The following is a 67,102-nucleotide window of genomic DNA, read 5'->3' as shown; positions in this document are numbered from 1 at the left end:
GTCCTCAACCCTGTATCCTTCCGTCTGGAGCTGCCCCCATCCTTTCGCATACATGACGTCTTCCATGCCTCCCTCCTTAAACGCTGCTCCCCGTCCTGGTCCCCCTCGAGGAAACCTCCTGTTCCCGTTCTCACCCCTGAGGGGGTGGAATTCAAGGTGGCCAAGATTATGGACAGTAGGATGGTCCAGGGCTCCCTCCAGTACCTGGTCCATTGGAGAGGATACGGGCCGGAGGAGAGGACTTGGGTACCTGCCCGTGATGTTCACGCTGGGGTATTGATCAGGAGGTTCCACCTTCTCTTCCCCACTAAACCGGGTCCTCTTAGTAAGGGTCCGGTGGCCCCTCATAAAAGGGGGAGTACTGTTAGGGATCTGCCAGGTACTACGTCTAGGTATACTCCTGGGATTAATCAATCCACACCTGAGGCCAGACCTGTTCGACTGACACCATCTCCCACCAACCAGAGTGGCAGGCTCAGGAGTGGGAGAGCCTATCGCGGCCTGGTCAGTCGGAGTTAGCTCCGCCCCCTGTCCTTTATTACCTGCCGTGTTCTCTTCCTCAGTGCTTGTAATTCTTCTGGATTCCTGGCCTCACTGCTGCTTGCTCCAGCCTGCTCCTGCCGTGCTTCTGCCTTGCTGCAGTTCCGCTTTACCTGCTTCGCTTTGCCCCTGGCTTGCTTCCTTCTCCGTGCTCACTTTGGTATACTCCACTTCATCCTGGTCCTGACTACTCATTCACTGCTCCGTTTCCTCGCAGCGTTCCGTGGCTACTGCCCCTTCCCTTGCGTGTTCCCTGTTTGTTCTCCCGTGCACTTAGACAGCGTAGGGACCGCCGCCCAGTTGTACCCCGTCGCTTAGGCGGGTCACTGCAAGTAGGCAGGGACAGGGCGGTGGGTAGATTAGGGCTCACTTTCCCTTCACCTCCTTCCTGCCATTACAGGTGGCCTGGGTTGCCTAAAGACGTTAAGGTATACGTCGCCGCTTGTGAAATTTGTGCTAGGTCCAAGACTCCCAGGTCCTGACCAGCGGGCTTACTATGTTCTTTGCCCATTCCCCAGAGACCTTGGAACCATATCTCCATGGATTTTATCACCGATCTGCCTCCATCTCAAGGCAAGTCGCTGGTGTGGGTTGTAGTAGACGGCTTCAGTCAGATGTGCCCCTCAAGAAGCTACCCAATGCTAAGACGTTAGCTACCTTGTTTGTCAAACACATCCTGCATCTCCATGGGGTTCCTGTCAATATTGTTTCTGACAGAGGGGTACAATTTGTTTCATTGTTTTAAAGAGCTTTCTGTAAAAAGTTGGAGATTGATCTGTCCTTCTCCTCGGCCTTCCATCCTGAAACTAATGGCCAAACTGAGAGGACTAATCAGTCTCTAGAACAATATTTAAGGTGTTTTATCTCTGACTGTCAGTATGACTGGGTCTCCTTCATTCCCCTCGCCAAATTTTTCCTTAATAACCCGGTCAGTAACTCGTCAGGGGTCTCCCCCTTTTTCTGTAATTTCGGGTTTTATCCACGCTTCTCCTCCGTTTCACCTGATGGTTCCAGCAATCCCGAGGTAGATGTCGTTCATCGGGAACTGTGCACAGTCTGGGCCCAGGTTCAGAAGAACCTAGAGGTGTCCCAGAGCATTCAAAAGACTCAGGCAGATAGAAGACGTTCTGCTAACCCCTTGTTTGTTGTCGGGGATCTGGTTTGGCTATCTTCAAAAAATTTGCGCCTTAAAGTTCCGTCCAAAAAATTTGCTCCCTGGTATATAGGGCTGTACAAGGTCATTGAGGTCCTTAACCGTTTCCTTCCGGCTGGAGTTACCCCCTTCTTTTCAAATACACAACGTGTTTCATGCTTCCCTCCTGAAACGCTGCTCCCTGTCCTTGGTTACCTCAAGGAAACCTCCGGTCCCTGTTCTCACCCCTGAAGGGGTAGAATTCGAGGTGGCCAAGATTGTGGACAGCAGGATGTTCCAAGGCTCCCTCCAGTACCTAGTTCATTGGAGAGGATACGGGCCTGAGGAGAGGACTTGGGTACCCGCCCGGGATGTTCACGCTGGGGTATTGCTCAGGAGGTTCCATCTTCGGTTCCCCAATAAGCCAGGTCCACCTAGGAAGGGTCCAGTGGCCCCTCATAAAAGGAGGGGTACTGTAAAGGATCTGCCAGACACATCTTCTGTGTCGACGCCCGTGGTTAATCAGTCTGCATCTGCTCCTAGGTCTGATAGAATGACTCGATCTGCTATCACTCAGGCTGGTAGACTGCAGAGTGGGAGAACCAATCACAGCCTGGCCAGACGGTTCTAGCTCCCGCCCTCAGTCTATTTATACCTTCATTTCCTGCTTGTCTTTGCCTGTGATTCTTTCTTGTTTCCTGGCTCTGTTGTTCCTGCTATCACTATTGACCTCTGATTCATATCGACCCTGGCTTTACTGACTATGCTCCTGCTCTGCGTTTGGCACCTCGTACACTCCTGGTTTGACTCGGCTCGTTCACTACTCTTGTTGCTCACGGTGTTGCAACTGCCCCATTTCCTTTACCTTCTGCGTACCCTTGTCTATTTGTCTGTTGTGCACTTATTGAGCGTAGGGACCATCGCCCAGTTGTACGCCGTCACCTAGGACGGGCCGTGCAAGTAGGCAGGGACTGAGTGGCGGGTAGATTAGGGCTCACCTGTTTGTCTCCCTACCCCGACATTACATGATTGGAGAGAAATCATCAAGAAGGCAGGAGTGCACCTGAGTAAAGGGTGGAGCTGTGGATGTATGTGAGTATGATTAGAATTTCATTTAATACTTATACAAGGCCAATTTGCATTAGAGATGGCTAGATACAGTTAGGTCCAGAATTATTTGGACAGTGACACAAGATTTGGAATTTTACCTGTTTACAAAAATAATAATTAATATGCGCTTAAAGTGCAGACTCTCAGCTTTTATTTGAGAGTATTCACATCCAAATTTGAGGAAGGGTTTAGGAATTACAACTCTTTAATATGTACCTGCCTCTTTTCAAGGGACCAAAGGTAATTGGACAATTATCTCAAAAGCTATTTAACGGGCTGCATGGACTATCCCCTCGTTAATCCATCATCAATTAACCAGGTTAAAGGACTGGAGTTGATTCTAGATGTGGCATTTGCATTTGGAAGCTGTTGCTGTGAACCCACAACATGAGGTCAAAGGAGCTCTCAAAGTGAAACAGAACATCGTTAGGCTGAAAATAATGAAGAAATCCATTGGAGAGATAGCACAATTGTTAGAAGTGGCCAAATCAACTGTGTGGTACATTTTTGAAAAAAAGAATGCACTAGTGTTCTAATGAATTCCAAAAGGCCTGGACATCCCCGGAGGACAACAGTGGTGTATGATCGCAGAATCATTTCTATGGTGAAGAAAAACCCCTTCACATCATCTACCCAAGTGATGAACACTCTCCTGGAAGTAGGTGTATCAGTATCTAAGTCTACCATAAAGAGAGGACTTCATGAGAGCAAACACAGAGGGTTAACCACAATGTGCAAACCATCAATCAGCCTCAAAAATAGAAAGACCAGATTAGACTTTGCCAAACAACATGTAAAGAAGCCGCCCAGTTCTGGAACAGCATGAAACTAAGATCAACCTGTACCAGAATGATGGAAGGAAGAAAGTATGGAGAAGGCTTGGAATGGCTCATGAGCCAAAGTGCACCACATCCTCTGTAAAACATGGTGGAGGCAGTGTGATGGCATGGGCATGTATGGCTGCCAAACGCACTGGGTCACTACTGTTTGTTTATGATGTGACTGAAGACAGAAGCAGCCGGATGAATTCTGAAGTGTTCAGGGATTTACTTTCTGCTCAGATTCAACCAAATGCAGCAAGCTTGATTGGACGTCGCTTCAGAGTACAGATGGACAATGACCCAAAACATACTGCGAAAGCAACCCAGGAGTTTTTTAAGGCAAAGAAGTGGAATATTCTGCAATGGCCAAGTCAATCACCAGATCTCAACCTGATCGAGCATTTCACTTGCCTAAGATATAACTTAAGACAGAAAGACCCAGAAACAAGCAACAACTGAAGACAGCCGCACCAAAGGCCGGGCAAAGCATCACAAAGGAGGAAACCCAGCGTTTGGTGATGTCCATGGGTTCCAAACTTCAGGCAGTCATTGCCTGCAAAGGATTCTCTACAAAGTATTAAAAAAAACAATTTATTTATGTAAATGTTAATTTGTCCAATTACTTTTGAGCCCCTGAAATGAGGAGGTTGTGTAGAAAAATTGTTGCAATTCCTAAACGTTTCACAGGATATTTTTATTCAACCCCTTGAATTAAGCCTGAAAGTCAAAACTTCAATTGCATCTCAGTTATTCTATTTCAAATCCAATGTAGCGGCATGCAGAGCCCAAATCATGAAGATTGTGTCACTGTCCAAATAATTCTGGACATAACTGTAAACGCTACAGGACATAATATTATGTCATGATAACTGCATCGTTCGTGCTCTATGACATAATAGTATGTCATGGATGAAATACGGTGCCGTTTGCGCGGGGCGCGTTCATGAGCTGTGATAGCTGCTGTTTCCGACAGCAGGCTATCACAACTCAGTGTGCAGGGACTGATCGCAGTGTCCCCGCAGAATTAACCCCTCAGAAGCCGCTTTCAATAGCGATCGCGGCTTCTCAGGGGTTAAACCGCCATCGACGGCCCGCTACATGATAGCGGGTGGCGATGCCTACTATGGCAACCAGAGTCCTAACAATGGACTCCGGCTACGCCATCTACAGAGTCAGGACCCACTATGCTTGCTGTCAGCGAGTAGCTGACAGCTCTAATACGCCTCCTGCCCTCAAGTTCCCTAGTGGGACAAAGTAAAACAGTGAAAAAAAAGTGAAAAAAAAGTTGTGTAAAAATAAGAAAATAAAAGTTTTAAAAGTAATAAAAGTAAAAATCCCCCTTTTTCCCTTTTCAGTCTTTATTATTAATAAAAATAAATAAAAATAAACTATACATAATTGGTATCACTGCGTCCGTAATGACCTGAACTACAAAACTGTTCTGTTATTTATCCCGCATGGTTGAACACCATAAATAAAAATAATAATAAACCGTAGCAGAATCACAATTTTTTGGTCACTTTACCTCATAAAAAAAGGAATAAAAAGAGATCAAATAGTTGTATGTCTCTAAAGAGGGTCCTGATCAAAACTACAAATCGTTACGCAAAAAACAAGACCACGCACGGCTTTCTTGATAGAAAAATAAAACAGTTCTGGCTCTGAGAATATGGCGACTCCAAAATTAAATGATTTTTTTATAAAAAGTATTTTATTGTGCAAACGCCATAAGACATAAAAAAAAACTATAAATATATGGTATCACCGTAATGGTATCACCCCGCAGAATAAAGTGAATATGTCATTTATAGCGCACGGTGAACGCTGTAAAAAAAATGGAGTAAAAAACAATAGTAGAATTGCTGTTTTTTAGTCACCACGCCACTTAAAAAATAGAATAAAAACGAATCAAAAAGTCGCATGCACCCCATGAAAAGTACAATTAATTCCTCAAGGTGTCTAGTTTTCAAAATGGGGTCACTTTTAAGGGGTTTCCCATGTACTGGTACCTCAGAAGCTCTGCACATGGTACCCAGAAACCAATCCATCAAAATCTACATGCCAAATTTCACTCCCTTGCTGTTTATTACCACATGTGGGGTATTGCCGTAAATGGGAGAAATTGCTTTACAAATGTTGGGGTGCTTTTTCTCCTTTATTTCTTGTAAAAATTAAAAATTTGTACCTTTTATCTGAAAAATTAGATTTTCAATTGCACACTAATTCCACAAATTGCAGCAAAAAAACTGTGGGATCGAAATGCTCACTATACCCCTCGATAAGTTCCTTGAGGGGTGCAGTTTGCCAAATAGGGTCACTTTTTGGGGGTTTCCACTGTTTTGGCACCACAAGACCTCTTCAAAACGGACATGGTGCCTAATGAAAAGGAGGCCTCAAAATCCCCTAGGTGCTCCTTTGCTACGGAGGCCGGTGCTAGGGCCACTTGTGAAATATTCCTAAAATCTGCAGAATCTGGGCAATACATATTGAGTTGCGTTTTTCTGGTAAAACCTTCTAGAATAAAATGGATTTTCTGACAAAAAATGAAATTTGTAAATTTCACCTCTACTTTGCTTTAAATTCCTGTGAAACACCAAAAGGGTTAATAAACTTTATAAATGCTGTTTTGAATACTTTGAGGGGTCTAGTCTCTAAACTCGGGTATTTTATGGGGGTTTCATATATATAAGCCCCTCAAAGCCACTTCAGAACTGAACTGGTACCTAAAAAAAGAGGCTTTTGAAATTCTATTCAAAATATGAGAAATTGCTGCTTATGTTCTAAGCCTTGTAACGTCCTAGAAAAATAAAAGAATGTTCAAATAATTATGCCAACATATAGTAGACGTATGGGAAATGTTAACTAGTAACTATTTTGGGTGGTATAACCATCTGTTTTACAAGCAGATGCATTTGAATTCTGAAAAATGCAATTTTTTCACATTTTCTCCAAATTTTGCCATTTTTTACAAATAAACACTAAAAATATATCGACCAAATGTTACCACTATCATAAAGCACAATGTCTCACAGGAAAACAATCTCAGAATCGCTTGGATAGGTATAAGCATTCTGAAGTTTTTGCCACATAAAATGAAATATGTCAGATTTGAAAAATGGACTCTGAGCCTTAAGGCCCAAACTAGGCTGCGTCCTTAAGGGGTTAATGCTTTATATACTTCCCAGGTATAAGACATTGAGGGAATATTTTACCAACTACTTGTTATTTTGTTACTTTGTTAACCTTTATTTTATTCTTTTAATTAAACAAGTCATTTTCTTTTAAAAAATGTTTAATATTTGCAAAGTTATGAGCATTTTTCCTAAATATGCTAATGTAGCTCTAATAGCCAAATAGGAGGTGACTCCTTCTTTTCACTCTGGGTGGTGTAATGTTTTCTGGATGATGCTGTCCAATCAGCATACAGCTTCTCCCCCTTCCCTATCCAGCAAAACAGTGGGATCATATAGTACACTGCGTCCATTCCCGCACTGCGTCCATTGTGTATTCAACTGGTGACATTGGTTGTGTCACAGCTAGAACTGCGAACCTGGTGTCATATGAAAGATTAGAATCTCATCTTTCATATGCCACCAGACAGGGGCGTAACTAGGAAAGACTGGGCACCATAACAAACTTTTGACTGGGCCCTCCCTCCACTGGGTGCCACACACAGCGCCCCTTGTATATAGTGCCCCCTCTTGATTCTGCGACACAGCGCCCCTTTGTAGATAGTGCCTGCTTGTAGATGGTGCTATACAGCCCCCCTGTAGATAGTGTCACACTCACTTGTAGATAGCGCCCCCCAAATCCCCCTTGTAGATAGTGCCATACAACCCTCCCTTGTAGATAGCGCCATACAGTCCCCCTTGTAGATAGTGCCATACAGCCCCCTGTAGATAGTGCCATACAGCCCCCTTGTAGATAATGCCATGCAGCCCCCTGTAGATAGCGCCATACAGCCTCCCCTGTATATAGAGCCATAAAGCCCCCCTCCTGTAGATAGTGCCATACAGCCCCCTCCTGTTGATAGCGCCATACAGCCCCAACCACAGGATAGGGGATACATGTGTGATCCCCGGGGGTCAGACCACTGGGACCCCCAGCAATAAGGAGAACGGTAAAAGGAAAGGCCGCCGAAGTGCTCAATGAGAAGCATGAGACTTCCGGGTTCTGTGTCTGGCCTGTGTGTCCGGAAGTTCCATAGAAATGAATAGAGAAACTGGCCACGCATGCTCACAAGCCCCCTGTGGATGATGCCACACATACCCCCTGTAGATGATGCAACACAGACTCCCTGTAGATGATGCCACCCCCCATAGATGATGCCACACATACCCCCTGTAGATGATGCCACAAATACCCCCTGTAGATGATGCCACACACATCCCTGTAGATAGTGCCACATACTTCCCCTGTATATAGTGCCACATGCTTCCCCTGTATATAGTGCTACATGTTCCCCCTTTATATAGTGCCACATACTTCCCCTGTAGATAGTGTCACATACTCCCCCTGTAGGAAATGCATGAAAGCAAAAAAAAGAGGGATTCGTGGGCGCTACTTAGTTCGAAATGAACAGTTGGTTTACTACGTAAAAAGCAAGGTATAAAGCAGATGCTACGCGTTTCAACGCCGGACTGGCGTCTTTTTTGCTTTCATGCATTTCCTACGTAAGGCAACTCCTTAGGGTGTTTGCGTTTGGGATCGGCAGCAGCTTCTACTACATTACAAATAAATGGCAGTATTTTCAACTACCAAGGGGAGCAATTTTCATCAAAACTTTGCCTTTCCACATTACAACTTCATCTGCATTATGTGGCGCCGTGTCCTATTCACTTTGATGTAATACTCCGCCGGTAGATAGTGCCACATACTCCCCCTGTAGATAGACCCACACCGCCTCCCTGTCCCCGTAGATAGAGCCATTGTGGCTCCCTATAAAAGCGGAATCCCCGGCCAGGCATCAGAAATACTCTGGGCGAGGATTCCGGTGCTCCAGGAGGAGCCCTTGACTTCATTGTTTGTATTTGGACACTGACGTCGTCAGTGGCTCTTTCTATGAGCGGAATGCCAGAGCAGGCGTCGGCAATGCTCTGGTTGGTGATTCCCCTGCAGGTGGTGCCCCTGGAGTCACTTCCCTTATATGGACATTAAAGTCATGGGCTACTCCTGGAGCTCCGGAATCCCTGGCCAAAGCGTTGCTGACGCCCTGTCCGGGAATTCCGCTCATAGAGAGAGCCCTGGCTTCACTGTCCATATAAGGGCAGTGACGTCAGTGGCACCTCCTGCAGCGGGATCCCATGGCCAGTGCATCGGCAACGCTTTGGTCTGGGATTTCGCTCCAGGAGGAGTGAATGGCAGAGCAGGAAGTGGATAGTTTCCTGCTCTGCTATAGAATTCAATTGTATCTGCATGCATCTGAGAACTCAATTGAATGTAGCAGTTGTTGACAGTAATTTGCCGGGACTGTCTCTGTAAATTCGGGACAGAACCCGGCAGTTGCCGATTGGGAGAGTTGGCATGTATGCACATGTATCCCCTATCCTGTAGATAGGGGATACCTGTATTTTGTGGGAAAACCCCTTTAATGGTTTAATGGTAGAGTGGGGAGATATCTACTTGCTTTGCCGTAGTGTTCAATAGTATCTGTGTTCTAAGGATGCAGATACTATGGAATGTGGCATTGCTATCGTTGTACCAGCTATAGTGGTTGCTAGTTGTGCCACTGGTCAGAGGGAGCTCGTGACGGGGGCGGCACAGGCCACTTCGTGCCGCGGGCCCCTTAGCAGCCGCTATGTCTGCTACAGAGGTAGTTATGCCACTGACCAAGTGGGCGTTGTACAGAGGAGGGTATGACGCTAACCAATCAGCGTCATGCACTTCTCTCCATTCATTTAGTCAGCGCTTAGTGACACTGAGTTGTTCACTATGTGCTGTCTTATACTGACATATTAACGTTACTGAAGTGTTTAGACAGTGAATAGACATTCCTTCCAGACAGTACGGTACTTACAGCAGAGCAAAGCGTAATCTCACTGTAACCTGTCATTTACAGCAAGATCTTGCGAGATTACGCTTGCTCTGCTGTAAGTACCACAGAAAAGTTACTGAAGTGCAAGGATTGTGAATAGACATCCCGTCCTGGCTGGAAAGAATGTCTATTCACTTTCTAAACTCTTCACTAACGTTAATATGTCAGTATAAGACAGGACATAGTGAATAACGCAGTGTCACTATGCGCTGACTAAATGAATGGAAAGAAGTGTATGACGCTGATTGGTCAGCATCATACACTCCTCTGTACAACGCCCACTTGGTCTAAAGTAAAAACACGCCTAGTTGGGCATTAACCCCTTGAGTACCCAGCTCATTTTGGCCTTGAGGACCAGACCCATTTTTTCAAATCTGACATGTATCATTTTATGTGGTAATAACTCCGGAATGCTTTTACCTATCCAATTGATTCTGAGATTGTTTTCTCGTGACATAATGTACTTTAGTTTAGTGCAAAAATTTGGTCGATAAATTCATTGGTTATTTGTGAAAAACACCAACATTTAGCGAAAATATGAAGAAATTATGATTTTTCCAATTTTAAATGCATCTGCTTGTAAAACAGATGGTAATACCACACAAAATAGTGACCAATTAACATCTCCAATATGTCTACTTTATGTTTGCATCGTTTTTTGAACATCCTTTTATTTTTCTATGACCTCACAAGGCTTAGAACTTTAGCAGCAATTTCTCATATTTTTAAGAAAATTTCAAAAAGCGATTTTTTCAGGGACGAGTTCAGTTCTGAAGTGGTTTTGAGTGCCCTATATATTAGAAACCCCCATAAAACACCCCATTTTGAAAACTGCACCCCTCAAAGTATCCAAAACAGCATTCAGAAAGTGTTTCAACCCTTTAGGTGTTTTACAGGAATTGAAGGAAAGTAGAGCTGAAATTTTAAAATTTCATTTTTTTTTACAAAATTCATATGTAATACATTTTCTTCTGTACCACAGAAGGTTTTACCAGAGAAACACAACTCAATATTTATTGCCCAGATTCTGCAGTTTTTAGAAATATCCCACATGTGGCCCTAGTGCGCTAATGGACTGAAACACAGGCCTCAGAAGCAAAGGAGCACCTCTTGGATTTTGGGGCCTCCTTTTTTCAGAATATATTTTAGGCACCATGTCAGGTTTGAAGAGGTCTTGTGGTGCCAAAACAGTGGAAACCCCCAAAAGTGACCCCCATTTTTTAAACTACACCCCTCAGGGAATTTATCTAGGGGTATAGTTAGCATTTTGACCCCACAGGTATTTTGCTATATTTTCTGTAGTTAGTCTGTGAAAATGAAAATCGACTTTTTTTCTGGAAAAACGTAAAAATTTCTAATTTTTGCAAGAAATAAAGGAGAGAAAGCACCCCAACATTTGTAAAGCAATTTCTCGCGATTACGGAAATACCCAATATGTGGTAATAAACTGCTGTTTGGACCCAAAGCAGGGCTCAGAAGGGAAGGAGCGCCATTTGGATTTTGGAGCTCTGATTTTACTGGAATGGTTTTCAGTGCCGTATCACGTTTGCAACACCCTGGAGGGACCTAAACAGTGGAATCCCCCCAAAAGTGACCCCATTTTGGAAACTATACCCCTCAAGGAATTTTTCTAGTGGTATAGTTATCATTTTGACCCCACAGGTTTTTTGCTGAATTTATTGGAATTAGTCTGTGAAGATGAAAAGAGACTTTTTTTTGGAAATAACACAGAATTTTCTAATTTTTATAAGGAATAAAGGAGAAAAAGCACCTCAACATTTGTAAAGCAATTTCTCCTGATTACGGAAATACCCCATTATGTGGTAATAAACTGCTGTTTGGACCCATGGCAGGGCTCAGAAGGGACGGAGCACCATTTGGATTTTGCAGCTCAGATTTTGCTGAATTGGTTTCTGGGGCCAATGTCGCATTTGCAGAGTCCCTGAAGTACCAGTACAGTAGAAATTTCCCAGATGTGATCCCAATTTGGAAACTATACCCCTGAAAGAATTAAATTAGAGTTGTAGTGAGCATTTTGAGCCCTCAGGTGTTTTATAGATTTTATTAGAATTGGTCCGTGAAAATGAAAACATTTTTTTTTCCAATAACCTATAGCTTTAGCTCAGAATTTTTCATTTCCACAAGGAATACAGGAGAAAAGACACCCCAAAATGTGTTACACAATTTCTCCTGATTACGGAAATACCCCATATGTGGTTGTAAACGGCTATTTGGACATACGGCAAGGGTCTAAACGGAAATAGTGCAATTTCGTTTTTGGAGTGGAGATTATACAAAATTTGTTTTTGACGCCATGTTGCATTGCGCTGAGGTACGAGTACAGTGAAAACTCCCGAGAAGTGACCCCATTTAGGAAACTACACCCCTCAAGGAATTCATCTAGAAGTGTAGTGAGCTTTTTGACCCCCACAGGTTTTGCAGAAATTAGTGCACAGTGGACGTTGCAGATTGAAAATTGACATTTTCCACATATATGCTATTTCAGTGGCCAATACATTGGGCCCAGCTTGTACCACTGGAGACATACGCCCCATAAATTGTTAAGCGGTTCTCCAGAGTACAGTAATACCCCATATGTGGTCATAAACCGCTGTTTGGGCACACTGCCAGGCCCAGAAGGAGCGCCATTTGGCTTTTGGAGCGCAGATTTTGCTTGGTAGTAGTTTTGTTTAGTGTTTTACTGGTGTTTCAGTTTATAATGTGGGGGCATATGTAATCTGTGCGGAGTACATACATTTTTTGCGTGACACGCTGTCGTTTTTATTGGTACCATGTTTGGCTACGCACGACTTTTTGATCACTTTTTATTCCATTTTTTTGGAAACAACGTGACCAAAAAAGGAAATTCTGCCATTGTTTATTATGGTATTTTTTTTACGGTGTTCACCGTGCGGGATAAATAATATGATATTTTTTTAGGTCAGGCCAATACGAACGCGGCAATACCTATTATGTCTAGTTTTTGTCTTTTTTTTCATTTTTTTTCTAATTATAAAGGGCTTGATCAGGGAAACAAGGCGATTATTGTTTTTATTATGTAAAACTTGTATTTATTTATTTATCTAAAACTTTTTTTTTTACTTTTTTTTCACTTTTTATTTTACACATACTAGGGGACTGGAAGATCTGATCTTCTGATCCCCTGCACAATACACTGCACTACTTCTGTATGTACTGATGCAGTGTATTGTAACTGTCACTTTACAACTGACATTTGAGCCTATTACGTCCTGCCTTGGGCAGGACCTAATAGGCTCCCGTATCTGGCAACCAGGAAGCCGTTGCTAGGCTTCCTGGTTGCCATTGCAACCATCAGAACCCCGCGATTTTTCGCGGGGGGGGGGGGGCAATGGGGTGCAGAGGGAGCCCCCTCCCTCTGTATCAATCACTTAAATGCCGCTGTCGCTATTGACAGCGGCATTTAAGGGGTTAAACTACAGCGATCGGAGAGGACAGTGATCGCTGTAGTTGCAGTGGGATGTCGGCTGTATATTACAGCCGACATCCGATGAAGATGGAGCGAGCACAGCTCCTGTGCCCGCTTCATCCTCAGGGCGTTACTATACGCCCATTTTCGGGAAGGGGTTAATAAAACGTTTTTTTTTTTTTTTACACCGCTTTCTCTGATCTCCTCACGTATCTCACAGAAGTGAGGAGATCAGAGAAAGTGACAGGAGCTTTCTCCTGCAGACGACGTCACAGACGGCTGTGATTGGTCAGTCTTCAGAGACAGAACCAATCACAGCAATCGCCGGCATTGGGGACTTCTAATTGGTCCCCAGGCCGGTAGCAGAGACGGTTAGCTGTCAATGACAGGTGCCGCCGCTGTTCTGTCACTATGTGATTTCACATAGTGACAGTTTATTCCTGCGCCGTAATAGTACGTCGAAGGTACGCAAGGGGTTAAGAAACGAATTAGCATAAAGCTAAAATCGCTCCTAAAGTGGTAAAAATAGATTGTTTTTCTAAATAAAAAGCACTGCTGTCACCTACATTACATTGCCGATCCCCTTATGTAGGAGATAAGGCACTTGTAATGCGGTGACAGAGCATATTTAGGTCTGGGCTTTGCATCATTCAAAAGCCATTCCAGGATAGGATAGTAGTAGAAATTAGATACTACAAACCCATAAAAAAAAAAAAAATACTTCTCACTATACCAAGATGTCTATCTTACCCAGGAATAAAACTGGATGAGAGGAATAAATCCAGATGAGATTGGCTGTCTCAGCAAATCTTTTTTTGCTGAGGCCTTTGTATTTTTTGGGCTGGATTTTATGGAATGGTTGGTTGATTGGTAGCAGGACCTGCCATTCCCTTTCCTCCATTGTGGGTTTTCCAGGTTGTCCGCAGTCACTGCACAAATTAAAATTTCTCACTATACCCCTAAATGAATACCTTGAAGGATGTTACTTCACAATCTAAAATTTCTCACTCTAACTCTAGATGAATTCTTTGAGGGGTTTAGTTTCCATAAGGGGGTTACTTTTGTTTGGGTTTCTAATATTTTGATACCCCAGAGTCTCTATTTTCATGACACAGGGCAGTAAATTCCACCATAGTAGGCCTCAAGTGTTGCATGGTGCTCTTTACATTCTGAGCCCTGCCATTGCCGTACCATAGCCTAATAACCATGTCTTTATCATTCAAATGGATGGCTCGGGTCTGGCGTAGCAAGAGTCGCTTCTTGTCAGCTTCTTTAGCTTATAGAGTCGTGTCCCAGGCACTAGTAGGACATATAGACAATTTAAAGAGGTATTCTACACTAGGAGCAATTTTTCTAGGGGAGAAATCCTCCATATTATGTCATCAGATTAAACATTTCCCAAAAACCTCTGTACATATGAAATCAAAGGCACAAGAAAATATAGGCTGGGCCATATATTTCTATGGGTGACATATTACGGCTCTTTAAAACTCCGAACTTTTATGTAACCATAATATGGTTGTGTGAATGAGGTCTTATAGCGATTATATCTTATTAGGAAATGTTTGCTGGATGTAGCTGGGAGTTTGTATAAAAGTCGTCATTGGATTGTTGTCTATGTGTCCTTGTAAGTAAACTGATTCAGTGTCAGTCAGTTCTGTAGAGTGAAATGTAGAATGGTCAATTATATTTATATTGTTCTAACATGTAAAAACTTCACATGAGATCATCCCAATATAAAGTGGACAAAAATAAACAAAAAGCTTTTGGCAGCGGTGGGATTTGAACCCACGCCTCCGAAGAGACTGGAGCCTTAATCCAGCGCCTTAGACCGCTCGGCCACGCTACCACCTGTACAAGTGCTGTTTACTCTTTAAAGAAATTTGTGTTGCACAAGTGTTTTGTTAAAAAAAACAAAACAGATCAGAGTGGAGGTGCTTAAAGAAAAACTCCAGACAATGTTATTTATAGTCGTCAATTTAGAAGATTTGAAATTAACGAAACATGGAGAAGTTCTCTGTAGTAACCAATCAGATTTATTTTGACGTAAAATGTTGCGTGTATACCGACTTACGAAAGTCTTGTCTGAACAGTGACTACCGAGACCAGCTGCATTGATGGTTCAGTGGTCGATTCCTCGCCTGCCTATGTGAATTCCTGTTATTTCCCTATATTAAATGCTACCACATGTTTAAGTATTATTTACTCTTTACACAAAATGTAGTCATAAAGTTGTTATTTTAATTTAGTGCTACATGGCGAAATTTTCTGTAGTTACTAATCAGATTTATTTGTTTGTATCCGGACTTATAAAAGTCTTACCTGAACCGTGACCATCAAAATCTTGAGCACTGCTGGTTCAGTGGTTGATTCCTCTCCTGCCATATGTGAGGACTACGTTATATTCTTGGTTAATGAGTTTTTTTTTTAATGTAAGATATTTACAAAATGTTATCTATTAATTGTTTCCTAGCAAGCGCATCTTCCATACAAAGAGGAGCGGGATCTGGATGGCACAAACTCTCCCATTTATTACAACTACTGTCTTCTTAGATCCTGATGGTCACTTTATACTTGTATCAGGTACTCTTAATCACTCCCCTATCATGTTTATCTGTTTTTATGTCCCTAATTCACATTATTTTTAAAAGATTTTATCATTTGAGAGATTTTTTGGTAGGCCGAGATTTCAAAGCTTCGGAATATCTTCAAAACTCTTATTCCATGCCACTCCCTGAACAATTTCGAATTTATCAAGTCAGACATTTTCTGATTTCTTGGAAAGCTAAATTTGATGATCTATCAACCCAAACTACTTTTGAATAATTGTATTAGTTACCTACCTCTACAAATAAGATTTCTTCTTTATGTAAGGGCTTAGTTACTTCCTTGGGTAAACTGCTCTATATGACAAAATGAGAATTTGAGATTTAGTCTCAACAACCAAGTATTAGAGACTATTGGTCCCCTGATATTTTATATAACACCCCCTTTACCGCACAATAATGGTCAGGATATGATTTGAAGCGATATTGAAGTTCCTGCACTACAATGACAACAGTCACTGCCCACCCCCACAGGACACAAGTTTTGATAGGCTCTATAAAATTAGACCATTAATTGACACCTACTGCCAAAGTTGTAACACCATTTACTCATTTTTAAAAAAAAAAAATTTTTTAGGTTTGTATTTACGGCAAAATGGAAAAAAAAATAAAAAAATCCAGAGACCATAAAAAGACAATTGGGAAGATTTAGAAGAACTTGTATAGAGGACACATGGAGGAATTGTTTGTAGTACCTACAGAAAACCAGCAACATGCCCCATTATACAATGTGCCAGTCACTGTCTCCATTATACAAGGTGCCAGTCACTGTCCCCATTATGCAATACTTTCCACATACGTGTCAGTCACATGCCCCCCATACATGTAAATCACAGCCCCCCTCTCCAATGTAAAATTCTCACTTCTTACCGACGTCAGACTTTTTCTGCTGGTCTTTCTATGATCAGTAAGCATCATCACTGACTGATACTGACACCTGCTGGCCACACTGATTATGTCTCCTATTAAGCAGAAATGTTATTTTATTTTCTAGGGTCCTGATGGATCACCGGCTTACAGGAACTTTAAGGATGTGAGCAAAGTTCTCTACCTCTGTGGCCAATTTGGTCATGGCATGGTGGGAGGAATCCACAATCTTTTGTCCAGACAATCCATTTTGTGGGCATGTGCATTGGCATGGCAGATATATTGATGATGTCTTACTCATCTGGGATATTATATTTATATTGTTCTAACATGTATTAACTTCACATAAGATCATCCCAATAAAAAGTGGACAAAAAAAAACATCTGATGGCAGCGGTGGGATTTGAACCCACGCCTCCGAAGAGACTGGAGCCTTAATCCAGCGCCTTAGACCGCTCGGCCACGCTACCCCACGTTCAAGTAGTGTTTAACATTGTTTTTTACAAGTGTTTGTTTTTAAAAAAACAGATCAGAAGGGAGGTGCTTAGAGGAAAACTCCAGAAAACATTATTTATAGTCGTCAATTTAGGAGATTTGAAATTAACGTTACATGGAGAAGTTATCTGTAGTAACCAAATATTATTTTTTTATGTAAAAAGTTGTGTGTATGCCGACTTACGAAAGTCTCCCCTGAACAGTGACAATAGAGACCTGGTGCATCGATGTGCACGATTCCTCGTCTGCCGATGTTAATTCCTGTTATTTCCTTATATTAAAGTAAAGTAATAAACGAAAATCAAAAAACCCACCGATCACAGTTCCTTGCACAGTCGGTGATCAGGAGCGCCACTCTACAAGGAGAAACTAAGTAAGAGACAATACTAAAGCAACATTGCAGCCCTTCTACTCTCTGTATTGAGGGGGGTCCCATCATTGTTAGTCCTATGAGACTAGGTCATCTTTTGACCATTTGTTGTGTATGGTTCATTCTTTTTATAATCTCTACGACTTTTTTCTTCCTCTCCCATTCCCCCTACCACCCTCTTTTTTTATTTTTTATTTTCTCCTTGTGTTCCCTCTTCTCCTCCCAGATTTTCACTTCTGCTGGCACTTTCTGACTGATAGCAAATTGGAGTTGTATGTAGGAGTTGTATGTAGTTCCTAAAAAATACCAGGAACATGCCCCATTTTTTAAAGTGCCAGTCACTATCCCCATTATATAAAGTGCCAGTCACTGTCCCCATTATAAAAAGTGCCAGTCACTGTTCCCATTATACAAGGCTTGTTACATACGTGTCATTCATATGCCCCCCAGTCATGAAAAACACAGCCCCCCTCTCCAAGATAAAATTTTCACTTCTTACCGACTCCAGTATTCTACTGTGGGTTTCGCCATGATCAGGAGTCATCATCACTGACTGATACTGCCACCTGCTGGCCACACTGACTATGTTTCCCCTAAAACAAATATTATTGTATTTTCTAGGGTCCTGATGGATCGCCGGCTCACAGGGTGGGACGAACTATAAGGACAGCAGGACTATACCCGGATTCTGTGCCCATTACCTCTGGATCCACTGGGGAGATATACCAACAATGCAGTTCAGAAGGAAAAGTCAGAAGACAACCGTTTACATTTATCAATTGCACAAACAGCGACAATCATTGTTATGTATGGCTGACACATTTATCATTAATTGGTTTGTGCTGGGAGACTATTGTGTGAATAGTAAGGGTAATCTGTACATGAAACAATCCTTAACCCCCTTCCCAACATACCAATATATATAAAGTGGAGGTCCGGTGGGGGAGTATAGAGTGGGCTCACGGGCAGAGAACGAGGGTGTCGGCTGTATGCAGTTGACAATTTAGTGTAACTAGCGGGAGCTCCCTGCCTCCGGCAGCCTGTCAGAAGCACAATGTACTGTAAAACATTGGTATTGTAATATATTGGGCAAAGGCTCATGGGCCCTGGTGCAAGAATTCAGCTTAGGCCTTCCTCCCCAACATCACCAGACCTCTGTGCACTCCTGTGCCCGGCCACCTTGCCCGACAGCCCCATGGATGCCTCCACAGTATAATGCTCCCCATAGCTGCCCCCACATAGTATAATGCCCCCCAAAGCTACACACTACATCGCGCCTGCCTGCTCTGAGCCGCTCATGGCACAATGAATGCTGGAGCATTGAACTGTATCTGCATCCTGAGGACACAGACACAGTTGGAAACAGGACCAGCATAGTCATTGCTGTGTGGCAACGGGGGCCCTGTGGGCCCCCAAGACTTAGGGGCCCGGTCACAACTACGACCCCTATAGCTAAGCCACTGCATGCAACAATCCGACAATTGCTTTTTCCAGGAAACCTAAGGGGACTTATAAAAATAAAAGCATTCCCCCCCCACATAGATTTTTTTTGTCCAGTTTCCCACTACCTTAGAAGGTACAATAAATGGTGTCGTGAAAAACAAAGCCCTCATACGGCTCTAAAATACAAAAAAAGAATTGTGGCGATACTAAATTTATATAGTTTTTTTTATATTTTACTCCTTTTACAAGGAAAAAACTTATTGTTGAAAAAAATTAATATTTTGAGTTGCCAAATGCTGAGAGCCATAACTGTTTTAGTGTTCCATCGGATGAGCGGTGAGGGCTTATTTTTTGTGGGACGAGCTGTAGTTTTTAATGGTACTATTTTAGGGGTACATTTTTCAGACTTTTATGGATGCGGCGATACCAATTATGTTTCTTCTTATTATTTTTGTACATTTTTTTTATTAGTGGGAGAATGGGAAAAGGCGGGGCGGGTTTTTTTTAACCTTTAATATATTTTTTGTACATAAAAAATAGAATCAGGTTGTATGAAGCTAATAAAGTGCTACCCGAAAAACACTTGGCAGCGGTGGGATTTGAACCCACGCCTCCAGAGAGACTGGAGCCTAAATCCAGCGCCTTAGACCGCTCGGCCACGCTACCACATGTGCCAGCTGAGTTTACTCTTTCAATAAAATTCAATCATACAGGTGTTTAAAAAAAATAAAAAAAAAGATCAGAGGGGAGGTGCTTACATAAAAGTTCCAGACAATGTTATTTATGGATGAAAATTTATAAGATTTGGAATTAACGATAAGTGGTTTTCTGGTGTAACCAATCAGATTTATTTTTATGTAAAAGTTGCTTATATGCCGACTTACGAAAGTCTCACCTGAACATTGACTATTGATTATTGATTACTGGAGCATTGGTGGTTCCTCGTCTGCTATATGTGAGGACTATGTTATATTCATGGTTAATGAGGTTTTTTTAATGTAAGATATAAGTTGTACCTACTTATTGTTTCCTAGCGAGCGCATCTTCCATACAAAGAGGAGTGGGAATCTGTATGGCACAAACTCTCCCCTTTATTACAACTACTGTCTTCTCAGATCCTGAAGGTCTCTTTATACTAGTAGCAGGTACTCTTAATCACTCCACTATTATGTTTATTTATTTTTACGCCCCGAATTCCCATCAGGTGAATTTTTAAAAGGTTCTATCATTTGAGAGTTTTTTTGGTGGATCAAAACTTCGGAATATCTTCAGGACTCTCATTACATGGCACCCTCTGAACAATTTTGATTTTATCAAATCAGACATTTTCTGATTTCTTGGAAAACTAAATTTGATGATATATCGACCCAAACTACTTTTGATTTTATTGGTTAACTACCTCTACAAATAATATTTCATCATAATGTACGGGCTGAGTTACTGCCTTGAGCAAATTGTTCTATATGACAAAATGGGAATTGGAGATTTAGTGTTAAAAAACCCCCCACAAGTTGTAGAAACTATTGGTCCCCTGATATTTTATATAACACCCCCCTTTACCGCACAATAATGGGCAGGACATGATTTGAAGCGATATTGAAGTTCCTGCACTACAATAACAACAGTCACTGCCCACCCCCACTGGACACAAGTTTTGTCAGTCTCTATAAAATTACACCATTAATTGACCACTACTGTCAAAGTTGTAACACCATTTACGCATTAAAAAAAATTACTTTTCTGGGATTTGCATTTTAAAAAAATCAGGGGGGCGGATCTTACAGCAAAAATCTAGAGAAGATAAAAAGGTTAGTACACACACCAGAGCTTGCACATAGGAAATCCCTGCAAGCAGTAGAGACCTCCCCTCTAGAGAAAAGTCATGCCCCCAATAGTGGTAAACCACACCCCAATACTGGAAAGCTCCAGCCAATCATGGCATCTTGCACAGCATGCCAACCTGCTACTAGCCCTATTGTGTCAGAGAGGCCACCCTCTCGGCACCAGCTGTACAGGCAGTAATTAACCCCACACGTGTTTTTATTAGAATTAAACTGTTCACTCCTCCTTTAAGAAGATTACGATGTGCTGCACAACCATGCCAGATCCTCGTTAGTATAGTGGTGAGTATCCCCGCCTGTCACGCGGGAGACCGGGGTTCAATTCCCCGACGAGGAGGCGCATAGTTTGTTTTTTTAAACGTCATTATAAAAACAATTAAAAACAGAAACTTGTAACTGCGTTTTCAAAAAGTTTTCTTGTTTCAAGACAAGAAAAACAAACAAAACATAAATTAATTCCCAAAAGACATGTCATAACACTAGTCCAATGTTTTGCTTTCTCTCAAATCCTGTTCACACCGGTGTTTGGATGTTGTTTTTTTACACCTTTAGGGTATGTGCACACACACTAAATACGTCCGTAATTGACGGACGTATTTCGGCCGCAAGTCCCGGACCGAACACAGTGCAGGGAGCCGGGCTCCTAGCATCATACTTATGTACGATGCTAGGAGTCCCTGCCTCGCTGCAGGACAACTGTCCCGTACTGAAAACATGATTACAGTACGGGACAGTTGTCCTGCAGCGAGGCAGAGACTCCTAGCATCGTACATAAGTATGATGCTAGGAGCCCGGCTCCCTGCACTGTGTTCGGTCCGGGACTTGCGGCCGAAAAACGTCCGTCAATTACGGACGTAATTAGTGTGTGTGCACATACCCTTAGGGTATGTTCACACGCTAGCTGTCATTTACGGCTGAAATGACAGCCTGTTTTCAGAAGAAAACAGCTGCCTCGTTTCAGCCGTAAATGCTCCTCCTCGTAATATACGAGGCGTCTGTGACGCTCGTATATCTTGAGCTGCTCTTCATTGAGTTCAATGAAGAACGGCTCAAATTACGTTGCAAAGAAGTGCCCTGCACTTCTTTGCCGAGGCAGTCAATTTACGCGTCGTCGTTTGACAGCTGTCAAACGACGACGCGTAAATTACAGGTCGTCTGCACAGTACGTCGGCAAACCCATTCAAATGAATGGGCAGATGTTTGCCGACGTATTGTAGCCCTATTTTCAGACGTAAAACGAGGCATAATACGCCTCGTTTATGTCTGAAAATAGGTCGTGTGATCCCAGCCTCATAAATGGACATGTGGTAGAACAGCTGGGCCGTCTAGGGAGGTGTCATTGGCCTGTGAACTTCTGGCACTTAAGTGCAATGATCGGAGAGAGGTTTTTATGCTGAGCACTATACACACTGACACCAAGGTCACTGTCAGAGAGAGAGGCGCTACTGCAAACAGACAGAAACCGCTCTGTATTACAGAGTACAACAGGTTCATGGGTGGCGTTGACCTTTCAGACCAGGCTCTCCACCCTTATTTGATCAAAAGGAAAACTAGAGCCTGGTACAAGAAAGTGGCAATATATCTGATGCAGGTTTCTACTTTCAATTCCTATGTAATATACAGAAAGGCCCAGGGAACCATGACATATCTGGAATTCCAAGAAAAAATTATTGAACATCTTTTATTTGAAGGAAGGGAAGTAGGACGCCATGAGTCAGAAGATGTCAAGAGACTCACGGAGCATCAGTTTTTACATCCTGAACCCTGCCACTGAGACGCAAATGTATCCGCAGAGGAGATGCAGAGTTTGCCAAAAACATGACCGAAGAAGCGATTCACGTTTTTTTTGCTCTTCAAAACCAGAACAGTGTAATTACCCATGCTTTGAGACCTACCATGCAGTAGCAAATTACTGAATTAGCGAAAGCCAATATGGGGAGGAATTCCTTATGCGAAAGTGAACCTGTTGATGATAATTCTGGGTGGGGGGGGTGGTCTTTACATCTGTATGGAAAAACTTTTTTTCTTTTTTCATTCTCACTATACCCCTAGATGAAGATCTTCAGGTCTGTGATAATACATAGTGTCATAAATATTTTATTATATTTTATGTCAGATTTCAACAAAAATCTGAAAAAAATCTGAAAGGCCTAGGTACAAACTATACCAATAGGTAAAAACCCTGTGGGGTCTTCTTTGTAGAGGCATGCAAAAGTAAAAACATTATTTCTTTAAAAACTTTTACACAACAAAAACTGATTTGTTTCCTAATTTTTCTGCATTTTTGTAACATTTTGAAAAAAATAAAAAAAATAAAACCTATAGTATATACCACCAAAATAAAGCCCTGTTTCTGCTAAAAAAAAAATCCCCATACCAAATTTGTAGGGATACATTCGATTCCTACAATGTTATAACCAATTAAATAAAGACATAGTGAAACTGCTAGTTTTGCTTTGGTCATTAAGGCCCAGAATGCATGCAGGGGGAAGGGGTTAACTACATCCAATGTAATAGTACATTATTGTCGTTAAGGACTTAATGTAACACAACGTACTGATTTGATAAAATAGTTTTTCATTTATTGACTGGACTGTACGATTACTGGGATATATAATATATGTGTTTCGTTTAATGATTTTTATTTAATAAAAAAAAATTTTGACAAAAATTATTTCACTTTTTTAAAAAAAATGGTGTAATTGAAATTTTTTTTATTCCACCAGATGACTTTAAGTTTACAATTGTATTATTATTTTTTAATTAAAATGTCTCTTTAATGTGTAAACTGTGATATCCAAGAGTTTAAAGCTCTGGACATGAAATCCAATGGGGTCTCGCATACGTTCGGAGGAATGACCTCATTTAGGAGGTTGAATGCAGCTAGTAGGATATTGGTTGCCATTGTGGAATGTAAAAAAAAAAAACCTTACTAAAAAAATCTAGGTCCCACCGAGATTTGAACTCGGATCGCTGGATTCAGAGTCCAGAGTGCTAACCATTACACCATGGAACCCTTAATGTTTATTGGAATGATGTATTTTAGGACACTCTAAACCAATGATCCCCAACCACCAGGCCACGGACCTATTCCGACAGTGAATCATTTGGTACCAGGCCGCGGTATCTGGCCAGGTGGCCGCAGGGAATTTCTGGTGAAAAACCGCACCAAATTGTGGTGCAGTATTTTTGAATGTCCGCTTCGGAAACTGCTGAACATTCAGCCGGACTGCTAGCAGGCCTGCCACCAGGGATGACGTTTTATCCCAGGAGACTACTGCAGCCTGTGATTGGCTGCAGCAGCGGAATAAAACTTTGCACCGCATGTCAATTTCTTAGCGGTTTTTCAGCTCACTATTTATGTAGCGTGTGGATGAGCTTTGTTGTATCTCATCCACTTTGCTGCTACCATATTATGCTGCGGATTTTCTGCAACAAATTCCATTGCGGAAAATCCACCATGTTTATGCAACGTCTAACCTGACCTTAAACCCCGAACCCCCACTCACACCGCCGGTCTGTGGAAAATTTGTCCTGCATGAAACTGATCCTTTGTTAAAAAAAGGTTGTGGACCACTGCTCCAAACCACCCCATGTAAAAATCAGTGATGTCTAAGGCCTCATGTCCACTTCCGTTTTTTCCTTCAGGGTGCTAACCGTTTTTTTGATGGCTAGCACCCTGACCCATTCATTTCAATGGAGCCATGCACACTTCAGTTTTTTTCACGGTCCCATTGTTCCGTTCCGACAAAAGTAGAGCATGTCCTCATTTTGTCCGAGATTCTGTGACCATGCGACTCATAGAAGTCAATGGGTCTGTCAATAGAACTGAAGGCACACGGAAGGCATCCGTGTGCCATCCATGTGTGACGGAGCCGTTGCCCAACAATGGCCGGGCGGGCAGCGGTACACATAGAGACAAATATTGCACTAATCGGCAGCTGATTAGTGCTGGAATGCAGCGATAGAAAGAAAAATAAGTTCATACGTACCCCGGCCGTTGTCTTGGTGATGCGTCCCTCTTCTGACATCCAGTCCGACCTGCCTGTGATTGGCTGCAGCGGTCACATGGTTGGAAACGTCTTCTCAGGAGGCTGGACTTGAGGAAGAAGCAGGCAAGCAGGGAGTTCTGGGTAAGTAGTAACTTTTATTTTTGTTGCAGGTCTTTTTTAATGAACCATTGATAATCTATATTGTGAGCGCCGCACATGGTATTCCCTGTCCAGCGGTTGGCTCTGTCCAGGGTGCTGAAAGAGTTAAAGGGATGCACTGGTCGGCAGTAACTTTTTCAGCACCCTGGATAGTGAAGACCGCTGGACAATGAAAAGCGTGTGCGGTGCTCACAATATCGTTTACATAGTATGAATGGGAACAGTTTCCTCTCGGAAACTGAAAGATGGAAGTGTACACGGAGTACACACGGGAAGCACACTGATCCAATCACGGACACACGGATCCGTGAAATACGGCCGTGAAAACGGTGATGGAAGTGTGCACGAGGCCTAAAGGTGAGCGAAATTCCTGAAAGTCTTTTCGTTCTGAACAAATTTTTGGTTGGAACACTTGCCATTCCGCCCCTAAAATAATAAAACGGAACATACCCACCCTGTTCACACAGGTGTGAACATAGCCTTAGAGTAACTGAGGGGTCTCATTAGTGTCAGATTAATAGTAAATAATTCTAGTTAGAAGCTGTGCACTGCCCCTTTAGGAACATTACCTTGCGACCTAAAAGCTTAGTGTTTCCTTGACAGTACGCTGGCAAGTATCCCTGCCTGTCTCATGGGAGACATGGAAACATTTCCTTTAAGAATGTACATTTAACCCCTTAAGGATGCGGCTCATTTTGGTATTGAGAAATTTCTCAGATTTTTGCTTCACTGGATTCCAAGAGCCATACATTTTTTTTTTCCTCTGACGTTGTCATGACTTTTTTTTTTGCATTTCAGGATGTGTTTTTTCTTGGTACATGACATTTAGTTATTGATTTATATTTACAATTGTTTTTAAGCAGAATGAGTAAAAAAACAATAATTCCACCATTGTTTTCTTATCTGTATTTTTTTAAACCTTTTACTTTACAATTAAATTTTTTTATTATAATGCATTGAAATACGTGTATTGGAATACATTACTGCCTGTGCGTGTAAAATACTTTAACAGCGGAACAGCTGTGGAAGCTTTTGTTAGGTCCAGTAGTATCTCTTATTACAGTCAGCCCTGACAAGACTCTTTTCATCGCCTTTGCAGATGGTAAATTATTGCCAGAAATCGTCTGCCAGGTTATGAAAACCCTTCTCCATGCAGGTGGGAGCACTCCATTGTGAAATCATTTCCTTCTACATATTACAGAACTTTCACTCCTCTTCTCCTGGGCAATCCCTGGTTACAAAAACACTCTCGAGTTATTGATTGGACTTGTGGTCTGATAACCCGATGGGGTGAAATTTGCCATAAACAACGTCTCTATCCATAACTCCAAAATTGCCTCCCTTGTGCGATGGTTTTTATTACAAGGGAGGGATCTTTTTCAAGCTGTGTTAAGGCCCTAGTGTCTAGTAAACAAATAAATAGGGTGGGCACGACAATATATGTAATGGGTGATTGGAGTGCTGACTCAACAAATGTGTAACAATTACACAAAAAGAAGAGGAAAGACAAATTCTACAAGAGTCGCAAATCCCAAACAATTTAAGTTATTTTATTACAATATACATAAAAAAGTACAAACAATGAGCACAGCAGTACACAAAAGGGAAAAAAGCATCTAAAAACAATAAAATCAAAGAAAAAAAAAGGAGCACACATGTCCCTGACCTGAATAAATGCCAAAGGAACCCCCACTATGGCCCTATTAGAATTTAAACAGGAGAAATATCACTTAAAATAAAGGACACCCGGAAAAATCTGCATTTGAATGACTGAAAATACAATGTCAAATAAAGAATGCAAAGACAAAGCAAATAAATAAAGACAGTGTGCAGGATAGGAAAAGATGTGATTACCACACCATGCTGGTGGAATTAACCCCTTAAGGACGCAGCCTAGTTTGGGCCTTAAGGCTCAGAGCCCATTTTTCAAATCTGACATATTTCACTTTATGTGGTAATAACGTCGAAATGCTTAAACCTATCCAAGCGATTCTGAGATTGTTTTCTCGTGACACATTGGGCTTCATGTTCGTGGTAAAATTTGGTCGATATATTCAGTCTTTATTTGTGAAAAATTGCAAAATTTAGAGAAAATTTAGAAAAAATAGCATTTTTCAGAATTTAAATGCATCTGCTTGAAAAACAGACGGTTATATCACCCAAAATAGTTACTAGTTCACATTTCCCATATGTCTACTTTAGATTGGCATCGTTTTTTGAACATTATTTTATTTTTCTTGGACGTTACAAGGCTTAGAACATAAACAGCAATTTCTCATATTTTTAAGAAAATTTCAAAAGCCTTTTTTTTAAGGTACCTCTTCAGTTCTGAAGTGGATTTGTGGGGCCTATGTATTAGAAACCCCCATAAAACACCCCATTTTAAAAACTAGACCCCTCAAAGTATTCAAAACAGCATATAGAAAGTTTTTTAACCCTTCAGGTATTTCACAGGAATTAAAGCCAAGTGGAGGTGAAATTTGCAAATTTCATTTTTTCTGCTGAATTTCAATTTTATTAATTTTTTTTCTGTAACAGAGAAGGTTTTACCAGAGAAACACTACTAAATATGTATTGTCCAGATTCTGCAGTTTTTAGAAATGTCCCACATGTGTCTCTAGTGCGCTCGTGGACTAAAACACAAGCCCCAGAAGCAAAGAAGCACCTAGTGCATTTTGAGGCCTCTTTTTTGTTAGAATATATTTTAGGCAGCATGCCAGGTTTGAAGAGGTGTTGAGGTATCAAAGCAATGGAAACCCACCAGAAGTGACCCCATTTTGGAAACTACACCCCTCAAGGAATTCATTTATGGTTTTTGTTATCATTTTGACCGCATAGTTTTTTCACAGCATCTATTTGAATTGGGCTGTGAAATGAAAAAAATGATATTTTTTCCAATAAGATGTCATTTTTGATCACAATTTCTTATTTTCACAGGGAACAACATACCCCATTTGGTTGCCCAATTTGTCCTGAGTGCGGCAATACCCCATTTGTGGTGATAAACTGCTGTTTGGGCCCATGGGAGGGCTCAGAAGGAAAGGAGTGCTATGTGTTTGTTGGAGTCCAGATTTTGCTGGATTGGTTTTCGGTTGCCATGTCGCATTTGCAGAGCCCCAGAGGTATCAAAGCAATGGAAACCCACCAGAAGTGACCCCATTTTGGAAACTACACCCCTCAAGGAATTCATTTATGGTTTTTGTTATCATTTTGACCGCACAGTTTTTTCACAGCACCTTTTTGAATTGGGCTGTGAAATGAAAAAAATGATATTTTTTCCAATAAGATGTCATTTTTGATCACAATTTCTTATTTTCACAGGGAACAACATACCCCATTTGGTTGCCCAATTTGTCCTGAGTGCGGCAATACCCCATTTGTGGTGATAAACTGCTGTTTGGGCCCATGGGAGGGCTCAGAAGGAAAGGAGTGCTATGTGTTTGTTGGAGTCCAGATTTTGCTGGATTGGTTTTCGGTTGCCATGTCGCATTTGCAGAGCCCCAGAGGTATCAAAGCAATGGAAACCCACCAGAAGTGACCCCATTTTGGAAACTACACCCCTCAAGGAATTCATTTATGGTTTTTGTTATCATTTTGACCGCACAGTTTTTTCACAGCACCTTTTTGAATTGGGCTGTGAAATGAAAAAAATGATATTTTTTCCAATAAGATGTCATTTTTGATCACAATTTCTTATTTTCACAGGGAACAACATACCCCATTTGGTTGCCCAATTTGTCCTGAGTGCGGCAATACCCCATTTGTGGTGATAAACTGCTGTTTGGGCCCATGGGAGGGCTCAGAAGGAAAGGAGTGCTATGTGTTTGTTGGAGTCCAGATTTTGCTGGATTGGTTTTCGGTTGCCATGTCGCATTTGCAGAGCCCCAGAGGTATCAAAGCAATGGAAACCCACCAGAAGTGACCCCATTTTGGAAACTACACCCCTCAAGGAATTCATTTATGGTTTTTGTTATCATTTTGACCGCACAGTTTTTTCACAGCACCTTTTTGAATTGGGCTGTGAAATGAAAAAAATGATATTTTTTCCAATAAGATGTCATTTTTTATCACAATTTCTTATTTTCACAGGGAACAACATACCCCATTTGGTTGCCCAATTTGTCCTGAGTGCGGCAATACCCCATTTGTGGTGATAAACTGCTGTTTGGGCCCATGGGAGGGCTCAGAAGGAAAGGAGTGCTATGTGTTTGTTGGAGTCCAGATTTTGCTGGATTGGTTTTCGGTTGCCATGTCGCATTTGCAGAGCCCCAGAGGTATCAAAGCAATGGAAACCCACCAGAAGTGACCCCATTTTGGAAACTACACCCCTCAAGGAATTCATTTATGGTTTTTGTTATCATTTTGACCGCACAGTTTTTTCACAGCACCTTTTTGAATTGGGCTGTGAAATGAAAAAAATGATATTTTTTCCAATAAGATGTCATTTTTTATCACAATTTCTTATTTTCACAGGGAACAACATACCCCATTTGGTTGCCCAATTTGTCCTGAGTGCGGCAATACCCCATTTGTGGTGATAAACTATTGTTTGGGCCCATGGGAGGGCTCAGAAGGAAAGGACCACCATTTGGCCTACAGGAGCTTTTCTGGTGCTAAGTCATGTATGCAGAAGCCCCTGAGGTACCAGTACAGTTGAAACCCCCGAGAAGTGACCCCATTTTAAAAACTACACCCCTTAAGACATTCATCTAGAGGTGTAGTGAGCATTTTGACCCCACAGGTACTGTGTAAAAGATAATGCGCAGCAGATGGTGCAGAGTGAGATTTGCAATTTTATATATATATATGCCATTTCAGTGTCCAATATAGAGTGCCCAGCATGCGCCACCGGAGATATACACCCCTTAAATTGTAATGTGGGTTCTCCTGGGTACGGCAATACCCTACATGTGGCTGTTATCAGCTGCCTGGGCACACGGCAGGGCTTAGAAGGGAAGGACCACCATTTGGCCTACTGGAGCTTTTCTGGTGCTAAGTCATGTATGCGGAAGCCCCTGAGGTACCAGTACAGTTGAAACCCCCGAGAAGTGACCCCATTTTAAAAACTACACCCCTTAAGACATTCATCTAGAGGTGTAGTGAGCATTTTGACCCCACAGGTACTGTGTAAAAGATAATGCGCAGCAGATGGTGCAGAGTGAGATTTGCAATTTTATATATATATATGCCATTTCAGTGTCCAATATAGAGTGCCCAGCATGCGCCACCGGAGATATACACCCCTTAAATTGTAATGTGGGTTCTCCTGGGTACGGCAATACCCTACATGTGGCTGTTATCAGCTGCCTGGGCACACGGCAGGGCTCAGAAGGGAAAGATGAGGGGGATAAGCTGTGCGGAGTGCATCAGGGTAATAAAACTGGTGTAAATTAAAAATCAAGGGATGTATGATAAATTCTAAAACAATCTTTCATACAGAGCCCTGGTTTTTCAGGACACGTGTCACATTGGTATGTTGTGTCCTTCCTTATCCCCCTCTTAGTGCAGACTCTGCACCTCTTTTGATTCTTTCCCTTCTTGGCAGTTTGGGGAACTTCTCCTGGAAAGTGTTGCCCTGGTACGATGCGTGTGGCCTCGCCTCCAGAAGTACTGGGTGCCCCCCCTTCCTGGTCCCTAAATATTAGGTTTTTGATAACCACCTCTTGAAATTCCAGGAAAGTTCCCCTCTGACCTGCACATCGATGTAGCACGTACGCATTGTACAATGCCATCTGTATGATGTGCACGGCCAGCTTCTTATACCACACCCTCGATTTCCGCATGGCGCTGTAGGGTTTCAGGACTTGATCTGCCAAGTCCACCCCTCCCATGTACCTATTGTAGTCCAGGATGCAGTCTGGTTTTAGGGTCTCTGTACTGGTACCTCGTACAGGTACATGGGTACTGGTGTGGCCATGTATTGTTGTCAATACAAGGACATCTCTCTTGTCCTTGTACTTGACACACAATATGTTGGTGCTAGAATGTGCCCTGCTCTCACCCCTTCTTAGTGTTTGCCCAAGCAGAGTCTTAGGGAGGCCTCTTATATTTCTTCTAGCAGTGCCGCATGCCGCAGTACTTCTGGAAGCAAGGCACTTGAAGAGTGGGACGCTAGTATAAAAATTATCCAGGTAGAGGTGGTAACCCTGGTCCAGCAGTGGGTGCACCAAATCCCACACAATTTTTGCATTAATTCCCAGTAAGGGGGGGCATTCTGGGGGCTGAATACTGCTGTCCTTCCCTTCATATATCCTAAACTTGTAGGTATACCCTGATGCACTCTCGCACAGCTTATAGATCTTCACGCCATACCTTGCCCTCTTACTTGGCAGGTACTGGCGGAATTGAAGCCTCCCTTTAAAATGTACCAAGGACTCATCAATGGAAATACACTTCTCGGGGGTGTATGCTTGGGCAAACCGGGCACTGAAATGGTCTAATAGGGGTCTCAGTTTATATAAACGGTCATAACTGGGGTCATCTCGGGGTGGGCACTGCTCATTATCAGCATAATGCAAGAAGCGAAGTATTGCCTCATAACGCATCCTGGACATGGCCATACGGTACATCGGGGTGTGGTACAAGATGTCCGTGCTCCAGTAGGTCCTAATGGACGGCTTTTTCAGAAGCCCCATGTTCAGGTGAAGTCCCCAGAACTTGCCCAACTCTGCTGCATCTACAGGGGTCCACCTGTTGGATTGGGCATAAAATGATGTGGGGTTCTTACTAATATATTGTTGGGCATATAAATTTGTCTGGGAGACCATTAGTTCTATAAATTCATCAGTGAAGAACTTCTTGAAAAAGTCCATCTCACTGAGCCCTGCCGTGTTAAATTTGATCCCCGGACTGCCCGTATACTCGGGGATTTGGGGCTCATAATTTTCTGGTGTGGGGATCCATATGGGGTCACTTCGCTCTGGGGCTTCAACTGCGACGGGGTCACTTCTCTCGGGGGTTTCAAGTGTGGTGGATGTCCTGGGACGTCTCCTAGGTGGTCCCTCCTCTTCATCACTAGATGAGGAGGTTGACAAATAAAAAAGAGTCTCACCATCCGACGAGTCTGTGTCGGAGGCAAGGAATGCATAGGCCTCTTCAGCAGAAAATGACCTTTGGGACATCTTTTTTTATTATTTGTGCGACACGTGTAATTTGTGTGATGAGACACGTGTATAACGTATACAGGAAAAAAAAAAAAAAAACCCTAACTCAAAGCAATAAGATGCTACTTTTTTTTTTGTATTTTTTGTTTTTTTTTGAGAACAAGTGGCCTTCCCTAACACTAAAGCTAACTAGGGCGAGGGTTCCTAACACTAAAGCTAACTAGATTTTTTTAACTTCCCTAACGCTAAACCTATCTACGGCGACGATTCCCTGACACTAAAGCTAACTAGATAATTCCGAAATTCCCTGACACTAAGCCTAACTACGGTGACGGGTTCCTGACACTAAACCTAAACTAGAGTATTCTGAGCTTCCCTGACACTAAAGCTAACTACAGTGATAGATCCCTAACGCTAAAACTAACTACGGTGACGGATTCCTGACGCTAAATTCCCTGACACTAAACCTCACTACGCTTTTTGACTGTTCCCTGACACTAACTAACCCTAATACTAAACTAGCTAGATGATAACTTTCTAAATTTTTTTTTTAAATTTTAATAAATTTTTATATATTTTTTTTTTATTTTTGTATTTTATAAAGAAGAAAAAAAAAAAAAATAATCCACAGGGACCAAAAAATGTGGCCCTGAAGACTAAGCAATGGTCAGTTATAGGTCACTGACCAAAAAACGGGGGTGACAAGGGGAACACAAGGAGGAGGAGGAGGACAGGTGTGGGAAGTGGATGGAGCAAGTGGGAAGTACAAAAAAGTAAGTTTTTGAAACTTTTTTCGTTTTTTTTTTAGCACAATTCTCCTACACAACCGCTCTGAACAAATCTCCTACGCCAACAGAGAAGTTCAGGGCGGGTGCGGCAGGATGTGGAGTCTGGGGCAGGAAATGATGTATGCGATCGCCGCTATTGGTTAGTAGTCACTAACTAACCAATAGCAGCGATCGCCGGGGCGGGACCACTTCAATTGGTCCCGGAGTATTGAGCTGTGATAGCGTGCTGTCAGAAACAGCAGTTATCACAGCTCAAGCACGCGCCGGGATTAAATGGCGCCGTGTTTACTCAGGTCAGTAATAGTACTGACCTGAGCACGAACGTTCTACTTAGCAGGACGTACTATTACTGACCTGAGCGCGAAGGGGTTAAAGGCCGCTGGGAAAGTAGGAGACAGCCTGAGAGAAGATTCCCCAGGCTGGCTCCTACTTTCCAGAAATCTCTGTTGCCCTCACCAGTTGTTCCTATGCATGTAGACCGGCTCAAATTGTCAGACCAGGAGAAACAACGCTGATGCACTTCGGGACTTTACAACTCAGAACTTTTATGTTGCCATAATATGGTGTGTGAATGTGGTCTAATAGCGATTATATATTATTAGGAGATGTTTGCTGGTTGTAGCTGGCATTTTGTATAAAAGTTGTCATTGGATTGTTGTCTGTTTCCTTGTAAGTTAACAAACTCAGTGTCAGTCAGTTCTCTAGAGTGAAATGTAGAACGGTCAATTATATTTACACTGTTAAAAGATGATCCCAATATAACGTTGTATAAAGTGGACAAAAAACAAAAACACTTTTGGCAGCGGTGGGATTAGAACCCATTGCCTCAAGATGGATCCTGAGAAGGTAAAGGCCTTCCTGGAATGGCCACGTCCTTAAGGAATAAGGTCCATACAGCGTTTCCTGGAATTCGCCAATTTCTACAGGCAGTTCATCCCAAACTTCTCCTCACTGACATCTCCTATCTCTACCCTCACCAAAAAAGGCATGAATGCCAAGGTGTGGACTCTAGAAGCGGAATCCGCATTTAATAGCCTGAAGAGTGCCTTCGCGTCAGCCTCTATTCTCCATCATCCTGATGTATCTTGACAGTTTTCGTTGGAGGTGGACGCCTCCTCTGTTGTGCTGGTGCACTCCTGTTTCAGAGAAGTTCCAAGGGCAAGGCAGTGGTATCTGGCTATTATATATAGAAAAAAGATGTGGTTATTTCAAACCATACCTAACAAACCCAAAATTGCAATATAATATAGCACGGTGCCATTCCTGATATAGATTATTGAAAAAAGAAAAAAGAAAAATGATCCAGAAATATAACTAGGCACTCTTGGGTTAAATAAAATTAAATATATTATTTTATTTTTGAATCCAGATAATGCCGGCAAAATTAAATTTATACATAAATACACGAATAACAATTTAAAAGGAGAATTCTCCTGGCCAGGAAAGAGAACATACAGTAGACCTTCAAAACATTGGTGATATTGCCTGATGGATATATAGCATACTATATATGTGTAAAACAATTTTACAAAAGATTTCAAAATGAAAAACCGCTGGGTTGTGTTCACACTTGCGGTTTCCAAACATATATGTAATTTTTATCACAATATGGCCAGGGTTCCTATTTGGAGTAGCTGGTAATGATATTTTGAAGGAAATTCTCTTTATATGCATATAATATGACTTGACTCTCAAAATAGAAAAATAGCCTCATGAATTAAAGGAATGTGGTTAGGAGCGTGCTTTTTTCCTCTCATCAATGGATCATCAGTTCCAATTCAAATCTTGTAGTAATGGAAAGTCTTTTCACAGACCCTTGGGTCGATGTATAGCCCAAATGATATTGGGCTTTAAAGCAAGATATAAGCTTATGTAGGTTTTTTTTACCTTTGCCTCCGACATCCAGCAGGTGCCGGGAAACCATACGGGGAGGCAGTCAACTCCGGGGTGGAGAATAGCAGATCTCGCGTCAGCCTCTATTCTCCATCATCCTGATGTATCTTGACAGTTTTCGTTGGAGGTGGACGCCTCCTCTGTTGTGCTGGTGCACTCCTGTTTCAGAGAAGTTCCAAGGGCAAGGCAGTGGTATGTGGCTATTACTCCAAACTGTGCTCTTACGCAGAAAGCAACTACTCGATTGGGGATCGGGAGTTACAGGCCATCAAATTGGCCCTGGAGGAGTGGAGACATCTACTAGATGGCGCAGTTCATCCCAACCTCATATTCACCGACCATAAGAATCTCACCTATTTCCAGAGGGCCCAACGGCTGAACCCTCGTCAGGCCAGTTGGTCGCTGTTCTTTGCTCGGTTCCAGTTTGAGCTCCACTACCTTCCGGCCGACGAGAATGTGAGGGCTGATGCCTTAACCAGGTCATTCGAGACTGAGGACACCATGGAGTCTCCACAAAAGATTATTGATCCGTCTTGCATGGTCTTTGTCAACCCCCTGTAAGTTAGAGACATCCACCCGGGGAGGACTTTTGGCCACCTGGCAGACAGAGGGAGAATCCTCCACTGGGGACACAGCCCCAGACTGGCAGGTCATGCCCGTACCCGTAAGACCCGAGACCTCTTTGCCCGTCATTTCTGGTGGCCCACGCTGCCCAAGGACATCATGGATTTTGTTTCATCCTGCTTGGTGTGCGCAGCTAACAAGGTTGCTCACTCCAAACTTGCTGGCCTGCTCCAGCCGCTGCCTGTGCCCGATGCTCCCTGGCAGCATATAGCAATGGACTTTGTTACGGATCTGCCTCCGTCTGCGAGATGCAGTACAGTCTGGGTGGTGGTGGACTGATTTTCGAAGATGGCTCACTTAGTTCCGCTTACCCATCTACCTTCTGCTTCTCTACTAGCCAACCTCTTCATCCAACACATCTTCCGCCTGCACGGCTTACCTTATCATATCGTTTCTGATCAGGGGTTTCAGTTGACCTCAACATTCTGGAGAGCCCTCTGTAAACTCCTCAATGTAAAGTTGGACTTTTCCTCAGCCTCCCATCCCCAGTCCAATGGTCAAGTCGAGAGGATCAATCAGATCAATGAGAACTACCTATGACACTTCATCTCCAGGCAGCATGATGATTGGGTGCAGCTTCTTCCTTGGGCCGAGTTCTTGTACAATAACCATACTAGCGAGTCCACAAGAACTACACCGTTCTTCATCGTCTACGGTCAACACCCACAAATTCCTCTCCCGGTGTCCGTTATGTCCGAAGGGCCTGCAGCTGATTATGATTCTGGTTGAAACCTTGTGGGTGGAATTACAAAGGGAGGTAAACACTGAAAAAAATTACTTTTGGTGTAATCTATAGACCCCCCAATATAACTGAAGAGATAGAAGGTCAAATATATAAACAGATGGAGCGAGCTGCACAGGTGGGTACTGTTGTGATAATGGGAGACTTTAATTACCGGGATATTAATTGGTGTCATGGTTCGGCTTCAACTGCACTAAAATTTTATGGCCCAGTTTGTGGAAGACCCGACTAGGGGTGAAGCTATGTTGGATCTGGTAATTTCTAATAATGCAGAGCGTGTTGGGAATGTCAATGTTCGTGAAAACCTCGGTAAGGGTATGTTCACACGAGGGCGTCCGTAATGGCTGAAATTACGGGGATATTTCAGCCTGAAAACATCCCCGTAATTTCAGCCGTACCGGCATGTGCAGGCGCTTGACCGCCGCGTCTACTACGGCCGTAATTGGCGCTGCTATTCATTGGAGTCAATGAATAACGGCTCCAATTACGGCCAAAGAAGTGACAGGTCACTTCTTTGACGCGGGCGTCTATTTACGCGCCGTCATTTGACAGCGGCGCGTAAATATACGCCTCGTGTGAACAGACAAACGTCTGCCCATTGCTTTCAATGGGCAGATGTTTGTCAGCGCCATTTAGGCGCTATTTTCGGGCGTAATTCGGGGCAAAAACGCCCGATTTACGTCCGTAAATAGGCTGTGTGAACATACCCTTACAGTGATCATAATATATTTATATTTTACCTATACTGTAAAAAACAAACACAGGCTGGGAGGGCAAAAACACTTAATTTTAAGAAGGCCAATTTCCCCAGGATGAGGGCTGCACTTCAGGTTATAGACTGGGAAGAACTAATGTTAAATACTGGGACAAATGATAAATGGGAGATTTTCAAATCTACTTTGGGTAATTATAGTGCAAAATTTATTCCTACAAATAACAAGTATAAATTAAACCCCACATGGCTTACACCTTCTGTAAAAAGGGCAATACGTGACAAAAAAAGGGCATTTAAAAAATACAAATCTGAGGGTACAGCTGTAGCCTTTGTAAAATATAAAGAGCTTAATAAAATCTGTAAAAAGATAATAATATCAGCAAAAATACAAAATGAAAGGCAGGTGGCCAAGGATAATAAAACAAATCGTAAAAAAATCTTCAAGCATATAAATGCAAAAAAGCCAAGGTCTGAACATGTAGGACCCTTAGATAGTGGTAATGGGGAGTTGGTGACAGGGGATCAAGAGAAGGCAGAGTTACTAAATGGGTTCTTCCGCTCTGTATATACAACATAAGAAAGAGCAGCTGATGTAGCCGGTGCCAGTGCTGTTAATATATCAGTTGATATACTGAATTGGATGAATGTAGATATGGTGCAAGCTAAATTAAATAAAATAAACCTACACAAGGCCCGGGACCAGATGGGTTACACCCTAGATTTCTAAAGGAGCTTAGTTCAGTTATTTCTGTCCCCCTCTTCATAATATTTAGAGAGTCTCTCATGACTGGTATAGTGCCAAGAGACTGGCGCAGGGCAAATGTGGTGCCTATTTTCAAAAAGGGCTCTAGGTCTTCGCTGGGTAATTATAGACCAGTAAGCTTAACATCAATTGTGGGGAAAATGTTTGAGGGGCTATTGAGGGACTATGTACAGAATTATGTGACAATAAATAGTATTATAAGTGACAGCCAGCACAAAGGATACACAAAGCCAGCACAAAGGTTTTACAAAGGATAGAAGCTGTCAAACCAACCTGATTTGCTTTTATGAAGAGGTAAGCAGAAGCCTAGACAGAGGGGCCGCTGTGGATATAGTGTTTTTGGACTTTGCAAAGGCATTTGACACTGTCCCTCATAGACGTCTAATGGGTAAATTAAGGACTATAGGTTTAGAAAGTATAGTTTGTAATTGGATTGAGAATTGGCTCAAGGACCGTATCCAGAGAGTTGTGGTCAATGATTCCTACTCTGAATGGTCCCCGGTTATAAGTGGTGTACCCCAGGGTTCAGTGCTGGGACCACTATTATTCAACTTATGAGGATGGGATTAATAGCACTATTTCTATTTTTGCAGATGACACCAAGCTATGTAATATAGTTCAGACTATGGAAGATGTTTGTGAATTGCAGGCAGATTTAAACAAACTAAGTGTTTGGGCGTCCACTTGGCAAATGAAGTTTAATGTAGATAAATGTAAAGTTATGCACCTAGGTACGAACAACCTGCATGCATCATATGTCCTAGGGGGAGCTACACTGGGAGAGTCACTTGTTGAGATGGATCTGGGTGTACTTGTAAATCATAAACTAAATAACAGCATGCAGTGTCAATCAGCTGCTTCAAAGGCCAGCAAAATATTGTCGTGTATCAAAAGAGGCATGGACTCGCGGGCCAGGGATGTAATATTACCACTTTACAAAGCATTAGTGAGGCCTCATCTAGAATATGCAGTTCAGTTCTGGGTTTCAATTCATAGAAAGGATGCCCTGGAGTTGGAAAAAATACAAAGAAGAGCAACGAAGCTTATAAGGGGCATGGAGAATCTAAGTTATGAGGAACTTATAAAAGAAGACGACTAACGTGGGACATGATTAACTTATATAAATATATGAATGGCACATACAAAAAAATTGGTGAAATCCTGTTCCATGTAAAACCCCCTCAAAAAACAAGGGGGCACTCCCTCCGTCTGGAGAAAAAAAAGGTTACTCTGCAGAAGCGACAAGCCTTCTTTACTGTAAGAACTGTGAATCTATGGAATAGTCTACCGCAGGAGCAGTCACCGCAGGGACAGGAGATGGCTTTAAAAAGGCTTAGATAATTTCCTAGAACAAAAAAATATCAGCTCCTATGTGTAGAAATATTTCCCTTCCCTTTTCCCTTTCCCTTGGTTGAACTTGATGGACATGTGTCTTTTTTCAACCGTACAAACTATGTAACTATTATAAACAAATGTCTCACAGGGACAGGTAACTGGTTAGGTGCAACCAAAATTGGTGTAAAGCACCCCCAAAATATCACAAAATAGCAGACTCGCTGATTCATAGCATAACTAGAGAAAAAAGAGTCCTTAAAGCCATATGTAAAGTACAAAAAACGAATTTTATTACATATAATTTACATATCAAACACTTAATAAAAAACATGGCGAGGTTTTCTAAAAAAGAAGAAGAAGTGGCACGTGGGTCACTGGCAAATCAAATACAATATCAAGTCATATTATGTAACCATGGGGACATGAGTATGACAGTAAATAGCACAGAAGGATACAGGTATGTAGTGTGATGGTAACCAGTAGATAATTGTAACAGCAGCTGCCAGGTACTAATTTTTAAAACCTCACACTACTATAACTGTATCACTCCAAAAGGAGGGAGAGGGGGTTCAAGTCAGAAAACCCTTTCCTCAATTGTATGTATCCTACAGTTGAAACAGCCTCAAAAGAGGTCAAAAAGTTGCTCAAGAGGAAAAAGACATCAAAGACTCAATATAATTTAAATGTACTATACACAAATCCCCAAGAGCCGAAAGGAGTACCATCAAGTGTCCCTGCAATACATAAGCAGGGTGTACAAAGTGTGCAAAGCTATTCATCTGGGATCCCCAGATAAAGCCAGGGAAGAGTCCACTCACCCATGGTTAGAGCACTAAAGTTCGTGGTCCACGAGCAGGCAAAATCACCACCCCAACGCGCGTTTCGCTGTATCAGCTTCCTCAGGGGGTATCCTGCTCGTGGACCACGAACTTTAGTGCTCTAACCATGGGTGAGTGGACTCTTCCCTGGCTTTATCTGGGGATCCCAGACGAATAGCTTTGCACACTTTGTACACCCTGCTTATGTATTGCAGGGACACTTGATGGTACTCCTTTCGGCTCTTGGGTATTTGTGTATAGTATATTTAAATTATATTGAGTCTTTAATGTCTTTTTCCTCTTGAGCAACTTTTTGACCTCTTTTGAGGCTGTTTCAACTGTAGGATACATACAATTGAGGAAAGGGTTTTCTGACTTGAACCCCCTCTCCCTCCTTTTGGAGTGATACAGTTATAGTAGTGTGAGGTTTTAAAAATTAGTACCTGGCAGCTGCTGTTACAATTATCTACTGGTTACCATCACACTACATACCTGTATCCTTCTGTGCTATTTACTGTCATACTCATGTCCCCATGGTTACATAATATGACTTGATATTGTATTTGATTTGCCAGTGACCCACGTGCCACTTCTTCTTCTTTTTTAGAAAACCTCGCCATGTTTTTTATTAAGTGTTTGATATGTAAATTATATGTAATAAAATTCGTTTTTTGTACTTTACATATGGCTTTAAGGACTCTTTTTTCTCTAGTTATGCTATAAACTATGTAACTATGTAACTATGTTCGCCCCAGTAAAACCATTCACAATTCTAGTGGAAAGAGAATATTTCCTAAAAAACAATACATCAATTGTAATAGTGAATTGGTGGTATATGTTATTGTATGCAAAGAATACAAAGTCAGGTACATAGGTTGTGTAACGTCCGTGGTCTCTGACCACGAACTCCTTCCATCCAGTCAACGCCTTTCACTCCATAGATGTCTGCACATGTGGCCGTCCTGTTCCACAGTGACCACCGTGGTGCGCTCGCGAATTAAGTCCAGACTTAAGGAGCCAAAACGCATACAGGTGGGAGAATGAGCTGATTACTCCCAGAGCACCCTGGGCTATAAGAAGAAGGCGGTACGGTCCAGTGGGTCCACGTACCCAACGTGACAGGTTGCACTACCCATAAGTTTAAAACACAGATTCTGTAGCATTTGGGATACAACAGATCATCCAAAACATTCTGTTCATATGCAATAGAGAAAATCAAAACCTCAGTGAGAGGGGGAAATCATAAGTGAACCCTTTTGGATAGGGACGCTTTTTGGATATACAATTTAAATACAAGGGTTCCAAAGGGCTTGAATTTGAGAAAATAATTGATGTTTCATTATTAATATCGACATAAATTCTATTTCCCTACCACCATAATGCTTGACTTAATATTATTGACCTGAGTTCTAGATCATTAGCTTTTCATAGTGATATAACAAAGTTATTATAAGCATCTTTAAAATATAATATATCATGTTCAACATTTGTCTTTATTCATAATTTTAGTAATGTTTTTAAACTAAAACATTTTTGTGTCGACACCATGCATTTGTACATGTCGACAAGCCCACTCTCTGGCTCAAAAATCCCAGCATAACATATCGACAATAATAATAGTCAGTTAATTTTGACTAATTAATCATAAAACATAATTTACGAAAATTCTGTTATAAAACTATATTTGATATTATACATCTTTCCAGGACCCCTACCACAAGTAATGTGTAACATTGTGGGATGGTTATGACATATCATACAAACATATTAGCAAAACAGGTGTATACTTACCTTTGTTTAGTTTGGCTAACAAATGGTTGTTGGCTGGAATCTCTATGAACTGCCCCCACCCTACGTTGCAAGAGATTGTTGAATAGGTGGTAATGGGAGTTCCCATACCTGGGATTGCGGATACAAATGCAAGGGGAAACAGGAAGGTTGTATGACATGCCATGATTAAGACTGAGTGAATCGGTTGAAACACGTAGGCTCTGTGCTTCCTCCCCTCTGTGTTCGTATACGTTTTATATTTCTTTACAATAAAGTGGAAGATTGTCTTTTTAAACTCAGCGCTGGATCAAGCTTTTTTATCTCTTTTTTTTTGCTACAAGGATGGAATTTTGTCAGTTCTGTAGAGTGAAATTTAGAAGGGTAATTTATATTTATATTGTGATGGGTAACAGTGTGTAAAAATGTTACATGAGATCATCCCAATACTGTCTAAAGTGAAAACCGAGGAGAGGAAAAAAAATCTAAATTATGGCAGCAGTGGGATTTGAACCCACGCCTCCGAAGAGCCTTAATCCAGCGCCTTAGACCGCTCAGCCACGCTACCACATACTTAAGTTTTGTTTACTCTTTAAATAAAATTGTGCAGTACAAGTGTTTTTTTTTCAAACAAACCATCAGAGGGGAGGTTCTTAGAGAAAAACTCCAGACAACGTTATTTATAGACGTCAATTTAGGAGATTTGAAATTAGCGATACATGGAGTTCTCTGTAGTAACCAATCAGATTTCTTTTTAGGTAAAAAGTTGCGTGTATGCTGTGGTGGAACGGGTGACGGTTACAGGCATTGTACCCAGATAAAGGTTAAGCCTGCCGCAAACCGTCGCACTCCCGCCATCCGGGTGCCATAGCTTAGATGGCGCCCGGTGCTAGATGGGGATATGTCCCCTCAAACTGCATTACGTTATGTTTGATAACCAGTTGTTTTATATTGTATTGTATTCAGTGCTGCTTCAATGTCCTCCCCTCTAGGGTTAATCTTACACTGTAGGAGAGTGAGTCACAGGCTGGGAGCGGGAACTTATCTAATGTAAATAAGAAAAAGGAGGGGGCAAGAGCAAGAAGCCTGATTCCTGAGGGAGGGGTGAGTGAGGGATATAGTGGTGCTGGATGAGTTCTCAGTTAGTTGCTGACCAGGAGAGGATGAGATAGCAGTGTGAGCTGCAGGCAGGGGCTATCTACCTCAGAGATGGTACCTGACCTAGGGACAGTAACAGAGGACAAGTGCTGGAGTCCCATCTAACTATGGAGGATCTGGAGACACCCCAAAGGATGAAAGGTACAGTGGAGAGACCCCATAGTGAGGTAGCCTGTCCCATCCAGCCCAGAGGGGAGAAGCAGCGGTGCATTGTTTCTGTGTGTGTCTGTCCCTGTTAATAAACGCGCCGCTGTGGCTTGTCCCCTGTTAATCTGTGTCGCCTGAATCTATCGCCCAAATTCTCTTGGCGTAAACCGACGCCACTGACCCGGTTTCGCCACATTTGGTGGCAGCGGTGGGATAGATTCAGCCCGTTCCTGGGGAAGCGGCAGGGTATAGGTACCCTGGTACCATCCGGCGCTTCGCGGCCAGACCTCAAGGGCGGACTGCCACACGTGCTGCAGTACAGGGGGACCACAGGCACCTAAATCCCCAGTCATGGAGCCTGACTCTATGGATTCTCCCGGCGGAGCAGAGGATGTCCCCTATGGCAGCTACCTCCGAATTACACTCCAAGAGCTGTGCCGGTTCCGGTGCATTGCCTTCTCGTCCCGCGACATTAAGGATCGGCTGATTGAGAAGCTCCAAGCCTGGGACCTGGCGAACCCGGCCGAGATGGGAGAGATGGCCGAGGGTGACGTTGACTACTGCCCCGAAGAATCGGCCAGTCGCCAGGGAACCGGCCGTAGCACCATCTCGGACGCCCAGGCCCTGCGGATGGGGGATCTGCTGACCGCTCTGGGGCCTCAAAGCTCCGAGGCCGAGCGCCTGATACTCGTTGGGGCCGTGGCCCGTGCAGTGGCACCCCCAGAACCAACAACCCCAATCCCTGCCGGGCCCTGAAGACCCCAACTACGATACAACGACCTCCCAAAGTTGGATCCTTGGTCCACGGATATCGATGCGCACCTAACCATGCTGGAGACACAGCTACAGGTGCATGACATCCCCACCACCGAATGGGCTCGCTATGTGGTGCTCAGCCTGCAAGGGAGGGCCCTTGAAGTCTACCGGAGCCTAGGTCCAGAGGACGGACGGGACTACGGTTGTCTCCGGGACGCCCTGCTGAAGAGGTATGCGATCACCCCAGGGACTTACAGAGAGCGGTTCCGTAATTTGACGCTCGCCGGCGAGGGTACCCATTTGGAACTGGCAGCCCAGCTCCGTTTAAGCTGCTCCAGGTGGGCCGAGGGGAAGAAGGCCTTCAGTCGGGAGGCCCTGGAGGACCTCGTCATTTTGGAGCAACTCCTCTCCAGGATGGAGGTCCCCGTTCGTGCCTGGGTCGCGGACCGCCACCCCAGCACCCCTGAAGATGCCGCCACCCTGGCCGACGAGTTCTTGGCCCACCGACCCCAGTGGAGAAGCCTTCCGCGCCAGGACCAACGCCGAGTGCTCTGAGCCCCTACCAAAATAGCGGAACCACCCCGGCCAACTTCGATGAGAACCCAGCCTACGGCCGCCCCGATCCCTCCAAGGGTCCGCGGCCCTACGGACTCCCGCCAGTGTTATGGGTGCCACAAGCCGGGGCACATCCGACGGGACTGCACCCTGGCCCAATCAACGGTGCCCTTTCCCAGACCAACCCCAACCCGGGTCGCCTTTTGCCCGGAGGCGGGCGACCCCGATGAGTGTGACCACCTCCTAGATGCACCAGAGGTGGAGGAGGTGGTCTACCACGTAGAGCTTGCGAGCCTCGTGATGAACCAGGTCCCTGCCAACATGCAGGGCCACCGACAGCCCGTGGTGCTGGGACGCCGCACCGTCCAGGGACTCCGTGACTCGGGGGCATCCCTCACCCTGGTGAGAGCGGACCTGGTTCCCCAGTCTAAGGCTCTTCCCCAGCGATTAGCCCGGATTGCCCTGGCGGACGGACAGCAGCGGTCCATTCCCCGCGCCAGGGTCTACCTGGACTGGGGTCCCGGAAAAGGGGAGGTCGAAGTCGGGCTCATGCCGGATCTCCCCGCCGATGTCTTATTGGGGAACGACCTTGGGAACGGTCTCACAAGTCAGTTCGCTGGGGCCGTGACCCGCAGCCAAGCCCGGGAGAACCTTTACCGGCCTCCACCACTGACCAGTGTAACCACCGAGGCTCCTCTCCCGGAAGCCCCGCTCCCCAAACCGCCGGTGGTAAGTACCCAAGGCCCTGACGCCTCACAACTGACCCACCCAACGAACCCCCCGACAGACCTGGGGGAGGTGGATAGGGTCGCTTTTAGGGAGGCCCAGCATACGGATCCTTCCCTGTCCTCTGCCCGTAGATTGGCCGATCGACCACCAAGTGGAGGGGCCCAGGCAGGGTTCCAGTGGGACAACGAGCTGCTGTACCGGGTCGAAGCCCCAACCAAGCCCGAGTCGCCCTGGACCGCCTCCAAACAGCTGCTTGTTCCCCAAGCCTACCGTGCACGACTGTTAGCCCTGGCCCACGATATACCCGCGGCGGGTCACACTGGGACCAGGTCCACCAGGGCCTGGCTCTCGAAGGCTTTCTTTTGGCCAGGGCTGACTGAGGACGTGCGGCGGTACCGAGCTTCGTGCCCTGTCTGCCAACGGGGGTCGGGGGCCCCGCGCAAGGTGCCGCTCAGGCAGCTGCCCCTCATCCGAGAGCCCTTCCAGCGGGTGGCCATAGATCTGGTTGGCCCCATTAATCCCCCCAGCCGAGGGGGAAAGCGTTACATCCTAACCCTGGTAGACTTCGCTACCAGATACCCGGACACAGTGGCTCTGTCCTCCATAGATGCTGAGCACTTCGCCCAGGGACTCATGGACATCTTCAGCCCTGTGGGGTTCCCGTGTGAGGTACTCACAGACCAGGGATCTCAATTCCAGGGAGAACTCATGCAGGACTTCTGGAATCGGCACGGGGTGAGTTCTCTAAGAACCACCGCCTACCACCCCCAAACGAACGGACTGTGTGAAAGGTTCAACGGTACCCTCAAGCAGTTGTTACTCCGATACGTCCACTCGGAGGGGAGAGACTGAGACCGCTCCTTGCAGCAGCTTCTCTTTGCCTATCGAGAGGTGCCGCAGGAGTCTACCGGGCACTCCCCATTCGAGTTGCTGTTCACGAGGCGGGTCCGGGGACCCTTGGACTTAGTCCGGGAAGGTTGGGAAGGGAAGTTTGCAAGCCCGGAGATCCCGGTAGTAGACTATGTGAGTCAAATGCGGGAGCGCCTAGCACGGCTGATGGATTTGGCCCATCAGCGATTGGAAGTAGCTCGAAGCCGTCAACGGGACGAGTACAACCGTAGCGTCCGACCCCGAGAGCTGGGTGTGGGGGAGAAGGTACTGGTCCTCGCGCCAGTACGAGGCAACAAGTTGCAGGCCAATTGGGCTGGACCGTACACTGTAGTGGGGCGACAGGGGACGACGAACTACCTAGTAGCCCACGACAAGGCAGAAAAGCGGGTACGGAACTACCACATAAACCGTCTCAACGCCTATGTGGTAAGGGAGGTAGGAGCGGTCATGGACAACCCTGACGTGGACCGCATCCCTGACTTACTGGCAGAGGCCCGACGCCAGACAGGGCTGGCAGATGTGCAGCTTGAAGTCCAGCTATCGCGCTTGCAGAGTAGGGAGATGGGGAGGTGTTAGCAGCCCAGGAGGCCCTGTTCACCGCGTCCCCCGGACGTACCTCCCTAGTCGCTCACGAGGTCGACACTGGAGGAGACCGACCCCTGAGGCAGGCCGCGTTCCGAGTGACTCCCTCAGTGCTGACCGCGATGAGGAAAGAAGTAGAAGAAATGCTGGAGATGGGGGTCATTGTACCATCTCACAGTCCTTGGGCCGCTGGCGTTGTGTTGGTCCACAAGAAGGACAAAACCACGAGGTTCTGTGTAGACTACCGGTGGCTGAACGAGGTAACCGTTACGAATGCCTATCTGATGCCCCGGATTGATGAGCTGCTCGATAGGCTGGGAGGGGCACGCTTCGTGTCCACTCTGGATCTCAGCAAGGGCTACTGGCAGATTCCTCTGACCAAGAAAGCCCAAGAGCGCTCGGCGTTCATCACCCCGTTCGGCCTGTTTGAATTTACGTGCATGCCATTCGGGATGAAGAACGCCCCCGCGACCTTCCAGAGGGTGGTCGACCGGATCCTCGTGGGGTGTCAGGAGTTTGCCCAGGCCTACCTGGACGATATCGCTATCTTTAGGAAGACTTGGGAGGAACACTTGGGGCACGTGGCGCAGATCCTGGAGCGCATCCGGTATGCCGGCCTCACCATCCGCCCCGACAAGTGCCAGATGGGGATGGCAGAAGTCGCCTACCTGGGGCAGCGAGTGGGCAGCGGACAGATCCGCCCCGAGCCGGCCAAGGTGGAGGCCATTCTCCAATGGCCCCGGCCGGCCAACCAGAAGCAGGTTAGAGCCTTTCTGGGAGTCACAGGGTACTACCGAAAATTCATCCCGCAGTATAGTACCCTGGCCAAGCCCTTGACCGACTTGACGTCCAAAAGGTTCAGTCGACTGATGCCCTGGTCCCCTGACTGTGAGGCGGCCTTCGGGAGCCTTAAGACTGCCCTCTCCACCTCCCCTGTCCTGGCTGCCCCTGACTTCCACCGGCGGTTCATAGTCCAAACCGATGCCTCCGATGTCGGGCTGGGAGCGGTACTGAGCCAAGCGGACCAGGCGGGCCACGAACACCCGGTCGCGTACCTCTCCCGGAAGTTGCTGGACCGAGAGAGGGCATACGCAACCATTGAGAAGGAGTGCCTGGCTGTCGTGTGGGCTCTAAAGAAGCTCCAGCCCTACGTTTATGGGAGGGAGTTCACCATAGTCACAGACCACAGTCCTCTCAGTTGGTTGAACCGAACCGCCGGGGACAATGGGCGTTTACTACGGTGGAGCCTGGCCTTACAATCCTATAACTTTACCATTTCTCATAAAAAGGGCCGGGACCACGGGAATGCTGATGGACTCTCTCGGCAGCAGGACACTGATGGGCGGAGACTGACAGCACCGGGCCCAGATCTCATCACTGACCCGACAGAGGGTCAGCAGGACTGATTCTGGATCTAAGCTGGGGGAGGTCTGTGGCGGAACGGGTGACGGTTACAGGCATTGTACCCAGATAAAGGTTAAGCCTGCCGCAAACTGTCGCACTCCCGCCATCCGGGTGCCATAGCTTAGATGGCGCCCGGTGCTAGATGGGGATATGTCCCCTCAAACTACATTACGTTATGTTTGATAACCAGTTGTTTTATATTGTATTGTATTCAGTGCTGCTTCAATGTCCTTCCCTCTAGGGTTAATCTTACACTGTAGGAGAGTGAATCACAGGCTGAGAGTGGGAACTTATCTAATGTAAATAAGAAAAAGGAGGGGGCAAGAGCAGGAAGCCTGATTCCTGAGGGAGGGGTGAGTGAGGGATATAGTGGTGCTGGATGAGTTCTCAGTTAGTTGCTGACCAGGAGAGGATGAGATAGCAGTGTGAGCTGCAGGCAGGGGCTATCTACCTCAGAGATGGACAGTAACAGAGGACAAGTGCTGGAGTCCCATCTAACTATGGAGGATCTGGAGACACCCCAAAGGATGAAAGGTACAGTGGAGAGACCCCATAGTGAGGTAGCCTGTCCCATCCAGCCCAGAGGGGAGAAGCAGCGGTGCATTGTTTCTGTGTGTGTCTGTTCTTGTTAATAAACACGCTGCTGTGGCTTGTCCCCTGTTAATCTGTGTCGCCTGAATCTATCGCCCACATTCTCTTGCCGTAAACCGACCCCACTGACCCGGTTTCGCCACATATGCCGACATACGAAAGTCTCCCCTGAACAGTGACTGCAGGTAATTGAGGATTCAGTGGTCAATTCCTCGCCTGCCCATGGTAACTTCCCTATATTAAAGTAATGTAATAGTTGTCAACTATGTAAAGACTATGTAATAGACGAAAATGAAAAACCCCACCAATCACAGTTCCCTGCACAGCCGCTGATCAGGAGTGCCACTCTACAAGGAGAAACTAAAGAAGAGGCAATACTAAAGCAAAGCTGCAGCCCTTCTACTCTCTGTATTGAGGGGGGTCCCATCATTGTTAGTCCTATGAGACTAGGTCGTCTTTTTGACCATTTGTTGTGTATGGTTCATTCTTTTTGTATTCTCTATGTTTTTTTCTTCCTCTCTCATTCCCCCTACCACCCTCTTTTTTTTATTTTTTATTTTCTCCTTGTGTTCCTTCTTCTCCTCCCAGATTCTCATTTCTGCTGGCACTTTAACACATTCTGACTGATAGCTAACTCTGACCAGATATATCTTAATAAATAATCGTACTCCTTTATCTCACATAATGTGCAGGATTTTAATTCACCAGTGAAACGCCCAAATTTTTTTTCTATTATAGATCCATTCATGCTGATATTCTTCCCTGTATTGATAGTGTGTTCTACTAAAATGATAAGAGGGGGACGTGCCTACAGAAACGATACAGACGATAGTAGACTTAACCAGCGCCTTAGTCCGCTTGGCCACGTTACCAGACACGTAGAAAAAATAGTTACTCATTAAATCAAACTTTTCTGTTTTGTATACTAAAAATATTAGGGTGGAGAAATATACAGCAAAAATCTAGAGAACATGATAAGACAATTCGGAAGATTTAGAAGAACTTGTATAGAGGAGACATGAAGGAGTTGTATGTAGTATCTACAAAATACCAGGAACATGCCCCGTTATACAAAGTGCGCGTCACTGTGCCCATTATACAAAGTGCCAGTCAGGGTTCACATTATACAAAGTACCAGTAACTGTCCTCATTATACAAAGTGCCAGTCACTGTCACCATTATAAAATGTGGCAGTCACTGTTCCCATTATACAAGGCTTGTTACATACGTGTCAGTCATATGCCCCCCAGTCATGTAAATCACAGCCCCCCTCTCCAATGTAAAATTCACACTTCTTACCGACTCCAGTTTTCTCCTGCAGGTTTCTCCATGATCAGGAGTCATCATCACTGACTGATACTGCCACCTGCTGGTCACACTGACTATGTTTCTGCTAAAACACAAATATTATTGTATTTTCCAGTGTCCTGATGGATCCCCGGCTCACAGGGAATTTAAAGGGATCCTGTCATCAACATCTTACCTGTTAAACTCACCTGACCCCTCAATGGCCGCAGCTGTCCAGAGTGCATTCCTGTTCTCTTCTTTCCTGAAGTCCTCCTCTGTCAGTAAATATAGTCGTTTAAACTTTTCCCGCCTTTTATTGTAATTATTTTTCCCTCTGGGATGCAGCTTCTTAACCACGCCCACTGCCACCACCTGTCCGGCCCTGACTGGCTAAGGAGCTATCAATCAAAAAGAAGGAGGTGGAATCCACTCTGAGATGCTGGAGGAATGAAAATCTGACTCTTTTCAGATGAAGATTTGACTTTTTTCTGCTCATTTGCATACGGTGTGGGACCAGTGAAAAACGGAATACTAAAGTTACAGAGCTTACTTAAAACATATTTATAGCTTAGATGACAATGATTTTTCACCCACTTTCACCAGGTATTGCTGGCTTTATAGCTAAAATGCTGGTGACAGGTTCCCTTTAAAGAGGCTCTGTCACCAGATTTTGCAACCCCTATCTGCTATTGCAGCAGATAGGCGCTGCAATGTAGATTACAGTAACGTTTTTATTTTTAAAAAACGAGCATTTTTGGCCAAGTTATGACCATTTTTGTAGTTATGCAAATGAGGCTTGCAAAAGTCCAAGTGGGTGTGTTTAAAAGTAAAAGTCCAAGTGGGCGTGTATTATGTGCGTACATCGGGGCGTTTTTAATACTTTTACTAGCTGGGCGTTCTGATGAGAAGTATTATCCACTTCTCTTCAGAACGCCCAGCTTCTGCCAGATCACGCTGTGACGTCACTCACAGGTCCTGCATCGTGTCAGACGAGCGAGGACACATCGGCACCAGAGGCTACAGTTAATTCTGCAGCAGCATCAGCGTTTGCAGGTAAGTAGCTACATCGACTTACCTGCTAACGCCGATGCTGCTGCAGAATCAACTGAAGCCTCTGGTGCCGATGTGTCCTCGCTCGTCTGACATGATGCAGGACCTGTGAGTGACAAACAGTGACAATCATTGTTCTGTATGGTTAACACATTTATCATTAATTGGTTTGCGCATTTACACTTGGGGACTTTTGTGTGAACAGTAAGGGTAATCTGTACATGAAACAATCCTTAACCCACTTCCCAACATCCCCATACATATATATACAGTGAAGGAAATAAGTATTTGATCCCTTGCTGATTTTGTAAGTTTGCCCACTGTCAAAGTCATGAACAGTCTAGAATTTTTATGCTAGGTTAATTTTACCAGTGAGAGATAGATTATATAAAAAAAACAAACGAAAATCACATAGTCAAAATTATATATATTTATTTGCATTGTGCACAGAGAAATAAGTATTTGATCCCCTACCAACCATTAAGAGTTCAGCCTCCTCCAGACCAGTTACACGCTCCAAATCAACTTGGTGCCTGCATTAAAGACAGCTGTCTTAAATGGTCACCTGTATAAAAGACTCCTGCCGACAGACTCAATTAATCAGTCTGACTCTAACCTCTACAACATGGGCAAGACCAAAGAGCTTTCTAAAGATGTCAGGGACAAGATCACAGACCTGCACAAGGCTGGAATGGGCTACAAAACCATAAGTAAGACGCTGGGTGAGAAGGAGACAACTGTTGGTGCAATAGTAAGAAAATGGAAGACATACAAAATGACTGTCAATCGACATCGATCTGGGGCTCCATGCAAAATCTCACCTCGTGGGGTATCCTTGATCCTGAGGAAGGTGAGAGCTCAGCCGAAAACTACACGGGGGGAACTTGTTAATGATCTCAAGGCAGCTGGGACCACAGTCACCAAGAAAACCATTGGTAACACATTACACCATAATGGATTAAAAGGACATAAAAGGACGCCATAAAAGGACCCCCTGCTCAAGAAGGCACATGTACAGGCCCGTCTGAAGTTTGCAAATGAACATCTGGATGATTCTGAGAGTGATTGGGAGAAGGTGCTGTGGTCAGATGAGACTAAAATTGAGCTCTTTGGCATTAACTCAACTCGCCGTGTTTGGAGGAAGAGAAATGCTGCCTATGACCCAAAGAACACCGTCCCCAATATCAAGCATGGAGGTGGAAACATTATGTTTTGGGGGTGTTTCTCTGCTAAGGGCACAGGACTACTTCACTGCATCAATGGGAGAATGGATGCAGCCATGTACCGTCAAATCCTGAGTGACAATCTCCTTCCCTCCACCAGGACATTAAAAATGGCTCGTGGCTGGGTCTTCCAGCACGACAATGACCCGAAACATACAGCCAAGGCAACAAAGGAGTGGCTCAAAAAGAAGCACATTAAGGTCATAGAGTGGCCTAGCCAGTCTCCAGACCTTAATCCCATCGAAAACTTATGGAGGGAGCTAAAGATCCAAGTTACCAAGCATCCCTAAGTTGCAGTAGTTCATATGTAATTTATTTATTGGAATGTACATGCCAACTCCAATACGTAGGGAGAACGACACAATGTCTTAGATCCAGAATAAACAAACACAGATTCAATGTGAACACAGGTTTTTTGAAACATAGTGTGTCTCGCCATTTCACCCACATAAATAAATGCCAATTCAACCAAATTACAGTTACACCCATTGAAGTGATACATCATGACGTTCCCAACAGATTTAATAAACTCAAACAGAGAGAAAACTATTGGATTTTTAAATTACAGACTTTACACTCAAGGGGTTTGAATGACATCTCCGAATCATCATTGGATTAACCTACACCACAAATTCTAAAATAATATTAGAGGCTAAATAATCTCCAAATTATTACACATCAATAAACATTTGCAATCTGACTGTGAAATTTATTCATTCATTGTGCGTTCTCTTTCTGCTACGCAACCCTCGTATCTACATATTTCACTTATACTTTCTTTTTAAAATAGTAAAGTTTTCATATATTATCATTTTAACTATAATGGACTTTTTTATCAACTTACCTGCGGTTTGTTCTGCCTGTTCTGTCCCTGTTTTTCTTTGGATCCTCCGGTCCTGTTGTTCCGCACTATTGACCTAGTAATATAATTGCAGTTTTAACCATTACTTTTAATGTACTCTATTGCAAAAAATAAGATCTTCTTATTGAATTACATCCCAGAGTTTAAAATACATTGCTTATTCCTATTGAAATCGGGACTGAACGACTTTGGGAATCATGCTAAATTCTTCCTCTATTGTTTTATCTGTGCAGTCACAAAAGAATATTTATGCCTGAGACTGTATCTATGTGTATTCTCCCATTCAATAACACATGTTTTGAAGTAGTTTTTAATTTTTCAATATCTTACCCACAGCAAGCACAGATCTTTTCATTCGCTCTGTCGCTCCGATCTCTGCTTGGCTGTCCTGGTAACGAGGCCGCGTCCCGGCTTCGTTCATTTTAACCCAGCAACATTCTTCATTCTTTCATTTCACTTTATTTTTCATTTTTACTTTTCATTTTTTTAAATTGTATCTCTGTTTACAAATAAACATTTGGCTTGTTTGTTAAAACATATTACGCATTTATAGCCCTGCAATGGGAACAGTGGAAAAAGCCGGGAGTGACGTCACGATCGCACCTTGACCCCTGCAGATTTGGCGGTTTTTTCACTTATGTCAATTTGAACCTACATGCTATATAAGATGTGTCCATTGTGATATGTACATGGCCTGAGGAAGACGATTGTCCATCGTTGAAACGCGACGCCACTAACAATAAATTGAACCTATTACCAATACCTCCGGACTCCGTTCCTATCATTTCCACCACACAGCAGCGCCCCTGAAAAGATGCACCTTTTCTCCTGCACTTATCTCTAACCAAGTTACCAAGCGACAGCCTCGAAATCTTAATGATTTACAGATGATCTGCAAAGAGGAGTGGGACAAAATTCCATTTAACATGTGTGCAAACATCATCATCAACTACAAAAAACATCTGACTGCTGTGCTTGCCAACAAGGGTTTTGCCACCAAGTATTAAGTCTTGTTTGCCAAAGGGATCAAATACTTATTTCTCTGTGCACAATGCAAATAAATATATAGAATTTTGACAATGTGATTTTCTGTTTTTTTTTTTTAATATAATCTATCTCTCACTGGTAAAATTAACCTAGCCTAAAAATTCTAGACTGTTCATGTCTTTGACAGTGGGCAAACTTACAAAATCAGAAAGGAATCAAATACTTATTTCCTTCACTGTATGTAAAGTGGAGGTCGGGTGGGAGAGTATGGAGCGGGGTCACAGACAGAGAACGAGGGTGTCGGCTATATGTTGCAGCCGACACTTTAGTGTAACTAGCATGATCCCCTTGGTTTAACTTGCCGCCGGCAGCCTATCAGAAGGACAATATACTGTAAAACCTTGGTATTGTAGTATATTGTGCAAGCAGGGGCTTAGCTATGGGCCCTGGTGCAAGAATTCAACTTGGGCTCCCCTCCCCAACATCACCAGAACCCTGTCCACGCATATGCCCAGCCACCTTTGTGACAGCTCCCATGGATGCCTCCACAGTATAATGCTCTGCATAGTTGCCCCACATAGTATAATTCCCCCATAGCTACACACTACATAGCGCCTGCCTGCTCCGAGCCGCTCACGGCACAGTGAATGCTGGAGCAAGGCTCCAGCATTGAATTGAACTGTATATGCTTCCTGAGGACACAGATAAAGTTGGAAGCGGAACCAGCACAGTCAATGCTGTGTGGCAACAGCGGCCCTGTGGGCCCCCCAGTCTTAGGGGCCCGGTCGTAACTGTGACCCCTATAGCTACGCCACTGCATGCAAGCAATCGCTGGTTCCAGGAAACATAAAGAGACTTCTAAAAGTAAAAGCATTCCCCCCCCATATAGATTTTTTCCAGTTTCCCAGTACATTACATGGTACAATAAATGGTGCTGTGAAAAACTACAACTCGTCCTACAAAAAACAATGCCCTCATACAGCTAAAAAAAATACGGCGATACTAAATTTATATCGTTTTTAGATATTTATCTTTTTTTTTACAAGGAAAAAACAAATTGTTGAAAATAAAATGTATTTTGTGTTGCCAAATTCTGAGAGGCATAACTTTTTTAGTGTTCCGTTGAATAACATGTAGGGAGGCTTATTTTTTGTGGGACGACCTATAGTTTTTAATGGTACTATTTTAGGGATAAATTTTTTTTATGGCACTATCTGTGTGGGTTAAATATTATTAAATTTTGATAGTTCAGACTTTATGGACACGGCGATACCAAATAGGTTTGTTATTATTGTTATTTTTTCATTTTTTTTTATTAGTGGGAGAATGGGAAAAGGCGGGATTTTTAACTTTTAATATTTTTTTTGTACATAAAAAAAGCTTTTGTTTTACTCTTTTTACCTACCCCCCTATGGTACTTGAAAAAGCGATTGTTGGATTGTGTGCACTATATACTACAATACTAATGTTTTGCATTATATTGTAATTTAGAAAGAGGTAGACCTGGGGGATTCCTTAGGTCTGCAGGTGTTATTAAAGTTTTATTTTAAATTTATACTTATTTGATGCATTGAAATTAAATATACACTCAGTTATGCAAAACTTCTCTGGAAATATTTTAGCTGATAAAGTGTTAAATATGTTTTGCTGACAAATTTGGGACAGTGAAAATCTCTCAATAAAGTCAGATTGAATTTAGGGAAGTTTAACTTTATCCCAGTTTCAGTAGTGTCAAAATATGCTACATGAAGCAAAAGTGCATTAGACTAGTATTTTGTGTAAGATATACACTGTGATGTGCAAAATGTCACCTGTTTGTGGCTAAAGTCTATATAAGCCAGAGCTTATGTAATGAAAGAAGACATTCGTCTCCTCACGGGCAAGAATAAAACTCTTATTGGGATGAAATCTTGAATCATTATTAATAAGCATGGAAAATTCTTCTAACGTCTTGGTTCTTCGAGCCGGAAACCAATATCTCCAGACCCTCGTCCACCCAAGGACTGTATACTGTGCACGGGGTGAGTCATCAAAATACTCACTTAATTTAAAGACCTCCGGTTGAATTACCGTTAAAAAGAGGCCAGTCAGACGGAGGGATGAGGTGGAGTGACGGTTTTTAAAAGAACATAGTAAGGAGAATTGAGGATTTGAGTTTTCATCTGAATAACAGTAATGTAATTTTGTATATTTATGTTTTTATTATTTTTTATATTTAGATATTATAAGTTTATGTGATAAAAACCTAAGTTGGATCTTAGGTACTAAGACTGGGTCTTAGTTATATTAAGCACAGGTTTTAATATGAAAACCTGGGAATAACGGTTCTCGAGGTTAGTAGTCCATAGCCTGTGTGAGAAGTCTACAGGTAATAAATAACAATGTGCCGCACGTAAAAGACAAAGAACTTGGAGATTTGGAGGATCTCTTATAGAGTATTAGGATTATTTGTTATACAGTATTAGAATTATTTGTTATAGAGTATTAGAATTATTTGTTATAGAGTATTAGGATTATTTGTTTTATAAAGTTTAAGATTGTGACAAAAATTATTGAATGATTGAGATAAACTAAATCCAAAGTTAAATAAAGATAAAGACTTTCAAACTGTGGTGTAAAGACACATCCAGAACATCTGCTGCTGGTTTGACCAGCCCCTTATTGTCTGTGTACGCCCCTGACACCAGAAGTTTTCAGGTAATCAAGTATTTCTTTGGTGCAGTTGAAAGAAATGGTTGTTATAGATGAAACATATATGAGACTCCTTGACTGTGAAGATTGAATGTATGCGGGTTAAATAAATAAAACCTTGTGTGAATAATGGAGTCCAGTTAGGAATGGTCCTTTGTAAAATTGTTACAAGGACAAATCAGTAGGAAAAATACTGTTAAAACACCCAGGAACATTAAGTATATGATTGATCAGCATTATCGTTAATCATGTGTCTTGTCTAAATGTGGTAAGGGTATGTGCACACGTAGTGACCAAAAACGTCTGAAAATATGGAGCTGTTTTCAAGGGAAAACAGCCCCTGATTTTCAGACGTTTTTTGAGCAACTCGCGTTTTTCGCTGTGTTTTCGCAGCGTTTTTTACGTCCGTTTTTGGAGCTGTTTTCATTGGAGTCTATGAGAAAACGGCTCCATAAACGTCCAAAGAAGTGTCGTGCACTTCTTTTGATGAGGCTGTATTTTTACGCATCGTCGTTTGACAGCTGTCAAACGACGATGCGTAAATGACAGGTTGTCTGCACAGTACGTCGGCAAACCCATTCAAATGAATGGGCAGATGTTTGCCGACGTATTGTAGCCCTATTTTCAGACGTAAAACGAGGCATAATACGCCTCGTTTACATCTGAAAATAGGTCGTGTGAACCCAGCCTTAAAGCGAGAGTTGAGACAGTCTTTCACATTTCCACGTCGTGGTCATCTAGGGTGAGCGACATTACTGTCTTGGGACTGTGTTTTGGTAAGCGGCTCTAGATGTCTAGAGTGCAGCGAGTACTACAGTCTAGGGAGAATAACGTTTTGATAAGCGGCCTTATTTATAAGGTGTAGCGAACACTGTTATTCAATACACATACAAAACACCTGTAGGGTTAAATACTCACTAATTCAGTAGTACCATATAACTAATTATAAAAATTTGCCTGGAGTTTCACTTTAATACGGATGGTCTATCGGTAGGATATCAATATTTAATCAGTGGGGGTCTGACTCTTAGCAGCTGTGCTGATCGTCTAAATGAAGAGGTTCCCTTCATCGTTTACACAAGCACAGCTCCATACATGCAGTTGTGACTGTTCCTGGTACTGCAATTTGGTCCTATTTAAGTGCACTGATCAAATAGACCAAAAAATTAACCCCAAGTGTTATCAGAGTTCTATTTAAAACCTATTTATCGAAGTTACAAGTTAATGGTAAAAAAATCAATCAAAATTATTTTCAGTTACAACAAACCCTGTATCCCCACGTGACAAGCGGGGATACTTCCCATTATACTAACGAGGACCTGCTGATACCACTGATGTGTGAGTTGCATGGAACTGGCCTGTTGGTGGCGCACGTGTGGCCTAAGTGCATTGTGTAAATGGCATATATAAGGAATGGGTCGGTATGGGGTATTCGGTACAGAGATTGGTCTTTGCTTTGATATACATGGTGTGCTCCCACATCCCTGTGCCCATTATTCACTACTATTTTGACACAACTGAAACCATTCAACAACTCTAATACAGATCAGTATGCCCCCCCCCAATGATAGGAAAATTAATAAATATGATATTTACATATTGTCTGCTAGACATAAATTATATTATTTTTGAAGCTTATATGTTTAACCTCTTAAAGAGACACAGCGACTCTGAAGTTACATTTTTATATTTTACTATCTTAAGTGCCCTATCTCCTACATAAGGAGATCAGCGCTATAATGTAGGTGACAGCAGTGCTTTTTATTTAGAAAAATTATTTATTTTCACCACGTTAGGAGCGATTCTAGCTTTATGCTAATTTGTTTCTTAATGCCCAAGTCGCGTGTTTTTACTTTAGACCAAGTGGGCGTTGTACAGAGGAGTGTATGACGCTGACCAATCAGCGTCATGCACTTCTCTCCATTCATTTAGTCAGCGCAGAGTGACACTGCGCTATTCACTATGTGCTGTCTTATACTGACATATTACTGAAGTGTTTAGACAGTGAGTAGACATTCCTTCCCTGCACTTCGTTAACGTTTGTTTGGTACTTACAGCAGAGCAAGCGTAATCTCGCAAGATCTCGCTGTAAATTACATCATTTTCTATCATTTGAGAGATTTTTTGGTGGGTCAAAACTTCAGAATATCTTCAGGTCTCTCATTCCATACCACTCTCTAAACAATTTCGATTTTTATCAAATGAGACATTTCTGATTTTGTGGAAAGCTAAATTTGATTCTATATTGACCCAAACTACTTTTGAATGATTTTATTAGTTAACTACCTATACAAATAATATTTTTTCATCATGTACGGGCTTAGTTACTTCCTTGAGCAAACTGTTCTATATGACAAGATGAGAAAAGGAGATTTAGTCTAAAAAAAATAAACCCAAGTAGTAAAAACTATTGGTCCCCTAATATTTTATATAACACCCCCTTTACCGCACAATAATGGGTAGGACATGATTTGAAGCGATATAAATGTTCCAGAACTACAATAACAACAGTCACTTTCCACCCCCACTGGACACAAGTTTTGACGGTCTCTATAAAATCAGACAATTATTTGACTACTACTGCCAAAGTTACAACACCATTTACTCATTAAAAAAACTTACTTTTCTGGGATTTTCATTTTTATTAAAAATCGGAGGGGCGGAGCTTACAGAAAAAAATCACTGTTTCCATTATGCAAAGTACCAGTCACTGTCTCCATTATGCAAAGTGTCAGTCACTGTCCCCATTATACAACGCTTTCCACATAAGTGTCAGTCACATGCCCCCCAAACATGTAAATCACAGCCCCCTGCGCCAATGTAAAGTTCTCACTTCTTACAGACCCCAATCTTCTACTGCTGGTCTCTCTATGATCAGTAGTCATCATCACTGACTCATACTGACACCTGCTGGCCACACTGACTATGTCTCCTATTAAACAGAAATATTATTGTACACAATAGAGTCCCATTTTTATGACCAGCAGCTAATATCTAGAGTAACCGCCGTGTGCAGCACGGACAGCAGACAGATGGGCTGGGAGTGATTCAATAAGGTGCTGGTCAGTTGTCTCAGTTATCTGGCACCATGCTGACTGCAGTGCATCCCACATTTGCAGGAGGGTGCATAAGGGAGTATCCATAGAGCGAACAAGACGATCAAGGTGGTCCCACAAATGCTCAATTAGGTTCAAGTCTGGAAAATTAGGGGCGCAGGGAAGTACTACGAAGTCTTTGTCGTGCTCTTCCAACCACTGTCGGACATTTCTAGCCATTTTACATATCGCATTGTCTTGCTGGAAGATTCCATCTGCCCCAGAGAAGACAAGCCGCATATATGAGTGGACGTGATCTGCAACGATGGATTCATACCAAAATCGGTTCAGAGTGCCTTCCACGTGGATGAGTGGGCCCAGACTATGCCACGAAAAAATTCCCCAGACCATAACGCTGCTGCCACCAGCTTGTGTTCTTCCAGCAATGGTTGCAGGGTATTTGTTCTCTGATGTTTCTCGTCTAACACACCAACATCCATCCGTTCAATGAAGCAGAAAACGTCACTCATCGGAGAAGGCAACCCTTTGCCAATCATCGGTGGCCCAATTCCAATACTGCCATGCAATATGACCCTTTTTTTTCTGATGCACCTTTGTTAGCATAGGAGCAGTGACCATCCGTCTGGTTCTGAGCCCCATACGCAGTAGGGTTCGCTGAATTGCTGTTTTAGACACACGTCTGGTAGCCGCCTGGTTGATTTTCACAGTAAGCTGCTCCATTGTAGCATGTCATTCGGCCCTCGCGCGCCTTTGTAGCCGACGTTCAGTTCTCACATCAATGGCACGTGGTGCTCTGCAGTTTCCACGTTGGTTATTCCCAATGGTGCCTATTGTCCACTTACGATACATTTTCACCACATACAGTTCACAACCTGCGCTGTTTGAGAAATACTGCCACCCTTGGCCTGAAAGCCAATGATTATCCCATTTTGCAACTCTGAAAAATCGCTCCTTTTATCCATGGCAACAATGAGTGATATGTGTTCAGACAGCCTATCACATTTCTTATACACCCACCAAGCCCACGACACATCACTTCCTTCATGGGCTACGTGCTGACTTTGAAAGTAGGAGGTTTTCATAAAAATGTGACTCAACTGTGTATTTTCCATTGTCCTGATGGATCTCCGAAAAAAATAATGTGCCTAGGGCACACTGAAACCCAATTTCCCAACTACTAACTAAACAGTGATAAAATATAACTTTTATTGTTATGCTATTAAGATGTCCATGGAGAGACACACGACAGACACAATAAGTTAAAATTCTAGCCAGAGTCAGCTAGCACACACTCTATATGAACTATGCCCTTCACTGTGGCAGGATAGAGTGTGATAAGCATACCTCCCAACTTTTGAATTGGGAAAAGAGGGACATTTTAAGCTACGCCCCTAACAACGCCCAATATTACACATAAACACATCAAATCACAGCCTGATGCTTCTACAAGTAACGCGCGCACATTCTTACTGCGGATCTCTAGACTGTCTGGATATCACAGATATTATGGATCCGGTTATATCGTCTTTATGTTGCTTTTCCTATCTTGGGTATAACATTTGCTCATCACGGCGGCAACAACTGCAGGGCAAACCAAAAGGCTGAGAACAATGAAAGAGGGAGACCCTGTGGTGGATAACATTTCAATTGACAGGTAGCAGAGTTACATGATGGGGATTTTTTTTCAGTTGTGTAACTCTGCTACCGGTCAATGGATAAAGCATCCACCAGAGCCCCCCTGTAGATAGCTCCACACACAGGTCCCCTGTAGAGAGCTCCACACACAGCCCCCTGTAGATAGCTCCACACACAGCCCCCCTGTAGATAGCTCCACATACAGACCCCCTGTAGATAGTGCCAGATACAGCCCGACTGTAGATAGCGCCAGACACAGCCCCCCTGTAGATAGCTCCACACACAGGTCCCCTGTAGAGAGCTCCACACACAGCCCCCTGTAGATAGCTCCACACACAGCCCCCCTGTAGATAGCTCCACACACAGACCCCCTGTAGATAGTGCCAGATACAGCCCCACTGTAGATTGCGCCAGACACAGCCCCCTGTAGAGAGCTCCACACACAGACCCCCTGTAGATAGTGCCACACACAGCCCCCTGTAGATAGCTCCACACACAGCCCCCCTGTAGATAGCTCCACATACAGACCCCCTGTAGATAGTGCCAGATACAGCCCGACTGTAGATAGCGCCAGACACAGCCCCCCTGTAGATAGCTCCACACACAGGTCCCCTGTAGAGAGCTCCACACACAGCCCCCTGTAGATAGCTCCACACACAGCCCCCCTGTAGATAGCTCCACACACAGACCCCCTGTAGATAGTGCCAGATACAGCCCCACTGTAGATTGCGCCAGACACAGCCCCCTGTAGAGAGCTCCACACACAGACCCCCTGTAGATAGTGCCAGACACAGCCCCCTGTAGATAGCTCCACACACAGCCCCTCTGTAGATAGCACCAGACACAGCCCCCTGTAGATAGTGCCAGACACAGCCCCCTTGTAGATAGTGTCAGACACAGCCCCCCTGTAGACAGCGCCACACACAGCCCCCTGTAGATAGCTCCACACACAGCCCCCTGTAGATAGCGCCAGATACAGCCCCCTGTAGATAGCGTCAGACCCAGCCCCCTGTAGATAGCGCCACACACAGCCCCCTGTTGATAGCACCACACACAGCCCCCCTGTACATAGCTCCACACACAGCCCCCCCTGCACATAGCATCAGATACAGCCCCCTGTAGATAGTGCCACACACAGCCCACCTGTAGATAGCGCCAGACACAGGCCCCCTGTAGATAGTGCTAGACACAGCCCCCCTGTACATAGCGCCAGATACAGCCCCCTGTATATAGCGTCAGATACAGCCCCCTGTAGATAGTGCCACACACAGCCCCCTGTACATAGTGCCACACACATCCCCCCTGTACATAGCGCCACATGCAGCACCCCTGTAGATAGCGCCACACACAGCACCCCTGTAGATAGTGCCACACACAGAACCCTTGTAAATAGCGCCACACACATCCCCCTGTAGATAGCATCACACACATCCCCCTGTAGATAGCGTCACACCCATCCCCCTGTAGATAGCGTCACACAAATCCCCATGTAGATAGCGTCACACACAGCCCCCTGTACATAGCGCCACACACAGCCCCCTGTAGATAGCACCACACACAGCACCCCTGTAGATAGCGCCACACACAGCCCCCTGTAGATAGCGCCACACACAGCCCACCTGTAGATAGCGCCAGACACAGGCCCCCTGTAGATAGTGCCAGACACAGCCCCCCTGTACATAGCGCCAGATAAAGCCCCCTGTATATAGCGTCAGATACAGCCTCCTGTAGATAGTGCCACACACAGCCCCCTGTACATAGTGCCACACACAGCCCCCTGTACATAGTGCCACATGCAGCACCCCTGTAGATAGCGCCACACACAGCACCCCTGTAGATAGCGCCACACACAGGGCTCCTGTAGTTAGCGCCACACACAGAACCCTTGTAAATAGCGCCACACACATCCCCCTGTAGATAGCATCACACACATCCCCCTGTAGATAGCGTCACACCCATCCCCCTGTAGATAGCGCCACACACAGCACCCCTGTAAATATCACCACACACAGAACCCTTGTAAATAGCACCACACACATCCCCCTGTAGATAGTGTAACACACATCCCCCTGTAGATAGCGTCACACCCATCCCCCTGTAGATAGCGTCACACACATCCCCCTGTAGATAGCGTCACACACGTCCCCCTGTAGATAGCGTCACACACAGCCCCCTGTACATAGCGCCACACACAGCCCCCTGTAGATAGCGCCACACACAGCACCCCTGTAGATAGCGCCACACACAGCCCCCCTGTAGATAGCGCCACACAGTCCCCCTGTAGGTGCCACATTGCCGCCAGAAAGGAGAGCGGTAGTGGTAAGTTTTTTGCACACAACAGGTTGTTTTGCATCCGTTCCGATTCTGTTCCTGGCCGTGTTGCCGTTTTTAATGACCGATATTGACCCGTATTGCATCAGTTTTTTTCCCTGTCCGTTTTAAAATCGGATGAATTTCATGTAAATTTGTTGCCATACACAGCCCTCTGTAGATAATGCCACAGCCCCCCTGGTAGGTAATGCCACACAGCCCCCTGTAGGTAATGCTACCCAGCCCCCTGTAGGTAATGCCACCCAGCCCCCTGCAGGTAATGCCACCCAGCCCCCTGTATGTAATGCCACCCAGCCCCCTGTAGGTAATGCCACACAGCCCCTTGTAGGTTGCACCGATCCCCCCTCCTTTCAGGAGAAGTCACTGACTTCAATGTCCATATATGGACAGTGTAGTCACTGACTTCTCCAGTAGCGGAATCCCCGGCCACAGGGTTGGGGATTCCGCTTCAGAAGTGAGTGACGTCACTGTGTCCATATATGGACAGTGTAGTCACTCACTTCTTCTGTAGCGGAATCCCCAATCCCTGGCCGGGTATTGGGGATACCGACTCCTACAGGGAGCCAAAAATGACCCTCCTCCTCTTCACATGCACTCTGCACTGTGAGGAGGAGGAGGAGAGAGAGCGTGAGCGATGGAAGACACGGCCGTCACTCAGGACACATCCGGTGATGGCCGTGCGTTACCCGGCCCCATAGACTTCTATGGGAGCCGGGCGGCCGGGTAAACGGCCGGAAATAGGGCATGTCCCATTTTTTTGACGGCCAGGTTTTCCGGGCCGTCAAAAAATCGTTCGTGTGAATAGCCCCATCACTCACCGTCAGAAGAAAGCAGGAGTCTTGCAGCGGCGTTCTCACTGGTGTCGATGCCGGCCCAGGAGTGAACCAGTCCAGTCACCTGACCGGTGAGGTCAGGTGACAGGTCAGATGACTGGACTGGTCCACTCACGGGCCGGCATAGATCCCAGTGAGAACACCGCTGCAAGACTCCTGCCTTTTTCTGATCGCTGCTGCAGTCAGCAGCGATCAGCTGTTCTGATGTAGCACCCAGTGGGACATTTAAAGACCGCCCGGGACGGCGGGACAGCGGTGAGAAACCGAGACTGTCCCACCAGATCCGGGACGGTTGGGAGGTATCTATAAGTACGAGAGTATAAATGTTTAGAACAGCAGCTGCAGACTGCTGAACACACATGGATATTGTAAATATACGTGCTATAGAGGCTAGTATGACACAGCTATTTAAAAATATCTATTTTGATTCCCTGAGGACTCTGTGTTTACAGCGAAACATGTCAGGGGGGCTAAGATATTTTTAAACAACCGTGTCATACTAGCCTCTATAGCACATATATTTACAATATCCATGTGTGTTCAGCAGTCTGCAGCTGCTGTTCTAAACATTTATACTCTCGTACTTATCACACTCTATCCTGCCACAGTGAAGGCATAGTTCATATAGAGCATGTGCTAGCTGACTCTGGTTAGAATTTTAACTCATTGTGTCTATCGTGTGTCTCTCCATGGACATCTTAATAGTATTACAATAAAAGTTATATTTTATCATTGTTTAGTTAGTAGTTGGGAAATTTGGTTTCAGTGTGCCCCTAGGCACATTATTTTTTTCGTATTAATCATATAACTGCCAACTACTAGGCTCTTCCCAGCATTTACTGATGGATCTCCGGCGCACAGTATGGACTTTAGTCAGTTCTTTAGAGTGAAATGTAGAACGGTAAATTATATTTATATTGTGATAGAGTATAAAAACTTTACATGAGATCATTCCAATATAACGTACTGTATAAAGTGGAAACAGGGAAAATGCAAAAAAAAAACAAAAAACTATGGCAGTAGTGGGATCTGAAACTTTTTACTCTTTAACGAAAAGTGTGTTCTACTAAAATGATGAAAGGGAAGTGCTTATGGAAAAGATACCGACAACTTGAGCCTTAATCCAGCAATTTACACCTCTCAGCCACGTTACCAGACACGTGCAAAAAGTTGTTACCCCTTAAAGAGGCTCTGTCACCAGATTTTGCAACCCCTATCTGCTATTGCAGCAGATCGGCGCTGCAATGTAGATTACAGTAACGTTTTTATTTTTAAAAAACGAGCATTTTTGGCCAAGTTATGGCCATTTTTGTATTTATGCAAATGAGGCTTGCAAAAGTACAACTGGGTGTGTTTAAAAGTAAAACTCCAAGTGGGCGTGTATTATGTACGTACATCGGGGCGTTTTTAATACTTTTACTAGCTGGGCGCTCTGATGAGAAGTATCATCCACTTCTCTTCAGAACGCCCAGCTTCTGGCAGTGCAGACACAGCGTGTTCTCGAGAGATCACGCTGTGACGTCACTCACAGGTCCTGCATCGTGTCAGACGAGCGAGGACACCGGCACCAGAGGCTACAGTTGATTCTGCAGCAGCATCAGCGTTTGCAGGTAAGTAGCTACATCTTCTTCTGCTGGTCTCTCTATGATCAGGAGACATCATCACTGACTGATACTGACACCTGCTGGCCACTATGATTATATCTGTTTTTAAACAGAAACGTTATTGTAGTTTCCAGGGTCCTTATGGATCTCCAGCTCACAGGGACCATAAGGATGAACTTTAAGGACAGCAGGACTATACCCGGAATCTATGCTCATTCCCCTGAATCCAGGACACTAGGGGCATATACCAACAATGTAGAACAGCAGGAAGTCAGAAGACAACTTTCATAAATTTCACAAACAGCGACAATCATTGTCATGTATGGCTGACACATTTATCATTAATTGGTTTGTGCATTTACAATCAGGGACTATTGTATGAATAGAAAGGGTAATCTGTACATAAAACTATCCTTAATAATCGGGAAGGGTTGAGCGGCAGGTCTTGTGGCCGTAATATGGATGTTAAAATGTGACAAATATTACTGTTGTCACTAGCCAAGCATACAGACCTGGCCAAAAATGTTGAGACTGACACACATTTTGGATTTCACAAAGTTTGCTGCTTCAGTTTTTATTGTGGCAATTTGCATTAACTCTAGATTGCTATGAAGAGTGATCAGATGAATTGAAATTAATTTCAAAGTCATTCCTTGCCATGAAAATGAAGAGGCTCTGTCACCACATTATTAGTGCCCTATCTCCTACATAATCTTATCGACGCTGTAATGTAGATCACAGCAGTGGTTTTTATTTTGAAAAACGATCATTTTTGAGAAAGTTATGAGCTATTTTAGATTTATGCTATTGAGTTTCTTAGTGACCAACTGGGCGTGTTTTTATTTTTTACCAACTGGGCGTTGTGGAGAGAAATGTATGACGCTGACCAGTCAGTGAATCAGCGTCATGCACTTCTCATTCTTCCAGCCTACGGGACACAGCAAACCGGAGCAGAAGTGAGCGCTGGCGTCTCCTAGGAAGGAGATGGGGGCCAGAGCTCACGGGAACATGGCTGCGGGCGTCGGGAGGTGAGAAAAACCCGACGGCCCGTGCCCATGGACGCTACAACAGCATATAGTGTTGTATAATAATGGGGTAAAAAAAAACAATAAAATAATCCGTAGATGTGTGTTAAGGGTCTTTTACATCGGCCGATAAGCGTCCGGAGCAGCGAGCGCCGATCAATGAGACATCGTTGATTGGCGCTCCTTTGGTTCTTTCAGAAGGAGCTATGGATGGGAACGAGCAGTCGTTAGTCCGATCGCTCGTCTCCATACGTTATTATCATGTTGGCAGCGCGTCTCCCTATTTACACAGGGAGATG

General features: G+C 43.9%; 5 non-coding genes across 5 annotated transcripts; 1 reads left to right on the top strand and 4 right to left on the bottom strand.

Annotated features, from left to right (window-relative positions):
* Positions 1-14,852: 14,852 nt before the first annotated feature.
* TRNAL-AAG (transfer RNA leucine (anticodon AAG)) lies at positions 14,853-14,934 on the bottom strand. The gene has a single exon. It is a non-coding gene; the product is annotated as a tRNA-Leu (tRNA).
* Positions 14,935-16,946: 2,012 nt separating this feature from the next.
* Positions 16,947-17,028, bottom strand: TRNAL-AAG (transfer RNA leucine (anticodon AAG)). Its single transcript has one exon. It is a non-coding gene; the product is annotated as a tRNA-Leu (tRNA).
* Positions 17,029-19,450: 2,422 nt separating this feature from the next.
* TRNAL-UAG (transfer RNA leucine (anticodon UAG)) lies at positions 19,451-19,532 on the bottom strand. The gene has a single exon. It is a non-coding gene; the product is annotated as a tRNA-Leu (tRNA).
* A 1,440-nt stretch (positions 19,533-20,972) lies between these two features.
* On the top strand, positions 20,973-21,044 carry TRNAD-GUC (transfer RNA aspartic acid (anticodon GUC)). Its single transcript has one exon. It is a non-coding gene; the product is annotated as a tRNA-Asp (tRNA).
* Positions 21,045-23,651: 2,607 nt separating this feature from the next.
* On the bottom strand, positions 23,652-23,723 carry TRNAQ-CUG (transfer RNA glutamine (anticodon CUG)). Its single transcript has one exon. It is a non-coding gene; the product is annotated as a tRNA-Gln (tRNA).
* Between the last annotated feature and the right edge of the window lie 43,379 nt (positions 23,724-67,102).

The sequence above is a fragment of the Rhinoderma darwinii genome (genome assembly GCF_050947455.1).
Source record: "Rhinoderma darwinii isolate aRhiDar2 chromosome 3 unlocalized genomic scaffold, aRhiDar2.hap1 SUPER_3_unloc_4, whole genome shotgun sequence".
Lineage (NCBI taxonomy): Eukaryota > Metazoa > Chordata > Amphibia > Anura > Rhinodermatidae > Rhinoderma > Rhinoderma darwinii.
The sequence above is the reverse complement of the archived record's forward strand: the minus strand, read 5'-3'. Positions and strand labels throughout refer to the sequence as shown.